The sequence below is a fragment of the Muscardinus avellanarius genome (genome assembly GCF_963383645.1).
Source record: "Muscardinus avellanarius genome assembly, chromosome: 18".
Classification (NCBI taxonomy): domain Eukaryota; kingdom Metazoa; phylum Chordata; class Mammalia; order Rodentia; family Gliridae; genus Muscardinus; species Muscardinus avellanarius.
The window spans coordinates 10,772,951-10,845,039 of NC_137804.1; positions in this window are offsets into that span (position 1 = coordinate 10,772,951).

Consider the following 72,089-nt stretch of genomic DNA (forward strand, 5'->3'; position numbering starts at 1 on the left):
CAATCCCGGCCTCAGAGGCCACAGCACCGGCTTTGTCTCACGGCAGGCTCGGATCCGGCCTTGATGGCACCGGCACTGGCCTCACCCCTCAGCAGGCTCTGATCCTGGCCTTGGAGGCCCCAACACTGGTTTTGCCTCATGGCAGGCTCCAATCCTGGCTTTGCTGGCCCCGGCACCAGCCTCAACCCTTGGCAGGCTTTGATCCCAACCTTGGAGGCTCTAGCACTGGCCTTGCCTCATGGCAGGCTCCAATCCCGGCCTTGCTGGCCCTGGCACTGGCCTCACCCCTTGGCAGGCTCCAATCCCAGCCTTGCTGGACCTGGCACTGGCCTCACCCATCAGCAGGCTCTGATCCTGGCCTCTGAGGCCACAGCACTTGCCTTGCCTTATGGCAGGCTCTGATCTGGGCCTTGTTGGCCCCGGCACTGGCCTCACCCTTTGGCAGGCTCCAATCCCGGCCATGCTAGCCCTGGCTCCAGACTCACCCCTCAGCAGGCTCTGATCCTGGCCTTAGAGTTTCCAGCTCTGGCCTTGCCTCATGGCAGGCTCTGATCCTGGCCTTGCTGGCCTCGGCAGCAGTCTTACCCCTTGGCAGGCTCTGATCCCCACCTTGGAGGCCCAATACAAGCCTTGCCTCACAGCAGGCTTCAGTCCCAGCCTCGTTGGCCCAGGCTCCTGGCTCACCACTCAGCAGGTTCTGATCCTGGCCTCGGAGGCTCCAGCACTGGCCTTGCCTCACAGCAGGTCCCAATCCTGGCCAGTTTGGTCCTGGTACCAGTCTCCTCCCTCAGCAGGCTGCAATCCTGACCTTGGAGGCCCTAGCACCAGCCTTGCCTCATGGCGGGCCCCAATCTCAGCCAGGATGGCTCCAGCGCCAGTCTTAACCCCTTGGCAGGCTCCAATCCCGGCCTCGGAGGCCCTAGTATAGACCTTGCCTCACAGCAGACCCCAATTCCGGCCTCACTGGCCCTGGCACCTGCCTCTCCCTTCTGCAGGCTCTGATCATAGTCCCAGAGGCCCCAGCACTGGCCTTTCCTCATGGCTTGCTCTGTTCCCAGCATCACTGGTTCTGGGATCAGCCTCACCCCTTGGCAGGCTCTGATCCTGGCCTCTGAGGCCCCAGCACTGGCCTTGCTTCATGGCAGGCTCCAATCCAGGCTTTCTGGCCTGGGCATCAGCCTCACCCCTCAGCAGGCTCAGATCTTGACCTTGGAGGCCTCAGCATTGGCCTTACCTCACAGCAGCCTCTGATCCAGGACTTGGGGCAGACCCCCTTCATAGGGTTTTTATTTCCAAAAATACCAAATGAATTGGATACTGTTTGCCTTCATCTCCTGAGTCCTGGCTACTGCCGCCGCCATCTTGGCCCCTCTCTGAGATATATATATATTTTTTTAATAAGAAAAGACAGTATGTGTGGTTTGAGGAGGTTGTGAGATCAAGCATTCAGCAGCAATGAGCAACAGTGATTTTTATCTCCCTTCCACAATCAGAGGTCACAGCCTCACTGTGCAGAGCAAGGTCTGCTTATCCAGGCATGCCTCAGCCCTGGTGCAGCAGGGCGGAGCATGAACCGTGACCACCATGTGAGCTAAAGTCCTGGTACCACAGCTCAGAGACCCGTCCAGCGCTGTATGGTTCCTTCCACCATCCCTGGTGCATTTTTCTTACCATGTGTGTTGATAAGAGTCTCCAAAGTGCGTGGCTAGAATAGTCCCTTCTCTGATCCCTTCTGGGAAGTTTTTCTGAAAATCTCTTTCATAAATTGGGTCCCTCCGCAGTAGAAGCCAGAAGCAGAGATATCATGAGACTCCAGGTACCTCAAGACTCCAAACATCGTGATACTACAGATGTCGCAAGAGAATCGGCATGCCTATAAAACAGTGGTGCCTCTGATCCCCCATGTGATTCAGCCGCCTATCAGGACTATGTGCAATTCTCCAGATGTGTGGCCTGTCTGTTCCTTCCCCCACAGCCAGGTGACTTTCGGGAGGGTGCCGGGTCCAAATAAAACAGCGGTCTCTGATAACCCGGTTGGTGTTTTTACCTCCCTCCTAAACCTCCTAACTTTATTTTCAACTATTCACCTGGTGCCAACCCTGGTGGAATTTTGGGGATCATCCACCTTTTTCTTCTCTCTTTTCCTCTTTTTTTGAGTCTCAGACTCTCCGATCTGCCAGAAGCTCGACCATGAGGTCCTGCGCTGGCACTCGGCTTGCACGTGTGGCCCATCCACCTCTGCCACCAACGCTGCCACTGCCGCCGCCATCGCCACTGCCACTGCTGCTGAGGTATGCAGGCTCTGCTGGTGGCCAGGCTGCCAGTTGCACCCACCCTGAGCCAGGCTTGTTGGGGGAGCACGCCCCGTGGCCGCTGGTGCCTGCTCAGCTGGCCGACCACCTGTGCCGGCCAGGACCTCTGCCCGCTGCTTGGAACTCCCACAACTACCATTCTGCTCAGGTCTGGTCGCAGCTTGAACCTCTGGTGCGGGGCCTGGCCTCAGCGTGCGCCACAGTCACCCGTGCCAGGCTTGACTTGCAGGCATAGCTCCATGCACTGTCACCGCTCCATTCCACCCACCCCCAAGCCAGGCTTGCTGGGCGGTGTGCCCCATGGCTCGGCCTCAGCGTCTGCCGTTGGCCTGGAAGCCATTTTTTTTCATGCCATGGGCCCGGCAAGCCATACTGCCTGTGTGCCACCGTTTGATTCAGCCCACACCAGCCTCCAGTGCTATCCACACCAGGCACAGGTGCTGCACGCCCCGACTCCACCATGCCCCCAGCAGCTTCTCAGCGCTGCTGCCACAGCCAGCACTGGCCGGCAACACTTCACTTTGGTAAGCTTCCTCTCCTTCCCTTGGTTAGTGGATTCTGAACTTGGGTCCTCCAATTCACTGGGACTCTAAAATCTAAGCACTTGGTGACTCACTCTCCCCCAGTCCACTGGGACCACCCTCTGGATGACTCTGTCAACCTCTGGTTTTTGAGAAGGGATTGAGACGCCTTTCCCTATCTCTTAACCTCCATTTCCGAAAGATTGATCAGGAAAATGGGGATGCCTGTTTCTTATTCTTTGTTTTCACCCACAAACCAATTATGCGAAGTCGAACCTCCAAACTAGCGGAGGACTCGTGCCCTGAGCGCCTGTCTGGCCTTGATACAAGTTGGGTAATGGTTTGCGGTGGCCCAAGAACAGTTAACTTTTGTAAGTGGTCTGGTAAATGGTCGGAAGTCTTTATGTCCAGGCTTTTCCCCCCTGCATTCAGTCCCTCCAAATGCTCTCCCTCATCAGCTGCCATTTTGTGATGGCACCTAGTCGCTGCCTGGTGACATCACAGTCGCCATCTTGGTCGCCATCTTGTGACATTACAGTCGTGACCATGTGACATTGCGCAGTCACCATCTTGGCCTGCTCCAGCCTGCAATTTTGCTGAGTCACAGGCACAGTCCACATTTTGTGGTAATACGTGGATGCCAGAGTCTGACTGGGCTGGCTTGTAGGCGCCGCTTTCTGCGGACACTGATTTACAGGTTCTCCCATCACCGCCCCGGTCACCATCCTATTCCAGGACAGCCTCCCACTGTAACCCACTCTGTTACCCCTGCCTTCCTCCCTTAAGGAACCAACTCAGGAGGCTTTTCAAAAAATTAAGAAAGGATGAAGATGGTCCTCAAACCCATATCCGAGATTGGTTAACATGGCATTTAAAGTTTTAATTCCAGAGAGGAACAGGTGGAGATGGACTGTACACACCGACTTCGCCAAAAGGCAGATCCCTGGTAGCTTCGTTTGGATGGCGGTGGTGGCTTAGCCCTATGGAGCGCCACCTAGGTGTGGAGGACAGCAATGATGACTACCTCCAGGAGCCTGCCTTAAGTGTGGCAAGGCCAAGCCCACCAATCAGACTGTGCTCAGCGTGTGGCCAGGAGGGCCACTGGAACAGTGCCCTTGGAAAAGCAGTGAGCCCCAGGTGCCTCAACACAGGGGTCCACCTTTCCAGACAAGGCCCTGCCACTGGCCCTACTCAGCCTGGCTGAAGACTGACAGCTCCTGGATCCCTCAATCTCCATTCTCCTTGCCAGCCCAGGGTAATTCTCCAGGTAGTGGATAAGCCAGTCTCCTTTATGGTTGCCTGCTGAGTGCTTCCATCCTTTCAGGTTCTTGTTTTTCCTTTTTCCATCACAGTACAGGGGATTAATGGCAATCTCTCATGACCAGGCATTAACAGGCCCTCTTTTACAGGACAAAATTGCTCTCCCTGAAGCTCAGGCAGAGTCTACAAAGGGCTCCGCTACAACAGCCTCATGACAAATTGTCTTGCACAGTTTTGGGGCCCACTAAGCTTCGTTTTTCTCAGTATAATTCTCTTTAATGTTTTTATTTTAGCAGGTCTGTTCATTTACATAGTATGATGCTCTCCCTCTCCAGATGCCAAACAGCCATAAGTATTAAACTCTAAAATCTGCTACTGATGCTCGTGACCCAATAGCATGTTTTCATTTGACCAGACTGACCCAAACCTACTCACTGCTCTCATGATTTGCCTTTTCTTTAATAGCTCCTTGTCTGTTAAAGTCTCCTTGAATGCACATCACCAAGCTGTCCAGGGTAACCATCGACTCCGCTGCAGCCATACACCCACCTGCCCACTTCTGGAGGACCCGACCTCTCCCAGCCAAGGGTTCCCCCTACAATGCCCCCTGACAGCAAGAAGTAGCTTAAGACTCGACCAAAAGGCCGGAATGATAAGTTGGGTCCCTCCCCTACGTGATCTTGCAGCGGAAGCCAGAAGCAGAGATATCGCTAGACTCCAGGTGCCTCAAGACTCCAAACATCGCGATGCTACAGATGTCGTGAGAGAATCGGCATGCCTATAAAACAGCAGGGCCTCTGATCCCCCATGTGACTCAGCCGGCCGATCAGGACTATGCGCAACTCTCCATATGCGTGGCCCGTCTGTCCCTTCCCCCATGGCCGGCTGATTCTCCGGATGGTTCTGGGTCTGAATAAAACAGCAGTGTCTGATAACCTGGTTGGTGTTTTTACCTCCCTCCTAAAATCCCTAACTCTATTTTCAACTATTCACTCTTTTCTTGCATGTCTGGCACTTCCTTATATTCTTGCTTCTAATTCCACCGGTATCAACTCCCTCTCCTGTATTCTAGATACGAAGTCGTGGTTGGAAGTGTCTCCTTAAGCTGTCCAATTCCGATATTATACCAAAACCTGGTGTCCAGGGCTTCCCCAAGAAATGCTTATTGTGTTTGGCAGCCGCAATTGCCACCATCTTCAAAAGTCCCCGGTTCTGGGTGTTTTCAATTCTTATAACTACAGACCTTTAGCCATATGCATAGGCAGGTGACCTAGCCTCACCCAGTCACTGTACCCATCTCACAGGTACTTTTTCTGGTTCAGAAATGGATATTCAATGAAACTAGAAGAACAAGAGCCCTTTCCTAAGTAGTTTCTCTTAGGCAAAAGCAGGGAAGAGTTCTGTTTCCCTGGTCTTAGAGTTGCAAGATGGGAAACTGAAACTGCCCACAGCAATGGGTCCAGATTGGTATGGGAAGATGGTGCAGACAAACAGATGAGGATGAGAAGGAAGGTGAAGTGAAAGAGATAAAGAATGAGGGAAGGAGTTCTAGCCAGCCCATAGCATACATATACATACACATACACATACACATATACATATACATATACATATACATATACATATACATATACATATACACATATACATCCATTAAAACTCTTTCTTGGACTAGTTCTTTCTACTCCTCATGACCTGCTTATGAGAATCAACACTCCCTGTTTTTGCTTAATCTGAATTGTACATCCTGGCTCATGTACACAAAGCATGTAAAATGAGTAACCATTCTAGATGCTCACCAGCTAATTAAATGTGGGGAAGTCACTTTGTTTCTTGGCATCCCAGTTTTCTCAGCTGCAAAATAGACTTAAGGGCTTTATGTCCTGTATTGTTGAAAAGAGTTGCAGAATGTACTGTACTTGAAATGTTTGGCAAGGCCCCTAGTAATTAAAAAATAAAAATAAAAGAAGAGAAAGAGTTGAAGAAATTATCTTTCTCTCTTTACAATCCTTGGCTTGTTTTCTTTTCTCTGTGTTCCACAAAGTTTTCTCTTCTCTTTTCCAGCTGGTGTTCTTGAGAAACATCTGTTGAGTGAGAGCTTGCAGAGTGACTTGAGATGTTTCTGTCTGGTGGTTGACTATGCAGATTTTCTTAATTCAGACCACAAGCATCAGCAGTCAGCTACACACATGAAACCACACCATGGCATTTCCTCCATTTCATCTTTCCTGTTTGTCTCTATTCTCTGATGATCCATGGAAATTTTACAGGAAATTCAACCAGGAAAGCAAATTGTGCATACAAAATATTTCTGACAATAGGAATTAGCCACTACAGAACAGAAAGGTTGAGAAGGCCCTAGAGAAAAAATATTATAAATATTATAAACTGTTGTAAATAACATTGCAAATATTTTATAATTGAAGAAGAAAGTAGGGTAAAATACTGAGCTGACACTTTATGTACTTTCTTGTTCAACTCATGATTACTTTCAGAAGTAAATATTACTACTGAATTTCTTGTAGAAATTGAGAGTCAGAGATGTTAAATCCTCTAAGAACATATGGCTACCAACTGGAAGAGAGGGCAGTGTTTCTTAATCCAGAGACCACACCTGTTCACTAGCCAATGGTATTTCCCAATACTGAGACAGCTGATGAGTAGAAATAACCCAGAATTAGTGATAAGCCCTAGGAAAAGAGATTTTGCTAACAATAGGACTTTCTGGGAAGAAAAGAGTTTTTAGGATTAAGTATGAAATCTGAAATTGCATTTAGGAGAAAATTCTTAGCTAAAGAGTTGAATTCTACTTTTATTGCCCTTTCCCTCTGTTTTAATGCTATGGTTTTATAAAATAAATTCCACATACATTTAAGGAACACCATTCCTCCCTTTTTGCTCTTAAAAGCTATAAAACTGTAATCTTCCAAAGGGGCCAAATGAAATGTTGCCACATGGAAAATAAATGCAATGTGCCCTAGAAATGGAGAAGGTCTGTTCTACTTTCACTCATTCTGAGGCACACAGACATGTTTCACATTTGGCTTCTTTTCTGTCTTACTTTCTTTTTTAAGAAAGCACTGGTGTCCCATTGTAATGCAGGCACCTGTGAAAAGAATTTATTCATGTTAGCAATCGGTGGAGGCCACGTGGAAGTAGGAATTCCTAAAGGCAAATAACTAGAATTCTAGAATTTTCTTTTTTTCTTTTTTCTATCTCTTTCTTCCTTTCTTTCTCTTTCTCTCTTTCTCTGTCTCTCCAACTCCTCCCTACACACTCTTAGACTTTTCTATCAACAAATTCTAACATGTTTATCTGTAAGAATTCTTCCATTACATCTCAATGTTTTTCTTGAAATTTACTTTTCAACTTCTTACTGTTTGGGCTACTTAAGCACTTTATTTACATATTTTTTGAAACAGATTTTATTTTTTAAATTTGTATAATGTTTTAAAAGTTTTGGTTGTGGAGTCAAATTTTCCTGGACTAGAATTCTTGCTTTCCCACTTCCAGCTGTGGATTATAGTTTAATTGCCTTGATCTTCTGTTTTCTCATTTAAAAAAAAGAAAAATAATAATATCTACATCTTAGAACTGTTAGGAATGTTAAGTGAGACTATGGGTAGAAAATATTTAGCAAAATGGTTGAAACACAGTATCTGGGCAATAATATTAGCAATCGTTCATGAATATCTCCCTCTTCAACATTATAATGTGAAATATCTGTAAAACAGATATATAAAAGAAAGAATGGTCTACATTATATTAATCTATTTGTGATACTGTAACAAAATATCTGACTCTTGGTAATTTACAAACAACTGAACTTTATTTCCCATAGTTCTGAAATTTGGAAAATCTAATCAAGGTGAAGACAGGTTTGGTGGCTGGTAAGGACTGCCCTGAAGCCAGACATGGTGGTACACACCTTTAATACCAGTACTTGAAAGGCTGAGACAGGAGGATTACAGGCTTTCATCAACCCAGTGAGACCTTGTTTGAAAATGAAAATAAAATAGAACCAAGAGTATAGCTCAGAGGCAGATGCCCCTGAGTTCATTCCCCAGTAAAATAAACACACACACACACACACACACACACACACACACACACACACACACACACAGTGTGCTGAGCCAGGCATGGTAATGAATGCTTATAATACCTGTACTTTAAAAGCTGAAACAGGAGAATCACAGGTTTGTGCCCAGCCAGCCTCATCAATTTAGTGAGGACTTCTACAACTTAGTAAGACCCTATTCCCAAATAAAAAATAAAATAGGGCTAGGACTGTAGCTCGGAGGTGGAGGGCTTTGGGGTTCAATCTCCAGTACCAACAAGAAAGAAAAGGTTCCCCGAAGACTATTAAAGAAGAGGAAGGGAACTAGGAGTATCTGGGAGTTGCGCGTGAGGACCACATGGATGTGAGATGCTTATTGTGGCCTATTTGTACATATTATATGCCTTGCATGAATAGGCCACAAGGAAACCAATTGTTCTGTATAATTAATGTACACTAATAAAATATTTCAATTCCCAAGTAAAATTTTATTTATCACAAAATTATCGCATGAATGAATAAAGAGAACACAGACTAAGTGAAGACAATCAGTATACCCACTGGAAGCATATAATATCTGAGACATGCTCCAAAAGAAGGAGGGCCCTTGTTTCATCATCTGGAGGAATACCATGTCCTCACAGGGCAGAAGGCCTGTAGCCAAAACCGGGTGTGTTCTGCCTGACGCCTCTTTCATAACCCAGTAATTACTACTCAAGTCAGTAGAGCCCTCACGATTCAGTCACCACCTAAAGGCACTGCCTTTTAATCCTAACACATTGTAGTTTAGGATTCAGTGACTTTAGAGGGGACTCAAACATGCAAGCCATAACATGTACCACTCGTTTTATAAAGAGTTTTCCAATATTTACTTTTCAAGCAATTTAAACCAGCCATATGGACCCATGATAGAAAACTGCAAATCTAGTACTTTGGATTCAATTTATGTTAAATAAGAATGCTGTCTTGGAAAGATGTGGTTGCCTTGGGGGGTGCACCATGCCTTTTGGAAATAGGGCATATCAAACACCCTCACAGCGCTGACTCCACTCATGCGCTGGATACTTGAAGAGGACATATCAGTACAATAAATTTAACTTGAGTCACTACTTCTTCAGTTGTTGAAGATGAAGCAAAATGTCCTGAAACCACTTTTCATTCAGTCCTAAGATGCAGAAAAATTGAGAGGGCTTGAAGCCTCTTTTGTAGGGTATAATGTGTGTAATTACCTTCAGTAACACTAAGAAATCATGGTCTGGTCAAGGCCATGGAACAAATATCTCCTGAGTACCTGCTACATTCCAGCACTGTATCTTCTCCTGTGGGCACAGTAGAGGACAAAGCAGTATCCTAGCTTTCAGGAAGCTTATATTTTTGACTAGGGGAGGAAGGAGGGACCTTTGAAAGAGGGAATTAGGCTGAGTTTTTTTTTTTTTTTTCCAATGATCCTGCCTGAGCAGCAAACCATCCAAAAATAGTGACTTAAAACAACCTGAATAATACTCGGGCATGGTGGCACACGCTTGTAATCCCCACACTTGGGGGGGGGGGGTGCAGGAGGATCGTGCAGGTTCAAAACCAGCCGCGCTGGCTTAAGAGACCCTGTTGCCAAATAAAAATATAAAAAAATAGGTGTCTGGGAGTGTAGCCCGGAGGTAGAAGGGTTTCTAGGAACCCCAGTGCCACAAAAAAAAAAAGAACAGAAAAAAATACCCTAAATATTACATAAAAAGATGACAAAGACTTTGTGACCTAAAATTTTTCAACTTTATCTTTATTCATAGAGTCTTATTGCTCCCTCTAAAATGAAATATTAGTACTTCAGAAAATTGTGTTTGTGTTTATATACTATATGCATATCTATGTATTAAAAAAATACAGCCAGGCATGGTGGTGCATGCTTGGGAGGTGGAGACAGGAGGATCACGCAGGTTCAAAGCCAGCCTTGCTGGCTTAAGAGACCCTGTTTCCAAAAATAAAAATATAAATTAGGTCTGGGACTGTAGGCCGGAGGTAGAAGGGCTTCCAGGAACCCCAGTATCACCACCAAAAAAAAAAAAGTACAAAAACAACGACTTTTAATAATCAAATTTTGCCGGGCATGGTAATGCATGCCTGTAATCCCAGTACTTGAGAGGCTGAGAATACAGGATTGCAGGTTAAAGGCCAGCCTCAGCAACTTAGCAAGATCTTGTTTCAAAATCAGAACAATAAAATAGGATTGGAGGTATAGCTTAGACATAGAATGCCCTTGAATTCAGCCTCCGGTACCAATAAAAGGTCAACTTTTAAGCACCTAAGGAGTCATATTGTTTCATTCATAATGCACCATCTAACTTACTTTTCAGGCTTCTGGAGAAGCTTCCAGAGATTGCAAATACTTGGGCTGCATCTTAGAATTAGCAGGGATTTCTCAAACAAAGAAGGAACACATTCCAACAAGAGGGAAAAACAGTGGTAGCAATGAGTAAAAGAACTTTCTATGCCTTGGAAACTGCCAATGTGGTTGTAATGTCAGGTAGCAGCCAGGACGGTGGTTCGAGAGAAAGCAGGGGAGGTATGCATGTTAGCAGTCAGAGCGCTGGTGACCACTTCCCCATAAAATAAACATTTCACTGTCTCTTCGCAAATCCTTCTTGCTCACTTACACTCTAGTCATGGAAACAACTTCTGAGGACAAGAGTCTCTGGCTTTAGCCTTTAAAATGCTCCCACAATTGAAGGGGAGGGTTCCTTGCAACACTGAGGCTAGCGACTGGAGTTTGCAAACTGCTGTTCTCCTTCTGAATGGGTCAGCTGGGAAATCAAGGGAAATGAATCATTGAAAACAGCTGTGTGGGTTGGACATGCCTTGGCAGTTTGCCGTTGTTTGCCAGTAAAAGGGGCAGCAGAAATCAACCTGGATTGAATGTTGTTCATGCATAGGACTCAACTGATGTGAATTTTCTAAAAAGCTCACTTAGATTCTCTTCAATTTTGCTATTAACAAGAAAGCCCTATATTTCCCAGTTTGGAGTATTTATGTTAACTTTTCTATCTTCCACCTTTGTAGCTCTAGCAAGGGAGAAAATGATGCCAGGAAGTAACACACTCTTCTCTTCTGCCAATATTTCGGTCTGTTTATATTTTCTAAACCAAAGACTGGGTCACCATGATGTGATGAACATAAGCCTCCCTAGGGAAAGATAAAAGACAATAAATCGAAAACCAAGAAGGTTCCAAAATAATTTGGACATTTTAGGCTAGTTGGGGACTTATTACCAACAATTATATTACAGAATATTGAATAATTCCATAAACTACACCTAATTACTTCAACTGCCACCCAGTCATGTTAACCTCAGCAAACAACAAAAATTTCTCCATGGAATATTTGTGAAATTGAATTCCAAAGCTGGTCTCTGGGTTTGGTTCCTAGAACCAAATGTGGATTAGATTTGCTCCATGCTCAAGTTGTCTATAATTTTATAACATCTGGAGAAACAGGAAGCACAGAGCTGCTAAGGGCAGGCCAGCATGCAGACATAATGTAATTGTACTCACATGGGATATTCATTCTTGTGAGTCTTATTAGGGGAACTCCAATTAATAAAAAAATGGCAGATGTCAGTGCTGAATCCTTTACTCCTCCAGTTAAGGGTTCACTTTCAGAACATGGTGCAGTCTTAGTGAAAATTATCCATATGAAACAGAAACATTTAGTACAAATAAAATTTAACAGGAAGAAAAGGGCTTAGTGATGACTCATAGGTGGAACAAAGCTCAACCTGATTCTTGACGGAGAAATTGCCTGTGTCAGAGGCCCTGTTCGAGGACATCCTCCAGCTTCCCACTGCTGGGTCCCATCCTGCTGCTACTGCTGCCACCAGAGCTGCTGACATTTCAGCCCTGCTGCGTTGTCACCATGGATACCCTCTGGTCCATGTCAAACTTCCCTCCAGTTCAGGGTAGGGTGGACACATTTGGGTCTTCACCAACCTGCTGGAGACATTGACTGAACTAATGACAATTTTATTTTATTGTGTGTGTGTGTGTATATATATATATATATATATATATATATATATATATATATATATATATTTTTTTTTTTTTTTGGTGGTACTGAGGTTCCTGGAAGCCCTTCTACCTCCAAGCTACACTCCCAGACCTATTTTTACATTTTTATTTGGAAACAGGATCTCCTAAGCCAGCGTGCACAGCTGGCTTTGAACCTGCGCAATCCTCCTGGCTCTGCCTCCCAAGTGCAGGGATTACAAGCGTGCGCCACCACACCCGGCCTTTATTGTATTTTTAATATATTTTTATTGGAGCATTGTAGTCAAACATCACAATGGAACACACAACTTGTGAGGATATCCAAGCACACATCATCCAATTAGCCTTTATCCTATCCCCATCCCATTCCCTCCCCCTCCCTCGATCCCATGCTTGATTTGGTGATTAACTTTGATATACTTGTTTATGTACATCATGCGATTTAAAGAGATTCCATCTTCCCCCATTCCATCCCCTCTGATTGGTCACCTTAATTGCTCTTCCATAGGGCCCTTTCTTCAACTCGATCTCCTCCTATTACCTATTCCTTCCTAGTTTTTGCATATTAGAGAAAGCATCTGATTTTTAAATTTCTTTGATATTTCTCTGTGTATGCTGCATTGCAAATTCCAATACCACTCTTGAAGGCCCCGGTGTCGGCCTGGCCACCCGGAAGACTCTGATCCCAGCCTCACTGGCTCCAACTCTGGCCTTGCCCCATGGCAGGTTCTGATCCCAGCCTCGCTGGCCCCAGCACCAGCCTCACACCTCGGCAGGCTCCAAACAGGCCTTGGAGACCCCAGCACTGGCCTTGACTCATGGAAGGCTTTGATCCCGGTCTGGCTGGCCCCAGCACCAGCCTCACCCCTCAGCAGCCTCTGATCCTGGCTCAGAGGCCCCAGAACCAGCCTTGACTCATGGCAGGCACCAATCCAGGCCTTGCTGGCCACAGCACTGGCCTAACCCTTCGACAGGCTCCAATCCCATCCTCGCTGGCCTCAGCACCGGCCTCACCCCTCAGCAGGCTCAGCTCCTAGCCTCGGACATTCAAGCACTGGCTTTGCTTGAAAAAAAAAAAAAAAAAAAATATATATATATATATATATATATATATATATATATATATAGTTTTGGAAACAGGGTCTCTTAAGCCAGCGAGGCTGGCTGCGAACCAGCGTGATCCTCCTGTCTCCGCCTCCCAAGCACTGGGATTACAAGCATGCGCCAACACACCTGGCATTTTTCCTTTTGTTTTTTAATATGAGAAAGCAGTACATGTCTTTTGCAAAAGCTGGGACCCCAAATACCTAGTGGTAATAAATTTTGTCTTCCCTCCAAAGGCAGAGGTCCATAGCTTTTCTTTAGAAAGCAGGCTCTGCTGTTCCACGTGCACCCTGGCCTCCGACTCTGCACCAAGGAGCATGGTGGCCATGAGGGGTGATGACTCCCAGAACATGCAATATGTAGGGCTATCCGGCTATGCGGGTCTCCCTCTGATACCTCCCAAACCCTTTTGCCACTTAGCATGTTGTCCAGACTTCTCAAGCATATGTGGCAGGTACAGTCAGTCTACTTTTGGGGGGATTTTCTCAAAAGTCAAAGTGGACTGGACTGGATCTGTCTGCTCTTCCAATTTCTACCTTTGGGGCAATTTTTTTGGGAGAAAATGTAGGTTGAATCAGGTCTCTGCCTCACCAAAATAATAGCCTCTACCTCTACCGCCTCTGTGCTACCCAGCCAGCACTAGCCCCCATGCCTCTGTGCTGCCTCGCCACCACTCCACTGGCACCACCCATCCCTCTGCCAGCACTGCCTTCCCCCTGGTTCTCTGCTGAGCTCCTTCCTTACATGATATAATGTCCAGAATTCTTAAGCATGTGCAGCAGGGGCAGCCCCCCTTCGCGTGTTTTTTTTCTTTCCCCAAAAAGTTCCAAGTGAACTGGATAGAGTCTGCATCTCCTGAGTCCTGGCTGCCAATGCCGCCATCTTGGCCCCTCTCCAGTAATTTTTTTTTCATAATAAGAGAAGACAGTATATGTGTTTTGAAGACGACGTGAGATCGAGCACCTAGCAGCAATCAATTTTATGTCCCTTCCAAGAGCAGTGGCCCACAGCCTCACTGCATAGAGCAGAATCTGCTGTTCCAAGCACACCCCCCCAGCACAGCACAAAGGAACGCGGCAGCCGGGTATGCTGAGTTCCCTGGGTCACATGGCTTGGCTTCCCGCCCAGCACTGCACGGCTCTCTCCAACACACCTGGCTCATTTTTCTTACAAGTTATGTTGTTAAAAGTCCCCAGCATTCATGGCTGAAATGGTCTTTTCACTAATCCCTTCTAGGGTGTTCTTCCAAAAATCGCTTTTCTTGCATGGCTGGTGTTTCCTTGTCCTCTCGCTTCTAATTCCACCATTATCCACTTTCTCTCCCGTATTCTAGATAGGAAGTCATGGCTGGAAGTGTCTCCTTAAGGTGTCCCAATCTGATATTAAACCGAAATCTGGTGGCCAGGGCTTCCTCGAGAAATGCTTGTCCTGTTCGGCAGCCGCGATTGCCACTGTGACCACGTCTGCTGCCATCTTCCTTCTCCCCAATGACAGTTTTAAAAGTCAAGCAGGAGATGGTGGAGACAGGAAGTGACTGGAAGTAGGCTGATCTATGTCCTTTATTTGTTCCTTAAAAAAAGATGGAGTTACCCCGTGACTACATTTGAAAGCTCAAGAATAAGTTCAATATCTATTGGATTCTAATAGATGTATGGATGTCGATCACATCATGGTGACCTGTTCTGTATTATATTGCATAGTTCCTATGAGATTTCTTCTTCTCTTGGCTTATTGTAATGAAGAATAGAGATGGACTTATGAAAAAAATAATTAACACTTAAGATTTTCCCCAAATAATGGAAAAAGCTCTAGCTTTTTAAAAAATTATGCCATGATTTTGCAATTTTCCAAAGTACTGTGGGGGTGGGGGCATTGGGATTGAAGCCAGGGCCATTATACCTGTGAGCTATATCCCCAGCTCTTTTTATTTTATTTTTGTTTTGTTTTTGAATCAGGGTCTAAATTTCTGAGAGTCTCAGTATCTCTGTAGCTGAAACTGGCTTTAAACCTGCAATTCTATCTCAGCCTCCCAAGTACTGGAATTATAAGCATGTATCACCGTGCCTGGCAAAAAGTACAGTATTTGACTATAAATAGATACTTCCTGTTTCTATACTGACAACCCATCCATCACATTTTCTTATCAGAGTAGCCACAAATATTTCCATCAGCTGAAAGGAAGTCACTCCAACACTAATATAATTGCTGACACAGTTGGGTATGTTTGCTCATAGTTGTTCCACAGTAGGAATGACTTCTAGAAATCTTTCTCCCAGGTAAGCCTTGAGACACAGCCCAACTGTCTTCTCCATCATGGAGAGATTAGAGAAGACCCTGCACCACCGGCATCCAGCTAACACACATCCAGATTCCTATCCCACAGCAAGAGACAACACATGCTTGTTGCTTAGAGTAGTGAAGGGTTACAGTAGTTTGCTTTACACTAATATATAATTAAGATAGTGTGGAAGAGAAAAATAATCTAATTAACTTCTTATATCCATCCTCTCTGATAGTGTGAAAGCAATAGGGTATTGCCTAATGAAATCTAATTTCCGAATAAAGTCAAAAATCAATTTCCTTGTCTCTTTTTATGTTGCAACATGTGTTTCTTAGGGTACTTATGAACTAGCATAATGGTCATGATGGTTACCATACTGGTTGACAAATAATTATATTAAAGAATTTGTATTTTTTAAAGATTCTACATATATAAAGCTAGATGAAGCATGTTTAAAATGAATAAGTATTTTTTTTTTAAAAATGAGACAGAACCTGCAGTGTGATGGCCCACCCTGAGCATGCGGGGCTCCCTTTGAAACCCCCCAAACCCTTTTACCACTTAACATGTTGTCCAGAAATCCTGATCACGTGTGGGAAGAGCAGTCTACTTTTGGGGAGATTTCCTCAGAAGTTCACGGTGGACTGGTCTGGATCTGACTGCCCCTCCAAACTTTGGTCACCACCACTGTTGTTGCTGTCACTGCCATCTCAGTTCTCTCCTGAACACCCTTCCCACACAGTTCGTTTTCCAGAATTCCTGAGCATGTGCAGCATTAGTGGTATACCTTTGAACATATTTCTTTAAAAATATGATGTGGATTGGATTGAGTCTCTGCCTCTACCAAATGCTAACCACTGCTGCCACTGTCACAGCCATCTCTGGTTCTCCTCCGAGCACCTTCTTCACACAGCATGTTGTCCCAAGTTTCTGAGCATGCATGGTGGTAGCATTCTACCTCTGGGGCTATTTCTTCAAAAGATCCAGGTGTGTTGTACCAGATCTCTGCCTTTCCTAAATACTGGCTGCTGCCATTGCCACTGCCTCCACCATCTCAATTCTTTCTCAAACTCTTTTCCCACACTGCATGTTTTCCAGTATTCCTGAGCATGTGGGATGGTAGCATTTCACCATTGGGGCAATTACTTCAGAAGTTCAGGGTGGGTTGGATCAGATCTCTGCCTCTCCCAGATACTAGCCTCCACCACCACTGCAGCTGCCACTGTCGCCACCACCTTCCTCCTAGTTCTTCGCTGAGCTCTCTCCTTAGAGATGATGCCTAGAATTCTTAAGCATGAAAGGAAGAAGCAGTCCCCCTTCACAGGGATTTTTCCAAAAGTTCCAGGTCAGTTGGATATCTTTTGTCTGCATCTCCAAAATCCTGGCTGCTACCGCAGCCATCTTAAACCCTCTCCAATATTTATTCTTTTTTCTTTTCTTTTCTTTTTTTATGTAAGAGAAGACAGTATGTGTGGTTTGAAGAGGTTGTGGGATCAGGCAATCCGCAGCAATGAATGTTTTCTCTCTCCCAAGAGCAGAGTCCCACAGCCTCACTGCACAGAGAAGGATCTGCTGTTCTAAGTGCACCATGGCCCTGGAGCAGCACAGCCGCACTGAGTTCCAGCTTGGTACCCGGCCTCCTGGGATGCAGGCTCAGCCTCCCTCCTGGCACCGGGCCTTCTGAGGCACAAGCTGGACCACCCACCCTGCACTGGGCCTTCCAGGGCACAGGATGAGCCACCTGCCCCCCACCCGGCACCGGCCTTCTGGGACACGGGCTGGGCCACCTGCCCCCGCCCCCCGCCCGGCACCAGGCCTTCCTGAGTGCGGGCTGGGCCACCCAGCCCCCGCCAAGCAACAGGCCTTCCAGGGCATGGGTTGGGCCACCCGCCACCTGCCTGGCACCGGGCCTTCCTAGTGGCGGGCTGGGCTACTTGCTGCCTGCCTGGCACCGGGCCTTCCAGGATGCTGGCTGGGCCACCCACCGCCCACCCCGAGCCTGGAACTGGGCCTTCCTAGGCATAGGCTGGGCCATCTGCTCCCCGCCCAACACTGAGGGGTGAGACCAATGTTGGGGCCAGCGAGGCCAGGATCGGAGCCTGCCGTGAGGCAAGGCTGGTGCTGGGGCCTCCAAGGCTGGGATTGGAGCCTGCCAAGGGGTGAGGCTTGTGTTGGGACCAACAAAGCCAGGATTGGAGCCTACCATGAGGCAAGGCCAAGGCTGGTGCCAGGGCCAGTGAGGCTGGGATTGGAGCCTGCTCTGAGGCAAGGCCGGTGCTGGGGCCTCTGAGGCCGGAATCAGAGCCTACTGAGGGGTGAGGCCAGTGTAAGGGCCTGCGAGGCCGGTATTCAGGCCTGCCGTAAGGCAAGGCTGGTGATGGGGTCTCTGAGGCTGGGATCGGAGCCTGCCAAGGGATGAGGCCAGTGCCGGGGTCAGCAAGGCCGGGATTGGAGCCTGCCATGAGGCAAGGCCTGTTCTGTGGCCTCTGAGGCCAGGATAAGAGCCTGTCGAGGGGTGAGGCCTGTGTTGGGACCAATGAGGCCAGGATCAGAGCCTGCTGTGAGGCAAGGCTGGTGCTGGGGCCTCCGAGGCCAGAATCAGAGTCTGCCGAGGGGTGAGGCCGGTGCCCAGACCTATGAGGCCAGAATTGGGGCCTACCATGAGGCACGGCTGGTGCTGTGGCCTCCGAGGCCGGGATCGGAGCCTGCCGAGGGGTGAGGCCAGTGTCGGGGCCAGCAAGACTGGGATCAGAGCCTGCCATGAGGCAGGACAGTTGCTGGGGCCTCGGAGGCAGAGATCAGAGCCTGCCGAAGGGTGAGGTTGATGCCAGGGCCAATGGCTGGGATTGGAGTCTGCCATGAGATATAGCCAGTTCCAGGGCCTCGGAGGCTGGGATCAGAGCCTGCTGAGGGGGGAGGCTGGTGCTGGGGTCAGCAAGGCCGGGATCGGTGCCTGCCATTTGGTGAGGCTGTAGCTGGAGCCGAGATAGGTGCCGGGGCCCCCAAGGCTGGAATTGGAGCCTGCCATGAGCAAAGGCCAGTACTGGAACCAGCGAGGTGGGGAGCATAGTCTACTGAGTGACCAGGCCTGTGCTGGGGCCTTCAAGAGTGGGATTGGAACTTGCACAGCGGCAAACGCAAAGAAATATCACAGAAAATTTAAAAAAATTGGATGCTTTCCCTAATATGCAAAACTGGGAAGAAATGGGTAATAGGAGGGAATCTAATGGAAGAAGGGGCCCTATGGAGGAGCAATTAAGGTGACCAATCAGAAGGGATAGGATGGGGGAAGATGGAATTTTTTTAAAGCACATGATGTATGTAAATAAATATATCAATGTTAAACACTAAATCAGGCATGGGATTGAGAAGGAGTGGGATGGGGATTGGATAAAGGTTGATTGGACGATGTGTTCTTGGATATCTTAAAAAGTCTTGCATTCCATTGTGATGTTTGACTACAATGCACTAATAAAAATATATTAAAAAATAAAATGAGACAGCTGGATGTGGTGGCGCACGCTTGTAATCCCCATGCTTGGGAGGCAGAGACAGGAGGATCGCACTCATTCGAAGCCAGCCTCAGTGGCTTAAGAGATTCACCTTTTAGTTTGTTGTGTCTTTGGGGTCTTGTTGAGAAAGTTTTTATCTGTGCCTATGTGTTGCAGTGTTTGACCTATGCCCTCTTCAAGGATCTTCAAGGTCTCTGGTCTGATTTCTAAGTCTTTGATCCATCTTGAATTGACTCTTGTGCAGGGTGAGAAAATGTGATTAATTTCCAGTTTTCTGCATATGGTTAACCAGTTTTGCCAACACCATTTGTTGAAGAGGCTGTCTTTTTTCCAGTGTATGTTTTTGGCCCCTTTGTCAAAAATCAATTGGCTGAAAGTGTGTAGACTTGTTTCTGGGTCTTCTATTCTGTTGCATTGGTCTATGTACTGTTTTTGTGCCAGTACCATACTGATTTTATTACAGTGGCTTTGAAAAAAAAAGTGATCCTGTTTCCAAATAAAAATATAAAATAGGTCTTGGAGTGTAGCCCGGAGGTAGAAGGGTTTCCAGGATCCCCTGTACCACCACCAAAAAAAAAAAAAAAAAAAAAAAAAAGAGAGAGACAGATATAGAAAGCAAAAACTATGGATACTTTTACTTAACAAACTATTTTATTGTACTAGAGATTGAACCCAGAGGCACTCCTCTCTTCAGGCTACAAACCCAGCCCAGTTTTACTTCTTATTTGGAAATAGGGTCTCACTTGGTTGCTGAGAGCCTTGCTAAATTGCTGAGGCTAGCTTTGAACCTGCGATCCTCCTATCTCATCCTTGCAAGTAAACAATTTAGTTATATTATTAATAAAAACATGAAAATGAAACTTAAATAAATTTCAGCATAAAAACAATATTTATAACTTATAATTGTATTTGCTTTATAACTTATATATTAAAATTTTGAAAACAAAATACCTCTTAAAAGCACATAGAAATTGCTTTTATTCTTTACTTTTTCACATGGTAGGTTTTCAAGAAAAATCCTATGTTTGTTTTAGGAATACAGTAACATTTTACTCTTGATCCTTTAGATAAGTAGAATAAAATTACCTTAAAATGATATACATAGAGATTTTCTAGACATCAAGAAAAATAGGATAAATTCATAATAACATATAAAATATTACAAATTATGAATCTGTATTTCATTATTCCCATAAACATGGCTGTTCCATCAACAAAGCACATAGACATATACATTCTGTATTTTTCAATATTTTCTATCTTACAAGATATCTTACAATATTTTCTATCTTACAAAAAAATTACAAAATTACATTATATGTAATTTTCATTTGTTATTGTGAACATGCATTTTAAGGTATGATGATATACTAATTTTCATTAACAATTTATTACTTTTATTTATAATTTTATAATATTTATATGTATGTGGGCTCTGTTGATGTTTTTGCCCCAAGCCCTGCAGGTAGACATTACCTAAACCTCATTTTATTTATTTATGTATTTATTTATTTATTTTTGATATATATACTATATATATATATATAGTATATATATATTTTTTAATCAGTGCATTGTAGTCATTCATCACAATGAAATACAAGATTTGTGAGGATATATAAACACACATTATACAATCAATTAGCCTTTATCCAATCCCCATCCCATTCCCTCCCCCTCCCTCGATTCCAGATTTCATGCTTGATTGGTGATTAACTTTGATACATTTGTTTATGTACATCATGAGTTTTAAAGAGATTCCATTCTCCCCCATCCCATCCCCTCTGATTGGTCACCTTAATTGCTCATGTATAGGGCCCTTTCTTCAACTAGATCTCCTCCTATTACTTAGTTTTTGCATATTAGGGAAAGCATCTGGTTTTTATTTTCTGTGATATTTCTCTGTATATGCCACATTGCAAGTTCCAATCCCATGCTTGAAGGCCCCGGCACTGGCCTGGCCACCCGGCAGACTCTGATCCTGGCCTCAGTGGCTCCAGCACCAGCCTTGCCTCATGGCAGGCTCTGATCCCGGCCTTTCTGGCCCAGGCACCGACCTCACCCCTCAGCAGGCTCTAATACTGGCCTTGGAGGCCCCAGCACCAGCCTTGCCTCACAGCAAGCTCCAATCCCAGTCTCGCTGGCCTCAGCACCAGGCTTACCCCTCGGCAGGCTCTAATCCTGGCCTTGGAGGCCCCAGCACCATCCTTCCCTCATGGTGGGCTCCCATCCCAGCCTCTGTGGCCCTGGCATTGGCCTCACCCCTTGGCAGGCTCCGATCCCAGACTCATGGGTCCCAGCACCAGCCTTGCCTCATGGCAAACTCAGATCCCAGCCTCGGTGGTCCTGGCACTGGCCTAACACCTTGGCAGGCTCTGATTCTGGCCTCGGAGGCCCAAGCACCGGCCTTGCCTCAGGGTAGGTTCAAATCCAGGCCTCACTGGCCCTGGCATAGGCCTCACCCCTTGGCGGGCTCTGATCCAGGTCTCAGATGGAGGTCCCAGGCCTGGCCTTGCCTCAGGGAAAGCTCTAATTTCGGCCTCCCTGGCCTCGGCACTGGCCTAGCCACCCGGCAGGCTCCTATGCTGGCCTCAGAATCCCCGGCACCAGCCTTGCTGTGTATCGGGCTCTGGTCTCTGTCTCTATGATCAGGTTGTCTACAGATGTTTCTATTTATTTATTTATTTATTTATTTATTTATTTATTTATTTATTTTTGGTGGTACTGGGGTTCCTGGAAACCCCTCTACTTCCAGGCTACACTCCCGGAGACCTGACTTTTTTTTTAATATCTATATTTATTTGGAAACAGGGTCTCTTAAACCAGCAAGTCTGGCCTTGAACCAGCGCAATCCTCCAATCTACACCTCCCAAGTTCTGGGATTACAAGCATGCGCCACCATGCCCCGCATTCTTCCTTTTCTTTTTTTTTTTAATATGAGAAAGCAGATCATGTCTATTGCAAAAGCTGGGCCCCCAAATACCTAGTGGCAATAAATTTTGTCTTCCCTCCAAAGACAGAGGTCCACTGCTTCACCTCAGAAAGCAGGCTCTGCTGTTCCATGTGCACCCTGCCTCTCACTCTCTGCTGAAGGGCGAGGTGGCCATAAGGGCTGATGACTCCCTGAACACGCAGTGTGTAGGCCCATTCTGGCTATGTGGGGCCCCCTCTAATACCCCCCCAAACCCTTTTGCCACTTAGTATGTTTTCCAGATTTCTCGAGCATGTGTGGCAGAAACAGCATGTGTGGCAGAAGCAGCCAGTCTACTTTTGGAGAGATTTCCTTGAAAGCGCAAGGTGGACTGGGCTGGATCTGTCTGCCCACCCAAATTCTACCTTTGGGACAATTTCTTCAGGAGATCAAGTTGAGTGGAATCAGATGTCTGCTTCTCCAAGATAATAGCCATCACCTCTGCCACCTGCACCAGCACCTGGGCCACCTCGCTGATGCACCACTGTGCCTCACTGCTGCTCTGCCTCTCTGAAGGCACTGCTGCTCTGCCACTCCACTGGTGCCGCTGCACCATCAGCGCCACCACGCAGCCACCTTCCGCCTGATTCTCATCTGAGCTCCCTCCCCACATGACATGATGTCCAGAATTCCTAAGCCTGTGCAGCAGGGGCAGTTCCCCTTCGTGGGAATTTTTCCTCCCAAAATTTCTAGATGAATTGGACAGAATCAGTCTGCATCTCCTGAATCTTGGCTGCCTCCGCTGCCATCTTGGCCCCTCTCCAATTTATTATTTATTTATTTATTTATTTATTTATTTATTTATTTATTTATTTATTTATTTTGAAGTGGTTGTGAGATCAAGCACTCATCAGCAATGAATTTTATCTCCCTTCCAAAAGCGGAGGCCCACAGCCCCACTGCGAAGAGCAGGATCTGCTGCTCCGGGCGTACCGCGGCCCCTGGCACAGCATAGGCGTGGGGTGGCTGGGTGCACTTAGTTCTCGTGATGTGGCTGGGCTCCCCGCCCAGCACTGCTCGGCTCCCTCCACCATGCCAGGGTCATTTTTCTTATGAGATATGATGTTAAGAGTCCCCAGCATGTGCGGCTGAAGTGGTCTTTTCTCCAATCCCTTCTGGGATGATCCTCCAAAAATCGCTTTTCTTGCGTGGCTGGCACCTCTTCGTCATCTTGCTTTCAATTCTGCCATTATCCACTCTCTCTCCTGGTTTCTAGATATGAAGTTGCAGCTGGAAGTGTATCCTTAAGTTGTTCCAATCTGATATTAAACCAAAGTCTGGTGTCCAGGGTTTCCCCGAGGAAAGCTTATCCTTGTCAGTGGCCGCAATCACCAGTGCAACAGCGGCCGCCGCCATCTTAACCTCAGTCTTTCCTAAACCTCATTTTAAATGGCTGTATTACCCACAGTCCCATTCATATATCTTCTTACTTTCCCCAGATTTACTTCTCTTTAAAGCCCTCATGGATATTTTATAGGCATACATTTAAATCATATTTATTGCATTTTTTTACTAGAATGTAAGCTTATTAAGAATAGTGGTTTTTTATTTCACTCATTACCGTGTCCTCCGTCCCTAAAACACAGTATGGCACATACTTTGTGATCCGTAAACTCATCTATTCATTCATCTTTCAATCAAAAAATGTTTACCAAACACCTTCTGTATTCTGGACATTGTTAAAATATTAATTCTAATTTCCACTAATTTTTATTAAAATGTAAGGTAGAAAGATAAAATGAGAAGTACTGGTTTATTTTTATTAGAGAAAGAATTTGAGGTGATCTCATCACATGTCTATGAGTTTTATAAAGAGGACTGGAAGAGCATCAGCCAACAACCACTCCTACCACCCACCAGGGGATTCCATTAAACCACAGCTAATAACCCCAGGAGCACAGCATTATTTCTTTGTCACCCACTCTAGGATACAAGGAGTGACTCACAAATTCTTTAATCCCTCTTGGCAGCAGAGCTGTCTCTGGGCCTATTAACTCAATTTTGGCCTCAGGAGCCATCCCAGAGTAAAGATGGGTGTGAACCAGGATTGAGGTAAATCACACCATCAGAACTCAGAGACTGATGTTTCCAAATCCTTCTTTCCTCCATTGGGAATTTACACAGAGCACAGCGTGCAGACATCAAAGTTGGTGTGCAATTCAGCAAGTTCTTCTTTGGCAGCTCACATCCTTTTGTCTAATGGAATAAAAACTGGACTTGGTTCTGAAGCTAAGCACCATGTTATTCTCATCACATTTTTTTTTTTTTTTGGTGGTACTGGGGTTCCTGGAAACCCTTCTACCTCTGGGCTACACTCCCAGACCCATATTTATACTTTTTAAAATTTGGAAACAGGGTCTCTTAAGCCAGCACAGCTGGCTTCAAACCTGCGTGATTCTCCTGTCTCCGCCTCTCAAGCATGGGGATTACAAGTGTGCACCACTATGCCCAGTGTCATCACATCTTTTTATAGCAATACAGGTAGTTTTATCTTGGAAAATAACCAACATAAACTAGACACCTCAATTTTATTTTCTGCTCTACCTTGGGAAAGTTACCAGAAATTATAGATACAAAATGACTAGATTGATAAATGGTGGAGAATGTTTGTTCATGAGCTTTCAGAATTCAAGTGGCAGCCAGGCGTGGTGGCGCACACTTGTAATCTCAGCACTTGGGAGGCTGAGACAGGAGGATTGCACAGGTTCAAAGCCAGCCTCAGCTACTTAATGAGACTCTCAGCAACTTAGTGAGACTCTGTTTCCAAATAAAGTATAAAATAGGTCTAGAAATGTAGCCTGGCGGTAGAAAAGCCCCTGGGTTACACCCTCACTACACAAAAAAGAATTCAAGTGTCATATTGATAAGTCAATCTATGATTTCTATGTGACATATACTTCTATCTATTTAGGATTCCTATTTGATATAGTTATTGTATGTGTTATATTTATGGGATATGTGTAGAGAAAGGAAAGAGGGGTTATATAGAGAATTATGCTTAAAATATAAGAATTGTGAATCAAATGGACTAGAGGAAAAAGCCAAACTAATGCTGGATTTAATTGTCCACATAGTTTAGTCAAATATGGGTTGACCCCTTGTGTAGAAACATAGAAGACCATCTGCTAGGAGGTCTGTGGAAATCTCCACTTGACAGTGCTGCTGGGCAACAGTGTTTGCCTAATAACAAATATCCATGAAGAAGAGATCTAAAAGATTCATGTGCAAGCATTTTCAATTGAGATTGCCTCTGATAGCAAGAAGTAAATGAACTACCTATTAAAAAGAATTGGTTCAATAAAATGTGAAAATGGGACATAACTATCCAGCCATTGAGAATGATGTGCCAGAATTAAATGTATTGGCATGGAAAGATGCTCATGATATATTAGATGAAGAATTAAAGTTTACAGGAATATAGCTGACATGACTTTATTCACATAGGAAAAGCATGATATATGGATATACACAAAAATATTTTTTATACACATACATATACACATCTATAGAGATACAGTAAAATTTTTACAGAAGTTACTTTTGGGTGTTGTGATTAGGGATAATTTTTACCATATGCACATGCCTAAGTTTTGTATTTTAATGATCATTTAAAAAGGTTTCTATTGTGAGCATTATTATTTGTGAACTATTGAAGTGATAAACAAGTAGCAGATGCAGTTGATTGCTGTGTTTTAAGCCATGAAGCTTGAGAGATCTCCAGGGTTTTTTTTTTTTTAATAAAAAATCCATACCCTTAACAGGGAACAGCTGATTAACCCTTTCTTGCCAACAGAGCATGATCAGGAGGGGTTGTCCTAGCACCCTGGTTATCGGAGCCCTCCAATTCTGGGAATCCCTAGTAACATTCAATAATAAAAGCCAAAGATAGTTTTATGGCAATGAATGAGAGTTGCCAAAATTGAAGTCTTTCTGTATAGGAGTTTATAAAATAGATATTTGTTTTAAAATGCCAGTACATATAGTAAATGTTTTCAATAAGAAGATTCTTTCCTGATGGTCTTGGCCACTAAAAGTAATCTGTCGTTTGTCTGTATAGTACCCATATATGTGTAGTACCAGACCATCATGGTATAGTCATGGTGTAAGGAAGTAAAGTAGAAATTGACTGATTATAGCAATGATTTCTTGCTACATTATTTGTATCTGACATTTTTTTTTTTTTTTTTTGGTGGTACTGGGGTTCCTGGAAGTCCGTCTATCTCCGGGCTACACTCCCAGACCTATTTTATTTTTGGAAACAGGGTCTCCTATGCCAGCGCGGCTGGCTTCGAACCTGTGCGATCCTCCTGTCTTTGCCTCCCAAGCGCGGAGATTACAAGCGTGCGCCACCACGCCCGGCCCTGTATCTGACATTTGAGTTAGTTTTTGAACATCACTGAGAAACTTTAGCATTTAAAACACCCTCATTTGAGGTAATTTACTTCAGTGTCTGTGAATTTACAACTTTGGCAATGATTTTTGTTTATTTCTAATGACAGATGTCCACTTTAATGCTGGAGTTAAAATGTTAACACATCCATGTTATATAGAATATTACCATTACCTTGTAACCAAAGTATGATCTCATATTATTGCTTTCCCTTGGATTAAAGAAACTTTGAATTTTTATTATTTTCCTTCAAAACTGTCAGACATTGAATAGAGAGTTTTTAAAAATAGTAATAAAATAATAGTGAAAATTTAAACCGAGAAGGTGTTAATTCCATAGTGCTATGATAATCAATGGTATATTAACACTGAGGAAATCCATACCTGTTTATTAGTAATATGCACTTATTACAAAACTTTGTTAAAAAGTTCAAGAGGTATAAAAAAGAGCCAACAGTAATTCTGACACTCAAATAAAAATATTATTAATGTTTTATATGTGTTTCCAACATCTCTTCTTCAGTGTTTATTCTTACATATATTGGCATAAATAAAATTATATGACACTAATATGACACACATTGTCTTATACACTATGATATTTATATTATGGTGTTTCATGAATGTCTTTTACAATATCATCTCTTATTCAGTATGCTAACATCTTCCATGACTACCACATGTACTATGTAGAGGATGAATAGAGGATCAAAGCATAGTAAAAAATGAAAAAGTACTTGCTCCATTTAATATGCAAATTTTGCCAACAGCATAGGAAACAGCCATCACTGAATTCATTATTTTAAGGTGCTAGCCTTTTGGAGAAGGAGCATATTGCAGTAGACATGCAATAATTACCCAACAGGCATATCACTTTATCTCTTTCCTGTGTTTATTCTGATGAATAGATCAGGGTTGTTTGGAACAGGTTTTGTCAGTAAGAAAGACTTAAGTTCCCAATACTGAAAGGACCAAGAATAGTTAACATGAAAAACAAAATAAAACTGAGACCATTCATCCCTTTAATACTTTGAAAATCTGGGCAAGTTTCTTAAACTCTCTGAACATTAGTTTCATCTACTGCACCAAGGGAATACTATTTTTTAACCATTTTGCTTGCCAAACCTTTGTAGGTTGACCAGTCGTTCAGTTTAAAATACACGGTTACAGACACATATGTTTTTCTCTTTGCCCAATTCTCTTTCTCTTGATAATACAACACCCTTTTTCCTTTTAGAGGACCACATCTTCCCCATTGCTCACTAGGCAGTTTGACTGGGACTGACCCCACCTTCAGCTTCAGAGGTAGGTTTGTCAATCAGCCCTTAACCATCAGAATATCAATCCCTTTGATTACTATAATTGGCTTAAAGATTTACATGTGACTCAATTCAGCCAATGAGAACCCTGCTTGGAAAAAATTATCTCTTCACTGAGTTTGCAAATCTGAAGATGAGTCTGAATCTATTGACTGCTATTCTTGCTTACGGACCTTCTGCAGAGGACCAAGTCAACAATATACACATGGGAAAGCAAAGTATGTATTTTAGAGTATGGATTTTCTGTAGAGTATGGAACTGTAGAGTACAGATTTTCTGATTTCACTTATTTCTGAAAGGTTTTTAGGAGAAAGAGGTCTAGGAGTTGTAAGAGCAATAGTGACACATGGGCTACACTCTGACAGTTCTACAAAGAGATAGCCCAGACCTCAGGGAGGCAAGACCCTGTTCATGAAATTTCCAGCTTCAGCAAACTGCCGACATTTTAAACCTGTTATAGAAGCAGAGATCTGTCACTGTGGTTTGGTGGTGATGATGTCATTGAAGTTGAGAACTGGCTATTAGAATTTCTTTTCCTATTTTCTAGCCATCACATGAACCTCCTGGATTGTGGTATATGTCTGATAGAGGAAAACATTTTAAAGTGACTGCACTTAAATTTCCTAACATACCAGTCATATAATATCTTAATGTTTGATTTAATCTTTAAAACTATAAGAAGACAAGAACATGGAATTTTTGCATACATGGAATTATGTATTAGTTTTTTATTGTTGCTGTGATCACAATACCTGACAAGTATATCTGAGACATAGAAAGGTTTATTTGCTTCATGGTTTCAGAGGTTCAGTCCATAGTTGGCTGCATCCAAGACAGAAACATCATGGTGGCAGGATGTGGTAGAGGAAAGCAACCAGGAAGGGGGGCAGGGACCAAGAACAGATACATTCCTTAAGGCAACACCCCTACTGACTCATCACTTCCACCCATGCTCCACATGTCTACAGCTACCACCCAGTAATTCCATTCAAATTATAAATCCACCAATGAATTTATCTTCTAATGAGGCTCCAGCCATGATTCAATGTGATCCAATCATCTCACCTGTAAACACCTCTGCATTAACAGCATACGAGCTTTCCTGGGGGACATTCTATAGACAAACCATAGCAAATTATTTTGCTCAGAATCACAGAAATGGCAGAGCATATTCCATTATCTTTTCTACACATTTTTTTGTAGACCCAGCACAATTTGACTACATGGTCCTTCCAAAAGTAAGTGTCATAGTAGATTGTGGATTTAAAAAAAAATAGAAATGAGAAGAACTTTGCTATTGCATTGAGCAAAGTGGCAAGAAGGTTAGAGTGAGTGTTGTAACAAAATTAGGATTTCTTCTTGGTGGGGTAAGAAAAGTCACCCTTGATCTATTTCTCAGAGCAACTGTAGGACTTGGCTCAGGCAAGGATGGTGGAAGAAGACACTGTATGACAAGAGTTGCCATGTTGAAGAGTCAGGACATCCCATGAACCAGAGTGTCCTTCTGAACCTGAAAAGAGGTCAAGGATTGGTGGGAAATAGGATAGACAGAGAAGGTCTGGAAAGTTGAGCTAATATTACAAATCTTTTCCAATAGTTAGCTGATATTTGTGGAAGGTTGCTAAAGGAGAGAAATACATAAATTGCCTTTGATATAAAAAAGCCAGATAAAATCCAGAGCGGTCTTGCACACCTGTAATCTCAGCAACTTGGGAAGCTGAGGCAGGAAGACCACAAGTTCCAGGCCAGACTTGGCAACTTAGTGATACCCTGTCTCAAAAATAAATGAATAAATAAATAAGTAAACTAACAAATAGAGCTGGGGATATAATTTAGTGGTAGACCACCTCTGTGTTGAATGCTCAGTACTACAAATAAAAAAAAAATTCTAACAGCAATGTTCAGGATATGTGATTTCAATGATTCTTAAAGGATGATCTCAGATCAGCAGCAATGTCAGCATCACCTGGGAACTGATTTGAAATGCAAATTCCTAGGCTGCACCTTTGAGCTACTAATTCAGAAGCACAGCAACCTGTGTTTTTAGTAAACCCCCCAGGTGATCAGGATTCTCGCTCAGGAACAGCAGTAGTAGAAAGGAGAGCAGGAGAGTACCTTTCCTATGAGTCAACTGATGAAACTTGAATTTATTACTTTCAGCTGTTTTTAGTCACGAGCAATTCATCCAGCAGCATGTCAACAGGTTGCCCACCCCATAAACATAGAAAGTAGAATTTATACCTTCATATAAGGAACATGTTAAAGTGCTACTCTCCCCCTTCTTTGTTGAATTCTACCCAAATTATACAAAATATACCCCAACTTCAACTATTTTTTCCCAGAGAAATAAAGTAAGGGAAAGTAGCACATGCTAAAATTAATCCAGGGCTCCTCGTATGCCCCCAACTCCTATTATGTCTAACTAGCAGATAGCTCCCATTATATTATCCCTGCTCAGGGGACATTAGATGCCTTTTGGGATAATATTTCTTCATTTTGAATGCCACACTCAAAGAGACACCAACTTTACTTTGAAATTCTGGGGAGCTGGTTTCAAAACTGTTTCTCAGACTTTATAATTCAATACCCATAAGATGTTGGCACAGAGTAAGTGTAGCACATAATGGAAATGCCAGGGCTCTGGTAGTGCAGGCCAGGTTAGCAGAAAATCCCTCTTTGAGACCTGCCAAGCCATCAATGTGCGCACTGGGGAGCAGTGCTGGGCCTTAAGACCCAGAAGCCTAGATGTACTTCTATGCCAGGGGTGGACTGTTCTATGCTGTAGAAGAGGGGCTATGATAGAGCCTATATTGCTTCAGTAAGAGTCAGTCAACACTACATCCTCAATGAAGAAACAGTGACTATGTACACTGCTTTAAAACATACTAGCTCATGCATATTTTGTTTCATAGACTTATTATGAATGTACACAAGTAACCCTGGTGTTTGCAACAAACTCTATAGATTAATAAGAACTCTCTTTGTTTTCTCAAATAAAATGCCCCTGTGATCTCTTGAACCCTTCCAGTAATGGGGAAACTGTGTTTGTCAGATTTCTATCACTGGGACAACATATCTAAGAAAAAAACTTAGAGGAGGAATGACTTACTTTGTCTCAGGTTTCAGAGGTTCAGTCCATGGTTGGCTAGGTTCATTGCTTTGGATCTGAGGTGAGAGAGTATTGTGGCAGAAGGGAGGGACAAAGGAAGGCTGATAAGTTCATGGAAGATGGAAAGGAGAGAGAGAGAGAGAGAGAGAGAGAGAGAGAGAGAGAGAGAGAGAGAGAGATGGAAAGAGAGAGAGTTAATGAGAGGATAAAGGAAGAGAGAGGAGAAAGAGAGGATTAGAGAAGAGAGAGGATGAGAGAAAGACAGAGAGAGGATGAGAAAAGAGAAAGGAAGAGAGAAGAAAGGATGAGAAGAGAGAAAGATAGAATGAGAGAAGAAAGAGTGAGGATGAGAAAAGAGAGAGAGGATAAGAAAGATAGAGGATGGGAGAAGAAAAAGAGAGGGAGAATGAGGAAAAAGAGAAAGAGAGGAAAAGAAAGAAAAGGGGTCTGGGACAAAAATATATATATAGTTTTTAATGCTTCCTAATAATGTTATCAAATTAGGAATCTATCAGTGGATTAATCCATTGTTGGAGTCAAACCCTCATGATTCAATAACTTCTCAAGACCAAGAGCCCAACATGAACTCTGTGGGACTGGGGACCAAATCTTCAACACATGAGCCTTTGAGAGATATTCCAGATCCAAACTGCCATAGCCACACATTACAGCTACTTAGAAAAGTGTAAAATACCACACTTCAAATGCATCAGATAAGCCTGCATTCCCAAGCATGTTGCCAGACAGCCAACGCAGGGCAGCAAAAAGCTTTGAGATTCTTAGCAGAGAACCCATCGCACTGCACACATGGAGTCAGAGATCCAAGAAAGAGATTGTAATGATGGATGCATTGTTTTGCAGAGCATGTGTTTGGATATTCTGAGTCCCCCTTCTCTCTGTACATTAGCATAAGATATTAGTGTTATGGTAAGTAACTCTGTACAGAATAAATTATATATCTGGAACAGATATCTGAGTATCTGAGTTTTGGCACCAATGATAGATAATTCTTTGTTGTGGTGTTCTATGTTTGCATTGAAGGATGGTTAGCAGCACATGATTGAGGGATCTCAAAGGAAACTAATTGTTAGGATGGACTGTCAAATATCACTTTGCTCTGTATTCTTTAGATCCCCTTTATCTCAAGCTTTCTGTTTCATGATATTCAGAAACACTGGTCAGAAGGACCTTATGATCTGTAGATGAGAATGGTGGATGTGTAGAGAGGAAAGAAACAGACCTTGGGGCCAGACTGTTTCTGGTAACAGGGAATGGCTTTCCTTAAAATAAATACTGAGATGTACACTATAGAATTTTTAAAAGCATACATTCTCTAAGGACAAAGTTGAAATATAGGTCTCATTTGAAGAGCAAAGAGAGGAACTAGAAACCCAAGAAAGTATTTTCTTGTTGATGAATTATTTCTCTGTGGATTCTGGGAGATATAAAACTAAGTAAAAGAGAGCTAATACTGTATCAAGTGCCAAATATAAACCAAAGTGACAGGAAGTAATAATCACCTCTCTATAATAAAACTGAATGTAAATGGTCTCAACCTTTAAATAAAAGATACAGACTAGCAAGTGAATTAAAAATCCAAATCCAAATATTTGCTGCATGATAATTTTATAGGGAAAGATATTCACATGTTGAATATAAAAATAGGAAAAGATATATTCCAAATGAATGGAAAGCAAAAGCAAATAGAAATAGTGACCCTTATATTCTGAAAAAAAAAAATTAAGCCAAAACTCATCAGAAGCGACAAAGAGGGTCACTTCCTATTGATAAATGGAACAACCCAACAAGAAGGGCTAATGATAGTAAACTTTTTGTCTAAAATTTGGTGCCTCCACTTACATAAAATAAATACTACTTGATATTAAGACTTCAACACAATAATAATGGGAGACTTTGACACCTTTCTTTCACCATTACATCAGTCACCCAGAGAAAATATCAATCTTAACAGATTTAAGGAATAGGACAAACCAAATTGTCTTACCAGACATCTACAAAACATTGCATCTTGCCGGGCATGGTGGCACACACTTGTAATCCCCGTGCTTGGGAGGCGGAGACAGGAGGATCGCTCTGGTTTGAAGCTAGCCTCGCTGGCTTAAGAGACCCTGTTTCAAAACAGAAATATAAAATAGGTCTGGGAGTGTAGCCCAGAGGTAGAAGGGTTTCCAGGAACCCCAGTACCATGCGCGCGTGCGCGCGCGCACACACACACACACACACACACACACACACACACACACACAAGAATTGCATCTAACAGTAGCTGAATTCACATTCTTCTTAGCTGCTCACAGAACCTTCTAAAACATAGACCATATTCTAAGCCACACAGCAAGTATTAGAAAATTTAAAAATGATATAATTCTTTGCATCTTTTCAGATCATTAAGGACTAAATGTAAAAATCAACAACAGGAAGATCCAGAGAAATTACATAAATATATGATGATTTAACAATATATATTTGAATGAGGACTAGATCATAGAAAAAAATAGAGATAAATTTTAAAAGTTTCTAGAATCCAATGAAAATAGATACACAACTTACCAAAACGGCTGGGACATTATGAAGATGTTTTGAACATGAAAATTTATAACACTGGGTACCCATATTAAAAAAAATCTAAACAGCAAGACTTTATTTTTTTTACTTTAGCTTCTAGTGCACTTTATTTTTTTTAATATATTTTTATTGGTGAAGTGTAGTCAAACATCACAATGGAATACAAGACTTGTGAGGATATCCAAGTACACATCATCCATTTAGCCTTATCCAATCCCCATCCCATTCCCTCTCCCTCCCTCAATCCCATGCTTGATTTGGTGATTAATTTTGATATATTTGTTTACATACATCATGTATATTTAAAGAGATTCCATCTTCCCCCATCCCATCCCCTCTGATTGGTCACCTTAATTGCTTCTCCATAGGGCCCTTTCTTCAACTAGATTTTCTCCTATTACCCATTTCTTCCTAGTTTTTACATATTAGGGAAAGCATTTTTATTTTCTGTGTTATTTCTCTGTGTATGTCACATTGCAAGTTCTGATACTACTCTTGAAGGCCCTGGCACCTGCCTGGCCACCTGGCAGACTCTGATTCTGGTCTCGCTGATCCCAGCACCAGCCTTGCCTCATGGCAGGCTCCAATCCCGGCCGCACTGGCCTCGGCACTGGCCTCACCCCTCGGCATGCTTCGATCCCCACCTCTTAAGCCTCAGCACCTGCCTTGCCTCATGACAGGCTCTGATCCCGGCCATGCTGGCCCCGGCACCAGCCTCACCCCTTGGCAGGCTCCAATCTTGGCCTCGGAGGCCCAAGCACCAACCTTGCCTCACGGCAGACTCCAATCCAGGCCTTGCTGGCCCCAGCGCCATCCTCACCCCTTTGCACGTTTCGTCCAATCCCAGCCTCAGGGGCCCCAGCACTGACCTTGCCTCACGGCAGGCTCTGATCTTGGCCTCAGCCTTGCCTACAGCAGGATCGGATCCTGGCCTCGCTTGCCCAACATGGCTCCACCCCTCAGCAGGCTCTGATTCTGGCCTCAGAGGTCCCAGCACCAGCCTTGCCTCATAGCAGGCTCCAATCCTGGCCTCACTGGCCCTGGTCCTGGCCTTGCCGTAAGGCAAGCTTCCATCCCAGTTTTGCTGGCCTCAGAACAGGCCTCACCACATGGCAGGCTTCAATTCTGGCCTCCCTGTCCCCGGCACTGGCCTAGCCACTCTGCAGGCTCCTATTCTGGCCTCAGAGGCCCCAGCACTGGCCTTGCTGTTCATCGGACTCTGATCTCTGTCACTATGAGCAGGTTGTCTACAGATGTTCCCTTTCTTCTTCACCACCTTCTCCTTCTCCTCCTTCTCCTTCTCCTCCTCCTCCTCCTCCTCCTCCTCCTCCTCCTCCTCCTCCTCCTCCTCCTCCTCCTCCTCCTCCTTCTTCTTCTTCTTCTTCTTCTTCTTCTTCTTCTTCTTCTTCTTCTTCTTCTTCTTCTTCTTGTGGTACTGTCATTCCTGGAAACCCTCCTACCTCTGGGCTACACTCCAGAGATCTATTCTTTTTTATATTTTTATTTGGAAACAGGGTACCTTAAGCCAGCAAGACTGGCCTTGAACCTGTGTAATCCTTCTGTCTCCACTTCCCAAGCATGTGGATTAAAAGCGTGCGCCATCACACCCGGCGTTCTTCAATTTTATTTTTTTAATATGAGAAAGCAGTACATGTCTTTTGTGAAAGCTGGGGCCTCAAATACCTAGTGGCAATGAATTTTGTCTTCCTTCCAAAGGCAGAGGTCCACAACTTCACTTCGAAGAGCAGGCTCCGCTGCTCCAAGTGTACCCTGACCTCCTGCTCTGCGCAGAGGAGCGCGGTGGCCATGAGGACTGATGTCTCCCAGGCCAGGGAGCATGGTGGCCCATCCTGGTTATGCAGAGCTCCTTCTGAAACTCCCCAAACCCTTTTACCACTTAGCATGTTGTCCAGAAATCCCAAGCAATGTGTGGCAGGAGCAGTCTACTTTTGGGGTGATTTCCTCAAAAGTTCAAGGTACACTGGACTGGATCTGTCTACCACTCCACATTCTGGTCACCACCACTGCCACTGCTGCCACTGCCATCTGGGTTCTCTCCTGAACACCTTTCCCACACAGTTTGTTTTCCAGAATGTCTTGGCATGTACGCGGGTGTAGCAGTCTACCTTTGAGGACATTTCTTTAAAATTATGAGGTGTATTGGATTGAATCTCTACCTCTACCAAATACTGACCACCACTGCCACTGCCACAACCATCTCAGTTCTCTCCCGAGCACCTTATTCACACAGCATGTTGCCCCAAATTCCCGAGCATGTACAGTTGTAGCATTCTATTTTTGGGGCGATTTCTTCAAAAGATCAAGGTGGATTGAATCAGATCTCTGCCTCTCATGAATACTGGCCACTGCCATTGCCGCTGCCTCCACCATCTCAATTCTTTCCCCAATACTTTTCCCACACTGTATGTTGTCCGGAATTCCTGAACATGCATGGCGGTAGCATTCCACCTTTGGGGCAATTTCTTCAGAAGATCAGGGTGGGTTGGATCAGATCTCTATCTCTCCCAAATACTAGCCTCTACTGCCACTGCCGCTGCCTTCACCGACACCACCATCACCGTCCTCCTGGTTCTCCACTTAGCTCCTTCCTTACATGATATGATGTCCAGAATTCTTAAACATGTGCAGCAGGAGAAGTCTCCCTTTGCGGGGATTGTTTTCCAGAAGTTCTAGGTGAATTAGATAGGATTTGTCTGCTTCTCCTGATTCCTGGCTGCCACCACTGCCATCTTAGCCCCTTTCCAAAATTTATTTTTTTAAATAAGAGAAGAAAGTATGTGTGTTTTGGAGAGTTTGTGAGATTGAACACTCAGCAGCAATGAATTTATCTCCCCTCCAAGAGTGGAGGCCCACAGCCTCATCATGTAGAGCAGGATCTGCTGTTCTGAGCGCACAACAAACCCCAGCGCAGCATAGAGGAGTGCCGCGGCCTGTGTGCTGAAATTGCTCAGACACGTGGCTGGGCTTGCCACCCAGCCTGCTGGGCTCCCTCCACCACATCTGGATCAGTTTTCTTACAAGATACATTGTTAAGAGTCCCCAACATGTGCAGCTGAAGTGGTCTTTTCTCTAATCCCTTCTGGGATGTTCTTCCAAAAATCACTTTTCTTGCGTGGCGTGCGCCTCCTTGTCATCTTGCTTCTAATTCCACCATTATCCACTCTCTCCCCTGTATTCTAGATAGGAAGTCATGACTGTAAATGTCTCCTTAAGTTGTCCCAATCAGATATTAAACCAAAATATGGTGTCCAGGGCTTCTCTGAGGAATGTATGTCCTTTTTGGTGGCCGCCATCTTCCTCTCTTCTCTCTGAACAGCAAGACGTTATATAAACAACATTTGTTGCAGCTTAAGGCCCTTAAAACACAAAAAAACCAAACTACCCCAAAGCTAGTAGAAGGCAAAAAGTAATTGAAATCAGAGCAGAAATACAAGAAATAGAAAATATAAAACAAGATAAATTTAATATAAATGTGAATTTTCTCCATCCCGAAGTCTTGCAGGTATCCCCATCTATTAGCTCTATTACTCTCACACACCTGTGTGCTGGTGTGCTAGGGGCCTATGGCATGTGTGTGCTGGTTGATTAAACTGTTCTCTCTCTGTTTTATAGTCTTCCTTCTCATTCTCTGTGATGCAGGTACTAGTCACAGTTCTACTTTTCTACCTGATTTCTTGTTAGCTTCTGATATTGGGAGACTCATAGAGTCAGGGAGTCTGCAAGGCTGGAGGAGGGAGGGGACTTCCCTCTTCTCCTCTGCTCTCTCTTCGTGTCACTGAGGCAAGGACCTACACTGCTGTTGGCAGTTTGTGTAGCAGAAGTTGGTTTTAGTTTCTAGTTTTATTTTTTCATTTTTGTCTTTGTTTGTGTTTTGTTTGTTTTGTTTCCCTTACCAACTGGCTAGTGATGCCATCTTGGAAGTCCGCATTTTGATTTTTCAGGGGCCCTTCCAAGTTCCTAAGGCACTGGTGCTGGCCAGCAACACAGCCTCTCCAGGGGTCTGAGTGAAGCTCTGCCAGCCCTGAGATTTTAATTACTCGGTCCTGTTTCTTGATTCCCCTCAGTCCTCGTGATGGTAGCTGCTTCCTACAGTGCCTATGTTTTCCTTACCTCAGGCTTGTTAGTTCTCTAATACATATTTAACTAGATTCTTATATTAAATTCTCTTTGTTAAAATTATCAGGATGGCTTCTGTTTAACTGACAGGACGTTGGAGGACAAGGGGAAGAGGGGTTTGTGTGTGTCATTTCTCCAATGGGACCAATGCAGTGACAGCAGTTGTTCCTTGAGGCAGTCATTGACTGTGTCAAGCATGACCAGCAGCAAAACCAAAGGACTTCAGAGGAGGATCTCCTGATGCCAAGAAACAACTGCCCAGTGGCCAGTCTGGAAGCACCCATGTGAAAAGTCACCTTCTATCCCAAATCTAAGGGTAACTATGGGTTAGTGTCTGATTTCTTCATAAAAAACATAGTCACATCAGATAAAGGAGATGAAGTCAGAGTACCTCACATATAATAAGGAAAACTTTTTTTAATGGTTTTGTTAATAGACTGCCCCCTGAAGAGCTTACACATTGATGTTCAGAGATGATGTACTTGAATCATGAGGGTTCTAATCTCATTAGTGAATAAATCCATTATTATGGATTTATTGGGTGGTATCCTAGGCAGGCAAGGTGTGACTGAGGAGGCACCACTGGAGGTGCAGCTTTGAGAACTATATATACATAATATATACATAATGTTCTCTCTCTCTCTCTCTCTCTCTCTCTCTCTCTCTCTATCTCTATCTCTATCTCTATCTTTATCTTTCCTTTTGGCCTTCATATTTGAGAGCAAAGTCATTGTGCTAATTCTCTCTCTCTGCTTCCTTCAATCATGCCCTCAGCTTCACAGACTTTACCTGTCCTAACATGGACTAAAACCTCTGACATCTCCAGAACTTGAGCAAATAAATTTTCCTTTTTTTGAGTTCTAGTTGTCAGGTAATCACAGTACTAATAGTGATAATGCTGACTGAAACACTATTGTCTTACAAACTTTTTGTTTTAGATTCTTTGTGTGTGTGTGTGTGTGTGTGTGTGTGTGTGTGTGTGTGTGTACTGGTGTGTGATACAATATGCCTTTTTCATTGAAGACAATGGAAAAAAAATAAAATGATGAGAGAGGATGTAACTGATGTTTAAGATTAATGTTAAATCATAAGAATTCTGTGTTTTTAATTCCAAGAAATTTGGCCTGGGAAAATGGCTGCACATGCCAGGCGTAGTGGTGCATACTTGTAATCTCAGTATTCGGGAGGCTAAGACCAGAGGATAGTGGTTCGTGGACAGCCTCTGCTATTTAGCAAGGCCCTTTGTAACTCAGTGAGACCCTGTTTCAAAAATGAAAAAGACTAAAATATAGGGCTCAGGGTGTAGCTCAGAGGTAGCATGCTTTTGGGTTCCAAACCCAGTACTGCGAAAATAAATAAATAAATAAACAAATAAACAAACAAAATGGCTGCACATTCAATCTTAAGGCTATTCTTTCACTGAAACCACTTTCAGGAGAAAAATCCCTGAGCTCCTCCACACCTGGGAAATGGAGAGCCTAGAAAGCCTGAAAACCCTTGAAGAGGCGATGTACCCTTGGACCCTGCCTGCTGTTTCTGACTCATGGGAACTACTATGATACCCCTGGCTATGCTGATCTCTTTCATTCTTGCTCTGCATTTAAATACTCATGCATTCATGCCTGTCCTGCTTCTAAAATGGATGGAAGCTCAGAATCTATTCCCTTAAATCAAGCTGAAATTACATCTATTTCTCAACTTATGAATATGTCATTTGAAAAACTAAGCCATGTGCTGTTTTTGGACTTTATTCCCTCCTTTATTGCCTTGATTTTGTGGTTAGTTTCTCTTTGTAAAATGTTCTTGTCTCTACTGAATGTATACACTCTCCACTTAGGTATCTGATACTAGAATTCTGGTGCCTCCCACAGCCCAGTACAAGTTGGGTAGGAGCAGTCATCTTAGAATCATGGTTCTTACCTGAAAGATTTGTTCAAACACTGGTCATGTTCTGGTAGGAAACAGATCAAAGTCTCAGACCTTATTAAAATGAAGGAGTTTAGATTACACTTCAAATTGAGAATGGGCATTCTTCTGGAGCTTACTATAAAAGAAAAAATATAGTGCCAAAGGATGAGTGGCATTTTATCTGCTTCTCTGGAATCAGGTTTCTGCTATTATATAAGTTTTTAGGACTGAGCTCCTCCCCCAGGCCACCGACCCTGACTCACTAGCATATGCTCCTGTGACTAGTATATGAATTTCTTGGGATGCTCCAGCCACTCCTTCACATTCATTTATGCATTCTTAACTGTGGGGTTGTGATACATTACATTCCTGAGATTTTAGCTCTTTCATGCTAAAGATAATAAAATAAATAGTTACCTTAAGTGCAATTAATGAAGGGCCCAGAGGACTCCATTCACAAAAGAATACAGGTGGGAAAGATATTATTTGGTTAAGAATTCACTTTGTCCTTTCAGACTCTACAAATCTCCAGTGACTTTTAAAATTCCAGTTCTGTGCTGGAACTTGGATGAGATGCATAGAGATTACCTGATCTAATATTGCAGGTAAGAGAAGTAAGAATCAAGCCATTTAGATGACTTATCTGATCTCATTTAACTAGGTATCAGCAAAGCTATTGGACTTGGCATTGATTTCCAATAGATAATTTGTCTTAGGAACAGCAAATATAATCCATTGTTAAGCAGCACACCATATGGCAAGAGGTTTGCAATTCCACAAGCATTTACTTGGCATTGAACATTTAATTTAAAAGTTTGCATCAGCTGAAAAGAACCTAATGGAATATCTGGATCAAACTCCAGATGGCTTACCCCTCTCCATCCACCATGCTAATGAAGAGGGATTTTTGTTATCCAGTAGGTTCAGATGCATGGCATCTTTACTTGCTCAGGTGGGTATAAACCCAATTATGAATACACCATATTTGTAGCAATGGTGTTTTCAAGAAGTGAAGATGAGATTATAGCAAGAATATATCATGTGGTAAAAAATGACATGATCTCAGGTTTCCTGCTGATATTTGACAATTGAGATTTCAAAGGCCATCATGTGTGGTTATGTTATGCAGTTGGAGAAAGAAGATACACCACTTTTGAGTCCCTAATAGAGCACTTCCAAAGCTTTAACTTCAACTGAAGATCTTGTTAAAATGTAGATTCAGATTTAGTCAGTCTGTAGTGAGGTCTGAGATGCTACATCTGTAACAAGTGTCCAAATGTTGCTGCTGCTGTCACATGGACCACACTCTATGTAGCAAGGATCTAGTGGATTGATATATGAAGGTGAGTAGTGGAGAGATTTTAGATGTTGGAGGCAGAGCTGAAGCCATCTATGTCTTGTTTTTCTTCACTAGACAAATAATGTGGAGGAGAATCCTCAAGGTACTGTGAGCATTAGTTTACTCATAAGTAAAACAAAATACAACATTAATACTTGTTCCTAGCAAATACAAAACCACATGGGCAAGTGGTTTTGAAAAGCCGAGCCATGCAAGTAATTGCTAGCTAGAAATAGCCTTCCACTACCTACTCTGTGTAAACTTTAAAGGAAAATTCTTTATGGTTACCAGTTAGGTAAAAGTTTCTCAGTGAAACTCAGAGATTAAGTTCTCTATCTATACTTAGTATGATCAAATTTCCAATAGTTTGGTGGAGAAAAACTGCCTTGAAGATTGTGGGTAAATCCAGGTGTGGCGGTGCACACCCATAATCCCTGTATTTGGAAGACAGAGACAGGAGAATAACAGGTTTGAGGTTAGCCTCAGCAACTTAGTGAGACCCTTCACAACATAGTGAGATCTCATTTTAAGAAAAAAAAGGTAGGGTGATCTGGCAGTGTATTTCAGAAATAGAATGCCCTTGGGTTCAATTTCCATTACCTCACCATGTAAAAGAAAAGAATGTGGCCAATGTACTGACAAAGACAAGAGCACATCTGACCATCATGTTTTGAATTTGGTTCTGATGAGACTTAATTCAACCAGAGCCATTCATAGGCTGTACCACAGAACCTGACAGTAATGACTGGGCCAGCTATTTGCTTTATTATATACTTAGGATTTTGGAGGGCTTTTCATACAATGGCAGGTCTTGAAAAGATGCCACTGGGTGCTGAACAAACACATCATGTGTGCAGGCAGACTTCTGTTTGGTTAATGGAAATCTCACAGCTGAGCAAACTGAAGAGAGTGATTTTTCAGGCCTCCTTTCCTTTCCACAGTAAGCCAACCAGGAAAGTGAACTCCTCTGAGATAACCCATAGGATGCCTCTTTTAGGTAAACAGAAGATTTGAAAAGAGTTCTCTGTTCTTACTTACCCTGTTTACATTACAGAAGGCTTTGCTGGAGCAGGCTAATGATTCCAATAAAGAGAAATGCAAGAGATAAATGTATCCATTCCTTCCATCCTCCTTTTCTGCCTTCTTCCCACCCCATCCCCAACCAAACAGAGGCAATAAGATCACTGCAGTTCACCCTCTGTCCTATTTTGATGAATTGGGAATGGTTTCATAATAGAAGCTTTCAACAATTGGTGTAATCAATAGAAATTGGGGCCATACTTAACTGAGCACCCAGAAAATAATGATTCACTCCTAAGGTAGTATCTTAATCATATAAGATAATAGTCAATGTTTATTTTGTAAAGCTGCCTTAAAGCAACTAAAAATAATAATAATCTCTCTTGAATTAGTAAATAAGCAATGACCTATAACAAAGAGCTTTATAAAAATGTGTTCTTATAACTCATCAACAAGGCTAGCAGCCATGGTATGAGAAGTTTGTTCAAACCCCAGTTCTATCTCTTTTGAGTTGAGTGATCTTTGGTTAGTTACTTAGCTTTTTATGATTTGGTCCTGTCATTTGTAAATGAGATAGCAGTAGCCCTCATGGAGTCAATGTGAGGCTTAAGCATGTAATGGTTAGCCCAGGACTTGATACACAAGAAATGCTCAAAAATACCAGTTATTTTTACTAGTATTATCTCAACGCGAACCTACTGGCATAGAAATCCTATCTATAGAATAGTAGCACACATTTTCTGGAGCTAATAGGCTATGGAAGCAATATAGAGACTGGCAGATGTTTGTATTAAGCTCATATTGATACTAATAATGATACTAGCTGTCTTTAATTGGGAAAAGATAGAGATAAATGTTTTACATGTGTTGATTACCATATTACTAATATGGTTTAACCTCACATACAAATGCGGAAATCCGTGTTTAGAAACATACTGGGTAGGCAGGAGAGTCTGCAGTTAAACTCCTGGGTATCTAACCTTTAGACTCCTAATCTGACATGCTAATTAGCACACAGACTAAAGCCTAAATGGCTCACATCTGCTTAGGCTTCTGCACATCTGAAGTACTTGAGCAGTATACTGCTGAAGTGTTTAGGGGCATTCCTGGAGAGGCACATTTTCCTTTTAAAAATGATATAATTTGGAAAGGTTACAACACTTACATTTGTACAAAATTATATCTTCTTTTCAAAATGGCAGTGAAGATGTTGTAGGAATATGCATGTGTCTTGGAGAAGGGTCAAGTGGGAAGAAAAGAGGATCCCCAAAACTAAGGACTGTATTGAGCTATTTTTTTTAAAGTAGAGAATGAGGACAATTTATAAAAATCTATATAATTAGGGACAGAAAACCTTGCTTTTAATTTATTGTAGATGCCATAACCTTCACCAGGAATGTTCTTAGGTCTTAATTCTTAATTACTTCAAAATGTTCCTAGTTACTTCCAAAAGTCCCATTAATTTTTAGATGTTTGCACTAGTATTGCCTCTGTGAACTGTTCCCTGACCAGCCAAAGTCATCACTGCCAATTTTCAGCATGTTCCTATTCCGCTTTATTGGACCTTCATTAACACTTTTTCACGCTACTCTTGATATCTTGCTTCCACCTATATTTCTTGAATGCAGAGAGCTCAGTTCATGTCAGAGTTATCTTTGTATCCAAAGTGTCTAGTGCCATACCTTCCATGTAACTAACACACTGTGAATGCTTATGTAATTAATTGGTGCCTAACTTAGAATTACTGAAATTGACTTCAGTTAGTTCAATTTACTGGGACATAGTTTGACTTTCAATTGGGCTTTTGTCTCCTTCTCTCTATCTTGAAAGGTCCCCCAAAGCATCCACATTGCTTAATCCAGTAACTCTTAAATAATTCCCAATTTAACCAACCAAATTTAAATTTTTTATTCATTGCCTTGTAATTAAATATTTCCCTGAATCACCTCTCTGGCTATATGTTCTTCAAAATGTTTTGTTTTTTGACACATTCTTAATACTTTTTGGATGATTCTTTGTTATCACTTTGACCTCTTTATGTGGACTGTTCCCAAACTCAGTCTTAAGACTTCTCCTACTTTTATTCATTTTCTCAGTGGTTTCAGGTGGTTTCATCCAATCTCCTGGCTAGAATGCCATCACAATGGAGCAGTGATAACTCCATTTCACATCCAGACTCAATCTTTCTTTTCAGACACAGTCAGATTTCTTCTCCTGGGCAAATAATTTGGATTATAAAATGGCTATTTTAACTTATATAAACTAATTCAAATTCTAACTTAATCAAAATAAAACCCAGCAGATCTATAACACCACTATGTTTATTCTTCCCATAAACTTCTTATATAGGTAAATGTCAATCTGTTCCACCAGTTGATTGTGCCTGATACTTCAGAGTAATCTTTGCCTCCTTGTTTTTTATTACACGACACTTTAAGCAAATCCCTTCTCTACCTTTGAAATATATTAAATAGCCATCACTTTCCTGTTAATTTCTTTGGTTTATTCAGGTTCATCATCTCTCACCTGAAAGATTATAACATTCTTGTGATTGATTTCTTGCTATAGCCTTGCACTGTACCTGTACTATGATATAGAGCATATACTCAAGAAAGTAACACAAGTTTTAAGCCAGGCATCTAACATTTGCTGTGACTATCGTATTTCCTCTGCCAAGAACACGTAACTGGTTTCGCAACTCAGAGTAAAGGCCAGAATTCTCACAGTGGTCTGCAACTCCCACCCGCTACACCTGACATTGTTTACCCAACTCTGGTCACCCCAATCTCAATGTTATTCCTCATGCAAAGTGCAAACATGACTTAGTGCTTGTACTTGCTGTCTCTTCCACCTGGGACGTTCTATTTCTAGACATTCTCATTTCCTTTAGGTGTTTCCTCAAATATCACCTTATCAGAAAGGCCCTGACAATTCTAAATTATACTCCTCCTTTACTCTCTAGCCTGTGTATTGATTCATTATTCTTCACAGTGCCTGATGCATATTCATTTTTATTCATTTGTTTGAGCTTTCTCTCTCTCCACTGGAATAAAAATAATTTCCTAAGTGAGAAAATTCATTCTGCTATTGCACTATTCTCTTTATAGTACATATAATAATGGCAAGGATAAGAATGAATGGATGTATAGATGGATGGTTGGATGGATGAGTAAAATTTAAGGCATAAGGCAGAAATTTGCTAGAGACTCATGTAACCAATTTCTTCCTGGGACTGTAGTTAGTTCACCAACAATATGATTCTAGATGGTAGCCATAACTTGTTCTCACCCATGGAAAGGATGTATTTTATTATTTCAGTTTATGGAGAGTAAATTTTGAAAATGACAAATGAAAAAACTACAGGAAGTCTATATCCTTGATACCATATGGAAGAACCTACTGAATTCCACTGGATGTCAATAAGAAAATTTCCTCTTGTTGAATTTACCCACTTAAGAATTAAGAATATAACCACTTGTTATAGTATTTAGTCTTTCCTAACCTTGAAGAATCCTACTAAAACTAGGAAATATTCATATTAAAACTAATCCCATATATAAATATCCACACTCAGAAAGATTATTTATGTAATTTCTGTAAGGAAAGGTTACCAGATAAAATACAAGATGCTCAGTTACATTTTGATTTCTGATTAACAAGGAATAATTTTAGTATAATATTATATGGAACATACATATAATAAAAAGTATTCATTGTTTGCTGAAATAAAAATATAACTGGAAAGCCTGTATTTTCATTGCTAAATCTGGCTACATTAATACAACAGAACTTTGTAAGAGAGCTAAGACTTAAGCTTCATTTTAATTACTAATCCAAATTCCTTTTGATAATCACTAGTGCAGATATATCAGGTAGCAAAACCCCTTACATTTACATTTTCTGTATTCTATATACAAAGATCCCTAACAACATTCAGAAACCTTAAAACTCTTTCTCTCTGCAGGGAACTATATTTTTAATACAGGATATGGCCTATGGCTATGTCTAATTCTGTGTTCCATATAACTCAGTTTTACTATTAGTATCCAACAACTTCTCATTATCAGCAGAAGTAATTACCACTAGGTAATCCCACTGGTAATATGATAGACTTGGTTTAAACGTTGTCTTTGACATTTAAAAGTGAAATAAAAAATTCATTTGTTTTTGAGACTCATTTCCTACCAGAAATCACAAACCTAAATAGAGCTTTGGTAATCTCCATGGCAACCAACAACCATCTTCATCATAAAGTAAAAATTGTAAAATTTATCCCCCAAAGGATCCAATACTTATATAGACCTTATTTTCAAATCAATACACAGTCAAAGCAAATATACACAAAATGGAAATACATATATTTCTACACACAAACACACAGACACATATACACACACACAGAGACACACATACTCACTCACTCACACATGCTCAAACTGAACGGCTTTCAAAGATATTTGCTATTCTTCTAAAACCATATAAGAAAGGCTGATAATTGCTTTCTGATCCAAAGATCCTCAAGTTTTCTTTTATATAAAACTGTGCCCAATGGTGACATTTTTAATTCATTAAAAGGGTATAAAATTATGGTGCATAATTTAAGTTACAGATGAGTAGAGGTTTGAAATGGCCAACTATTTGCTCAAAATAAATTGGTTACTGCAGAGCTTTGCACAGATACATTTAAAATATCAGTGTTGAGCTGTGGCATGGCTCCATAGTAGAGCACTTGCTTAGTATGCTCAAGGCCATGGGTTCCATATCTATGACTCAAAAGGAAGAAGAAGAAGAAGAAGAAGAAGAAGAAGAAGAAGAAGAAGAAGAAGGAGGAGGAGGAGGAGGAGGAGGAGGAGGAGGAGGAGGAGGAGGAGGAGGAGGAGAAGGAGAAAGGAGGAGGAGGAGGAGAGTAAATGTTTTGATATTTATTTATTTTGGTGATTTCTTTTTTTTAAATTTTTATTAGTACATTATAGTCATACATCTTAATGGAGTATGATGGTAGAGGCATACCTGCACACAAAACTCATTTAGCCCTTCCCCAATTCCAATCCCATTTTCTCTCCCCTCTCTTTTTTTATATTGGCTTAATGATTGGCTTTGATATGTTTGTGAATATACATGTTGTACTTTAGGGAATTTTCCTCTTTCCCCCTCTCATCCTCACTTATTTTTGAGATTTCAAAGAATAAAAATACTGAGCTTTAGGCCAGGGGTTAGAAAAGGACAGTCCATGACCAGATCTTTTCTACCACTTGTTTTTAAAAAATGAAGTGCTTTGGAACGCCATCATGCTCACCATGCATGCATTCTCTGTGGCTCCCTTAGCGCTACAGTGGCAGAGTGAAGAGTTATAAGAGGAACCGTAGGAACTGCAAAAGTATTTACTATTTATATTTACTAGTTGGTCCTTTACAAAAAAGTTTCTCAACCTCTCCTTTAGATCCTGCAAATCTGTTGCAGCTTATTCTCCATAGTGTCATTTCACTTTAAGATAAGAGCTTGAATTAAAAAAAAAAAAAAAAATATATATATATATATATATATATATATATATATATATATATTTGGAAAATCTGGGCATGATGATACATCCTTGTAATTCCACTATTTGGGAAGCTGAGACAGGAGGATCCAGGTTTGAGAGCAATCTTAGCAACTTAGCAAGACCCTCGGCAACTTGGTAAGACCCTGTTTCAAAATAGTCAGTACCCCAAATTTTCAGATTTGGAACATTTTAGATTTTATATTTTTGGATAAGAGATCCTTAACCCATATGAATGTGTACAGTCTCACACCTTTAATTTAAATTACAGTAGCCACTATGTGGGGAAAAAAACTTACTCAGAATGCATAGGTCTCATTAATGACCATGGCCAACTCCTTCCTAACTGCTGGTGGATATCACACCTGGATCTCCAACCTTGGCCTGCTCTTCAGTTCTGGATTCATTGATCCTCCTTGAAAAGTTAAACCTTCTGAGAAGTAGACACTGAGATAGAAGTGTAAGAAATTTACTAGGATAAATGCCATGAAATCTAAAAATAAAAGAGTAGGATTAGGCAGGGAGAACCAGCAATTCAGAGGTCTGTGGAAAGAGAGAGGAAGGAAGAATAATTGGCTAGAAAGAACTCTGTCATGGTGAACTCTGAGAAAGTTCCAGCTGCAGGGCAGAGAGGATCCCCTCTTTATATCCTGTCAACGTATCTATGTTTTGGGTAATGTGATTCCACAGTTTCTCCCATCTTTTTCACATATTTTATGTACCTTCTGAATTGTAAAAGCTTTATCAAAAGAAAAAGCCATGAAGACATTAATTCAATCTAAGTACCAATCTACTACATCCTGTTTAATAATAACTCCTAAGCTGGGTGTGGTGGCACATGCTTGTAATCCCAGCATTTGGGAGGCGGAGACTGGAGGATCATGATTCGCAGACAGCCTCAGCTATTTAGTGAGGCCCTCCGCAATTTAGTGAGACTCTGTTTCAAAATAAAGAATAAGATAAAAGGAAGATGGCAGTGGCCTCGGTGGCAGTGGCCATGGTCGCAGTGGCGACTGCAATTGCCGAACAGAACAAGCATTTCTCGGGGAAGCCCTGGACACCAGATTTTGGTGTAATATCAAAATTGGGCACTTAAGGAGGCACTTCCAATCACGACTTCCTATCTAGAATACAGGAGAGGAAGTGGATAATGGCAGAACTAGAAGGAAGGGGACAAGGAAGTGCCCGACACACAAGAAAAGAAATTTTAGAAAACCTTCCCAGAAGGGATCAGAGAAAGGACCACTCCAGCCGTGCACGCTGGGGACTCTTATCAACACACCTCATAAGAAAAATGAACCGGGTGTGGTAGAGGGAGCTATGCAGTGCTGGGTGGGGAGCCAAGATGTGGTCCTGGGACTTCAGCATACCTGGCTGCCACGCTCTGCTGTGCTGCGCAGGGGCCGCGGTGAGGCAGGATCAGCAGACACTGCTCTAAGTGGTGAGGCTGTGGCCTCCAATCTTGGAAGGGAGATAAGATTCATTGCTGCTGAGTGCTTGACCCCACAACCTCTTTAAATTACACCTACTGTCTTCTCTTATTAAAAAAAAAATATTGGAGAGGGTCCAAGATAGCAGCGGCGGTAGCCAGGACTCGGGAGATGCAGACAAACTCTATCCAATTCACGTGGAAACTTTGGAAATAAAAACCCTGCGAAGGGGGACTGCCCTGCCACTCATGCTTAAGAATTCTGGACATTATATCATGGAAGGAAGGAACGCAAGGAAGAATCAGGGGGAAGGAGGCTCTGATGGAGCTGCGCAGGCAGAGTAGCAGAACTGCACAGACACAGCACCAGAGTACCAGGCCATGCTAGCACAGTGGCAGAGAGGTGCAGGCAGGGTGGCAGAGCGGCACAGGCAGAGTGGCAGGCGGCACCAGCAGAGCAGAGCAGCAGTGGTGGGGATGCACAGAAGCACAGGCACTAGTGCCTACGGCAGAGTTGGAGGCTATTATTTTGGAGAGGCAGAGACCAGATTCAACCCACCTTGATCTTCTGAAGAAATTGCCCCAAAGGTAGAAACTGGCTGGGCAGACAGAGCCAGTTCAGTCCACCTTGAGCTCTTGAGGAAATACCCCCATAGTAGACTGAATGCACCTGCTACACATGATCTAGAAGCCTTGACAATATGCTAAGTGGCAAAAGGATATGGGGGGTATCAGAGGGAGCCCCGCATAGCTGGGGTGGGACTACATGTTGCATGTTCTGGGAATCATCAGCCCTAATGGCCACCATGCTCCTCTGTACAGAGTGGGAGGCCAGGGTCCCACTGGCAGAGGCTACTTTCTGAAGAGAAGCTATGGACCTCTGCCTTGGAAGGGAAGACAAAATTTATTGACACTAGTATTTGGGGGTCCCAGCTTTTGAAAAAGACATACACTGCTTTTTAATAGCAAAAAAAAAAAAAAAAAGGAAGAATGCTGGGCGTGGTGGCGCACACTTGTAATCCCCACTCTTGGGAAGCAGTGACAAGAGGATCATTCTGGTTCACGGCCAGCCTTGCTGGCTTAAGAGTCCCTATTTCCAAATATATATATATGGAGAGAGAGAGAGAGAGAGAGAGAGAGAGAGAGAGAGAGAAAGAGAGAGATAGGTCTCTGGAAGGGTAGCCTGGAGATAGAGGGGGTTTCTAGGAACCTCAGTACCACCAAAAAAAAAAAAAAAAAAAAAGAAGAAGAAATAAAAAAAAGAAAGAAAGAAAAAAGGGAACATCTGTAGATGACCTGCTCATAGTGACAGAGACCAGAACCCAATGCACAACAAGGCCGGTGCTGGGGACTCTGAGGCCAGGATAGGAGTCTGCCAGGCGACAAGGTCAATGCCAGGGCCAGGGAGGTCTGGATTGGAGCCTGCCGTGAGGCAAGACCGGGGCTGGAGCCTCCATCTGAGGCTGGGATTGGAGCCTGCCAAGGGGTGAGGCCAATGCCAGGGCCAGTGACACTGGGATCAGAGCCTGCCATGGGGCAAACCCAGTGCTTGGGCCTCTGAGGCCAGGTTCAGAACCTGCTGAGGGGTTAGGCCAGTGCCAGGGCCAGCAAGTCTGGGATTGGAGCCTGCCATGAGGCAAGGCCAGTGCTGGGGCCTTTGAGGCTGGGATCAGAGTCTGCCAAGAGGTTAGGCCAGTGCTGGGGACAGCAAGGCCAGGATCGGGGCCTGCCATGAGGCAAGGCCAGTTCTGGGGACTCTGAGGCTGTTATCAGAGCCTTCTGAGGGGCGAGGCTGGTACTGGGGCCAGCGAGGCCAGGATCAGAGCAGGCCATGAGGCAAGGCTGGTGTGGGGGGCCTCTGAGGCCAGGATCAGAGCGTGCTGAGGGGTGAAGCCAGTGCCAGGGCCTCTAAGGCTGGTATTGGAGCCTGTCAAGGGTGAGACCAGTTCCAGGGCCAGCCTGGCAGTGATTGGGGCCTGCCATGAGGCAAGGCCATTACTGGAGCCTCCAAGGCTGGGATCGGAGCCTGCCGAGTGGTGAGGCCAGAGCCTGGGCCAGCGAGGCCAGGATTGAAACCTGCTGTGAGGCAAGGCTGGAGCTGGGAAATTCTAAGGCCGGGATCGGAGCCTGCTGAGGAGTGAGGCTGGTGCCAGGGCCAGCGAGGCTGGAATTGGGGCCTACTGTGAGGCAAGGCTGGTGCTGGGGCATCTGAGGCCAGGATTGCAGCCTACAGAGGAGTGAATCTGGAGCCAGGGCCAACATGGCCAGGATTGGAGCCTGCTATAAGGTAAGGCTGGTGCTGGGGCCTCCGAGGTCAGGATTGGAGCCTGCCAAGGGGTGAGACTGGTGCCAGGGCCAGCCTGGCTGCGATTGGGGCCTGCCATGAGGCAAGGCCGGTACTGGAGCCTCCAAGGCTGGGATCGGAGCCTGCCAAGTGGTGAGGCTGGAGTCTGGGCCAGCAAGGCCCGATGGAAGAGCAATTAAGGTGACCCATCAGAGGGGATGGGATGGGGGAAGATGAAATCTCTTTAAAAAGCATCGTATACATAAACAAATGAATCAAAGTTAATCACCAAATCAAGCATGGGATTGAGGGAGGGGGAGGGAATGAGACGCAGAGGGGATAAGGGCTAACTGGATGATGTGTGCTGGTATACCCTCACAATTCTTGTATTCCATTGTGATGTTTGACTACAATGCATCAATATATATAAAATAAAAAATAAAAAATAGGGCAGGAGGTGAGGCTCAGAGGTTGAATGCCCCTGGGTTCCATCCTCAGACCTGCAAAAAATAATAAATAATGACTTCTATAGGTATACATTTTTCCAGCTCTTTCCTCCACAATTTCTTTAATCTATATATGTCCACAGTTGCCTGCCTACCTCTTCATACTTCCAACTAAAGATATAATTTGTAAGGAATACTCTCTCTATTACATGGAAAGTGAATATTTCCACTTAATTCTGTCAAACTGGATAGACAGAAAAAACTCTCTGGTTATAGAGTAAGAACAGATCAATGTATTCACAACAAACTTATAAAAGGAAAGTGCAGAATTTAAATCATTACTTTCAAGTCAGAGCTATTTTTTATTCATTTTTGATGAACCTTTGAGAATTCAGAGGATATATTAACATTTTTCTTTCATGTTTCCATTTTATTTATTTTTTAAATTTTGTATTCGTGCAATGTAGTCATACATCTTAATGGGGTACAAGATGGGAGAGGCATGCATGCACACATCACACATTTAGCCCTTCCCCAATTCCCTCCCCAAATCACTCCCCCTTTCCTCCTCGTGTTTGGCTTAATGATTGACTTTGATATGTTTGTGAATGTACGTCTTGTACATTAGAGAATTTCCCTTTTCCCCCTTCCCATCCCCATTACATTACTTAGGTCACCTTATTTTATTTATTTATTTATTTATTTTGGTGGTACTGGGGTTCCTGGAAGCCCGTCTATCTCCGGACTACACTCCCAGACCTATTTTATTTTTGAAAACAGGGTCTCCTAAGCCAGCACGGCTGTCTTCGAACCTGCGCGATCCTCCTGTCTCTGCCTCCCAAGCGCAGGGATTACAAGCGTGCGCCACCACGCCCGGCCTAGGTCACCTTATTTGCTCATCTATAGTTTTTTCTTCTTCATCTAGAGTTCCTCCTATGACCCATTTCCTCCATAGATTCCACATTTTAGGGAGAGAGCATCCAATTTTTTATTTTTTGTGACTGACCAATCTCACTTAGTATAATGTTCTCCAGATTCATCCATTTCCCTGTAAATAATGTACTTGTGGTTTTCTTTATGGCTGAGTAAAATTTCATCATGTACATATCCCATAGTTTTGTAATTTATTCATCTGTTGATAGATGTCTTGGCTAGTTACATAGTTTGTCAGTGGTGAATTGTACAGCTATGAACAAAGATACTCATGCATTAGTTTGGTATTTTGGTTTACATTCTTTTGTGTAGATACCCAGAAGTGATATTGCTGGATTATATGGTAGGTTCATTCCCATTCTTCTGAGAATCCTTCATACTGTTTTCCAAAGTGGTTGCACTAATTATAACTGGTATCCTAGTGGAGATTACTGAGGAAAATATTTCAGTTTAAAAGTGGAGTCTAAGCCAGGTGCAGTGGTACACACTTGTAATCCCAGTACTTGGGAGGCTGAGAAAAGAGGATTACACAGGTTTGAAACTAGCCTCAGCTACTTAGTGATGCTATCAGAAACTTAGTGGACCCTGTTTCCAAATAAACCATAAAATAGGTTTGGGAGTATAGCCCGGGGATAGAACACCCTTGGGTTCTACCCCTAGTGCCCCCCACACAAAAAAAATGGAGTCTACTCTCATGACTGTTCTGTAAGTTGATAAAAGTGTCATGCTGTAAATCACCAAAGGGGATAGAAAAGAGAAAGAGAAAGAGAGAGAAGAAAAGAGAAAGGTGAAAAAAATGAAAAGTACTAATGTTCTATTGATTTGCTTGGATGAAAATGCTAATTTTTACACTCTTTCAAGCAGTTGGAGTGTTGCAATCATGATTTATTGTAAAACTCAGGCTGGCCTGGCAAAGTGCCAAATGACTGCAAAATTATGTAGTTATCTTATCAATTTATCTCTACCTTTTGCAATCCCTTTACATCAGTTGCCATGCTACACTGATTCTCATTTGGAATTGAACCAAAGGCAATCATATGCCTGGTGGATTGGTCCAGGTTTTTGCCTTTCCTTACACTAAGAGCTCCATAGTCTCAATAGAAAGCACTGAGTTGGCCCAGCTGGGGGACAGAGCAGGGCCCACCAGTCTTCACATAGGACAAAGGGCAGAGGAAGCTGCTCCGGTGACCCTGGACTAGTGAACCAGAGCCCTGTGAAGCCAGAGTAGATGATTTGTTTTTCTGCTGTCAAAGCAAATGAGCTTTTTGTTGTTGCTTTAAATTATCTGTGTAGTTCAGGTTCAAAAAGCCTTTCACTGTCTCTACATAAGCCACAATATCCCATGATTATATAGGCCTTGCAGCTGGAGTTTAATCAATTGGATCCTTTCTGTTCTCTAATGGCCCTTTGGCAAAAATGCTGCTGCTCAAGTGAGCATCAGGTAAGGGTGTTGCTGGATACGAAAGTGAGATTTCCTTGAGGTTGAAATGGAATTGACTGTTGGTTTTGTTCAGAAGTTGTATAGTACTGGCTGACTATATATTAGGGGCAAATGAGGTTAGATACATTTAATTCTTCATAGGTTCATTCCAAAACATTCTCCTAGGTGTGTTGGTGTGGAGGCTGAAATGAAGCAAATGTGCTTATCTGTGTCTCTGAGGGTTCCTTATTTTCCCCGGGGAGGTTACACTCCCCAACACAGAACTGATATTACAGACACTATCCTTGGTGAAACAAATGCATGCTCTGGGAAATAAGTTTTAAATGAGTTGGATGAGACCACGTTTTTTTTCTTTTTTTCACAGACTTTTCATTCTGCAACAGTGTCTTCCAAATGCAATTGTGCAGAAAAGCACCAGATATAAAATAGAGGAAACTTCTGTCTTTGAAATATCCTTTAACCGTGCCTCTTGTGATTTGAATTATTGAGAGACACCCTCTTAGAGGCTGCAGTACCACTTTGTTTGGCTGTATTAGTTATCCACCATTGTCACCAGTGTCATCCCTACACTTCAGAAATCAAGTGTCTTTATTCATCCAGTGATCCTTGGGTAGGGGAAGAGCAAATGTGAGGCCCACAGATTCCCCGGCCCTCCCCTCTCGGGATTGATTGCTATTGCTTATTAATTATAGAACTTTTCTTTTTTCAGTTTGAATCTCGATTTGGTTTAAAGCCCCTCATCCCTGTGCTGACGGCAGCCACCACCAACCTCGTGTGTTGGCCAAAGTGAGCATGTTGAGTTGTTTTCCCTGTTCTATCTCTGAAAGTCATGTTCATGCCAGCTGCTTGGAGATGTTGATGCTTGGAGAACAGAACTTATTCTTACAGAATGATAAGGTAAGATATATGACTTGGTCAACATACTTATTGCTATAATCCCAAAAGACTGACCACATAACTTAGAGGAAGGAAAATGTATTTGCTCACAGCTCTTTGGAGATTCTGGGTTCAGTCCACATGAGGCTTGAGTCTTTGCATCTCAGGGCATAGCAGTGAGAGGCAGAGAGAGAGGGAGAGCAAGGACTCTGCTCTCACACCAAAGAGTTGGAAACAAGCAGGTAAGCAAGTAAGGGGGTTCAGAGTACCTAGCACTGCACCCCAGGGACTCAGCTTTGGTAGCCAAAGCCCATCTTCCTAGCTTACTGCCCAGGAAATACATGAGATAAGATTTTCACACTCATGAGTATGCAACCCTCATGATGTAGCTACATCAACTTTGAGCATTAATACATGAGCTGTTCAGGGAACATTATCTAACCATAGCAGGAGAGCCACAGACTTACAAAAAACCCAATGTTGTGTGAGAAGTCAGCAAAAATCCTTTATGTCTTGACACTTTCCTCAGCCGTATGATCTTTCATATCTTTTCAATTCTTCCTCCAGTTGTGGGAATCTGGATTGAAGACTGCATATGAATGCTGGTTTCCAACAGTGCTTCCAGTAGCTGCCGGGAAGCTGGCTTGCAGAGACCCAATTTGTACACAACTCATTTTTTTAATTGTTAAATCCCAAATCCCTATTATAATAACAAAGCAATGGATTTCTGCCTGCTTTTGGACAGCAAGTAATATTTGTAGACTGATATTGCTCCTAAGTTTATAAAAGCTTTCTAAGAACTCAGAGACAAGCAATATGTACCCTTTTGTGTGTGTGGTACTGGAGATTGAACCCAACGGTGTTCTACCTCTGAGCAACATCCCAACCCTATTTATTTTTCTTCTACTTTTTTAAACACGGCCTCACTAAATTGCTGAGGCTGGCCTCAAATTCATTATTCATGTGTATCTGCCTCCCAAGTACTTACATTATAGATGTATGCATGTATGAACCATACTCAGCTCCAGTATATACTTTTAAGTGCTGACCACTTGGTAAGATTTTATGAAAAGAATAATAAATTCACCTATCAGCACCTTCTGTTAAAAAAAAACTTGTAATCAAATATGAAATATGAATAATTAAGAAACTAGTGTTTATCATGAGCTTTTCTACTTCCTTTGGCATGATTTCATGCTATTCTCTGATCTTGTTGGATATTTTCACCATGTTACACATCTGGCCTAATTCTTCTCATTCTTTGAAGCTTAATTCTCTATTACATTCTGGTTTGAATCATTCGACTCTAGGTCCACTAGCAGAATGTAATGTCATTTCATCCATGTCTTCTTAGTACTTTGTTCCTTGTACTTAGTACTTTGATTAATCATTACAGAGAATACATTTACTTATGGATAACACCTTGTTTCTTTTCTCTTTAATCAGATCTTTAAGGGCTGGAATTTTATCTTTTTATTTTTAGCAGAAGAGTAGGTACATATTACATTATTGTCTGGATTTCCCAGATAACAAACTTGATGGCAAAGCCTTATGTGCATATTTAGTAGGGAGTCAAATTTCTGTGAGCAAGAAGAAAGGGTCGAGTGAGCTTTGGAGAGGAAAAGTAGAATTTGCTAAGACTTCTGCCAGCTATCAAATGTGAATGATTGCTTGATCTCACAAGGCGCTCTTTTTGAAGGTCATCTGTACAATAATTTTTAGGATAATCAACCCTTGAGGGAGAGGATGGAAGAATTTATTTATCAGCATCTGTCTTCTATTGGTAAGTTTTGTCCCCATATGACATGAAGAGACTCATATTTCTGGATTGTGCCTGTGTGGAACCAAATAGATGCCTATAGTGTTCGAGGCCATGACATTTGCACAGAAGACCCAGAACAGAGGAGAAATGCACTAAACCCAGGCATCAGGGGGAGGACTAGCAGGCGGCACTTGTTGGAGGGTGTCTGAGCCACACACTGATCCACACAGCAGTGACTGAACTGAGGCACAAGGGAAGCATAGGGAATCCGTGGACCTTAGAAGATGAGCCCGATTCATAGCATGTATGGAATCACTGCTACAAAAAACTTGAATACAGCCAGGCATGTTGGTACACCCATGCAATCCCAGGTCTTATAAGATTGCTGAGTATCCTGCTAAGTTGCTGAGGCTGTCCTGGAACCTGAGATCCTCCTGTCTCAGCCTCCCAAGTACTGGGTTATAGACGTGGTGTACCATGCCCAGCCACAGTCTTCTTTACATGCATAATTTTTATCTACCTGTTGTCTTATGCAGAAAATGGCTTCTCCAGTTCCCTTTGTCAAAGACAGATGATGCCCTTTAAATGATTGCTCTTATTCCAGTGGCTCACTTGCTAAATCAAGTAATCTGCCCTGTGTTTCCATTATCTGTCGTAGAGTTAGCCGAGCAACGGAAGTGGAGGGAGTTGTGCATGTTGCCTGGCCTGGTATAAAAGATTAGTGTTTTCCTGATTAGCATCTGACCTGAAAAGAAATTTCCCTGAGCAAGCATAGCATTTCCCATGTCACATGATTAACTGTATTCTTTCTTTAGCACAAATGTCAAATTTTTTTCTGGAAATTTCTTTTTTATATACTTTTGCTAGTGCATCAGAGTGAGGTTTAAAGTGATACAAACACACCTGCACACAGACTTGGTGTCTTTCCTTCCACAGAACGTGGGAGGCTAAGACTAGAGGGTCGTAGGTTCAAAGCCAACCTTGGTAGTAAGATTGGTAGTAACATCTTCTTATAGGAGCATCACATTATTTGAACTGTTTTCTTTATTAATCCTCCTGTTTTCTCTTTCAAGCTTCCTCCCCCAATTCCTTTTCACTGTTCTGCTATATTTCTGCCTGTGCTTTAGGATATGCAAGTGTGTGTGTGTGTGTGTGTGTGTGTGTGTGTGTGTGTGTGTCTTACTGTGAATTGACCTCAAGGGGATTCTACCTCCAAGCTACACCCCTAGGCCTATTTTATTTTTTGTTTTGAAACAGGATCTCACTAAATTGCTGAGGTTGGCTTTGAACCTACGATCCTCTTGTCTCAGTCTTCTAAGTACTGGAATTGCTAGGGTGTACCAGCATGTCCCGCTATATTCAAGTTTTTTGTAGCAATGATTCCATACATGCTGTGAATAGGCTCCTCTTCTAAGGTACTCGGATTCCCTCTGCTTCCCTTGTGCCTCGGTTCAGTCACTGCTCTCTGTGTGGATGAGTGTGTGGGCTCAGACACCCTTCAGCAAGTCCCAGTCCTCCCCCTGATGCTTGGATTTAGTCTTTTTTTCCCTCTGTTCTGGGTCTTTTCTTTGGATGGCCTTAAACACTACAGGTATCTATATAGTTCCACACAGGTACAATTCAGATATGAGTCCCTTCATGTCATATAGGGGCAAAACTTGTCAATAGAAGACAGAAACTGGTAAAGAAATTCTTCCATCCTTTCCCTCAAAGATCGATTATTCTATCCTGGAGGTGTAGTTTGGAGGTAGAATGCCCCTGAGTTCAGTCCTCAGTAACACAACACACCACACACACACACACACACACACACACACACACACACACACTTAATTATTTAAATAAAATAAAAGAAGATTGTGAGCCAATACAAATGCAATCACCAAGGCTGTTTCATACATCAAGTAATGATTCCTAAACCAAATACCAAATGAATTCTAGACCAGATAGATTAGACAAAATGCAGACTATTAAAAAAAGGAGTACATACAAAAGAAAAAGCCTCATTGAAATGGAACAGAGACTCTGGCTTTATTTTCACTATACTTGGTAGGAAGCCAGTAGACTATAAAATTAGACTCAGCACTACTGGGCCTCCATATTTTTGCCTACTATTAGGCTTGGGTTAATACATAATAGAACATACTATTTTTAACCATGTGAAACTGCCCTTTGTTAGTCACAAATGGCCAAACACTACAAATGACATGATTCAAAACTACATCCTAATTCTCAATTTTCTAATTCCAGATGGGTGGAGTAAGGACCTCTGGAAATTAGCTTCTTTATAAAAGAAATGCGAATACTGGCAAGATTGTCAAAATTAAATCATTAAGAGATCTAACAATTAGGTAAAAACTTGTAGTATCCTGAAGGTGTTTACTCTCGAAAATTATCAAGTTTCTGTAAGAACTTAGTCTTCTTTGGTATTTTAACTTCCCTAGCCTCATTTCTCTCTTCCCAGCTATACTGTAGCCTGGAAAACAAATATCCTCAAAGCCATAGTAACTGTGGAAATCAAGCCCATAGCAACCACCGGAAGGAAAGGAATGACTTTGAAGTGCACCAAAAAATTTCATCACCTGGAAAATTGTAATTATTTTAGTTGTCTAGCCACTCACTGAATTGAAAAATCTCAGTTCTCAGAGTTTGTTTGTATTTGACCTGATTCAGAACTTGGTCTATGCAAGCAGCATAGAGAATTTGTAAAACAGAAAACATAATCAATGGCAATTCACACAAAGTCCGGAGGAGGCATCAGCAGAGATAACAGGAAGTTAAGAAAAAGTAATAATCATCATCATAAATTTAATAGTAATAAATAAATAATAAGGAGGAAGAGGAAGAGTGGTATATGCCCGTAATCCCAGTAAGTACTTGGTAGGTTGACATAGGAGGATTGCAGTTCAAGGACAGCCTCAGCAATGTGGCAGAACTCTCAGAAACCTAGTGAGATCTTGCTTTAAAATAAATAATAAAAAGGGCTGCAGTATAGATCAGAGGTAGAATGCCCCTAGGTTCAATCCCCAGTGCCACTGAAGAAAGTGAAGGGGAGGAGGAAGAGGAAGAGGAAGGGGAGAAGGAGGAAGAGAAAGAAAAAAAAAAACCCAGGCAATGAATAAGTAATCTCTAATGACTTTATAAACCTCTGACTCTTTCCTGGGAATCTAAAGGTTTATGATCACGAGCAAAGCTGTACAAACGCAGGACACAAATGGAGTTCGCCTTGGTTGAACCTGAGGCTCTGCAAATGTAGAAAGCAAAGACTAAGGGAAACTTGTCGGCTGCCTTCCAGGGTACCGAAGCATGCCCGATGCACACGCAGGCCACCCGACAGACACTGAGAGACTTACTGGTTCAAAGCCTTTAACTAAACCCACGTCCAATCATAAATCAAATGATTAAGAAGCTGGCTGAGCCTGTGCTGCAGTGGCCATACACTAGAGAAAAAACAGACTGCACAGAATTAGTCCAGGGAAAGAACATGAAATGAATAGCAACAGATACACAATTAAGAAGCAACAATAACAAACTCTTAGGAACAGACAATGGTAATAAGTTTGAAAACTCTTCTTCTATATGTTTCTATATCCAGAGCAGATAATCCATATAACTTGTCTCTCCAAACAGGTAAACTTTTGAGAGTGGGATGGGATGGTCATTCATAATCATGGCTGAAAAAGAACCTGAGGTTATACCCACCAGTTTCTATCACTGCCCACTTTTGCCTTACAACTCTGACTTAGAATTCCCTGGGTGACTGTGTAAAATTGTACAGACTGTGCACCGTACACTCCCAAAGTGGATATACACATTTAGAGTACCATGAAGTCATGTGCTTATTGAAATTTCATGATAGATAACAGTAGAGTGTTTTTTTAAAAACAATAAAATCAGTATTGACAATGTTTTCAAGACAGTTAAGTACTTGGAGAAAGCAGTACTTATTTCTAATATCCACAAGGTGGTGTCTGAGCCAAAAAGAGATTCTGTCAGTTCCCAGCAGGTTTTGACATTTAGAAATACTCTTTGTTTTGTATCCAGTTAGATACTTAAGCAGTATTTCTGGTTTCAGGGTAGGCTTATAGTCTCGTCTATGGGTGCCCAGTGTCTGTCTTCATCCAGAGTCTACTGTAATGCTTTAACAATCATTGATGTTACTCTGAATTTTTTAAAGAAAGGGAAAATATGCTAAGTTTTTCAAATGTAATAACCACAGAACTCACATCTTCTGAGAAGTATATTGAGATAGTGTCTAGAATCAGGTATTCTGAGAAAGACTAGTTTGGGAAAGAATCTCTTCTGGAATTTATGGATGATAACTAATGCCATGGACCAGGGTAAAAAAAGCACATCTACACTGCCTCCTGTCAAGATGTAGGCTTAAAAGTCCAATGCAGTGGGTTACACTGGGCATTTAAACAGAAGGGCTTGATAAAGAATCATTCATCCATTCATTCATTCATTTAGTGGTACTAGGGAGTGAGCCCAAGGGCAATCTGCCTCTGACCTACATCCCCAGCCCCTTTATTTTTCATACTGAGACAGGATCTTGCTAGGTTACCAAACGTCTCACAAAGTTGCTGAGGCTGTCCACAAACCTGAGACCATCCTGTCTCACCCTCCTCAGTATTAGGATTACAGGAATACACCACTATGCCCAGTGAAAACACACTTTTAAATCAAATTCCTTGCAATAGAAAACCTTGTTTTTCAGAAAAGAATTCCATGAGCTCTGGCCGAATGCTTCAGCTTAACCAGGAGAACTATAAAGATCACCCCAAAGAAACCCGCTTTTCTGATATTTATCATGAAATAAAAACAATAGCCTCGGACTTCTTAAATTTCATCTGAAGACATGAAGACAAGCTGGCAGCCACTTTCTCTGCTTTTGATCCATTTTCACTATCTACCACAATTACAATGGACTCTCATCTACAAGTGACTGAAGGACTGATACTGTGGAGTGGGTTCATGCGTTCACAGACAATATAAAGCTATTTCTAATGGCGCTTGATGACAGTTCTTTCAGAGATATTCAAAAGCTGCCATTAATACTTGTTTGTTTTAAATTGTGAAATAAATGGATACATTTCCCAGAACTTCTTAAATATTAACAATGAGAGTGCTTTGGTGGTTTTAAATTATCTTGTAGTTGACAGTGCCAAAGCGCTCCCTGAACATAACATCAGATGATTCCTGACTCCATCTGTTTATAGTAAAATTATTGCATTGTACAATTAAAAAAAAACTTGAAGGAGTGTTCAATTCAATCCATTTATTCTAATAAATTTCTACCCATAAGAGGAATATTACAAGCCAATTAGGTGTAGTTATTATTAAAACGAGTAGTGGCTATTAGAGAAAGTCATTCTTCAATACTTTTCTATCTGATACCTTGACTTATTCATCAAATGTTTATTGTATGCTCACCTACACACCAAGACTGTTTCTGTTTGTTTATTTGTGCCTTTTTCATTTAAAATTAATTAACTGAGAAGGTGAATGCTTGCCCCATCATGGAATTGCTTCATTCTTTTCATTATTGGGCTGTTTGTACATAATGATTTTAATGTACAAATAAGCTATTTAGGTCTGTATTGTTTTGTTCGAGAAGCACCATTAATTGAATTAGAGTACAAAATCAAAGCTAAAATGAGATTTTCAATGTTCTGAGTAAATAAAGGTGAAATATATAAAATGAAAAAGCCCTTTCTGTAACTCTTCCTGGTAGCATGTAGCCATGTGAAAGAACAGATTTTGGGGAAGAAAAGGAAGGTCTTGCAAATTCTCCACCTGATTCAGCTGCCCGCTTTCAGTGGCTGAGAACAGCAAGCCATCCAGGTAGGACTGGGCTTGGAATAGTGAGGGGCGTCAAGCCCCTTACCCCTCCCTGGGCCGTGTGCATCAGGAGAGACCAGATGGAGCCATGGTGCTCTCTCCTACCTCTCAGCCAGGACAAGGGAAAGCACATCTCATGATACACAACAGGTGCACTCGACCTGGAGCCCTTGAACAGAATTCAGCAGTGTTAACTCAACTGAGAAAAAATCACATCTAATTTGTCCTATCCTCAAACTGATCTTTAGTACTTTCCTTCAGTATGAACATAGGTACCAAGTCTCAGTAGTATCAATATCTAAACTTTGTCACAGATATTTTGATGTCACATTATAACACACACACACACACACACACACACACACACACACACACAACCATTTGGAAATCATCGCTACTTGATGCTAGATCATGTCGTTCAATGCCTGACTATAGAAGCACATGTACACCTATTAGAGCCCACATTTCTTTTTGTCAATAACTGTATCTACGCATTTTGTTTTCTTTCTCATTTGTATTTTTTTTTCATTATTTAGAAACATTTTGTAAAAAGTTTCAGAGACTTTAGCAAGCTATTAAAGAGGTCAGTGTATGCTAATAATAATAGCAATAATAACAATAATGATATTTGTCTTAGAGTATGACACCCAAAAACATATGCTAAGAGGACCATAGAACTAGAAAAACAGACCCCTTGCTCCTCATCCCAAATGGCTGCAATATAAAACTATCCATGTGACTCACAAATGCAGTACACAGGTGTCACCTGGGAAATTTTATTAAAAGGTGGGCTTTGAGCTGGCAACTCTGGGGTGATGCCCATGAATTGACCTTTCTAAGCTCCTAGGTGATCTTGTACTCTGCTGGTCCGTGGATCATACTGAGTAGTAAGGTTGGAAGTCTTACCAATTTATGGTCTCTTAGCTCTCAACTACCTTATACAAAATTACAGATGGTACTTGTAAAAGCCCATACAATTTGATGTCACAAATCTTGGAGATGGTGTGTTCTGGCTGACTGGCCAGCTTAAAAGCATTATGTGAACATCAGAAGGGCAAACGCACATCTCCAGGAAGCTTGAAAGTGAAACCATGCCCACTGGCACAGGTAATCAGCACGAGGACTGTTGGCATCCTCTTCCCGGGGCTCTGGTGGGTTTTCGTAATGCAAAATTTCAACAGGAACAAAAGGCTGGGGGAATTAAGTGGAGAGATCTTAGAATCCAACTGAATGACTGCATTCCTTAGCCCCTTCGGAAGGCTGGAGAATCACAATAGAGCCTGTACAAGTCTGCACATTGTTTTCATTGTTTCTAAGTGTGGTCTCTATTAGACACATGGTCTTTATGTTTCCACATTTCCTATCATTGGAAACATCTGTGTAGCCCAAAGATGGTTATCAAGGCAGTCATCCATTGTCACAAGTTAGTGGTCCCTGGAGGCTTTTTCCAAACCATTCCTTAGGGCTTTGGTTTCCCAAAGCAAATTGATAAACATCTGGTCTACCCAACCCAACCTTCTAACTGTAGTCACAGCCACACCTCATTTTAGCCTCAGCTGATCAGTGTTTTAAAGAAACTGGCCCCGGGCTCTCCTTCTGACCAGTCTTTGGACATCTTAGATCTCTGGCTGTTCATAGAATTCTTTATCAACTCACCTAGTCTCATAAGTGAAAGAAAGTTGTTTCACCCACAGGATATGATACAGGTTCATAATTGAAAATAAGAGAGATGAAAGAAGAAACTTACGGACTGCCTGGACAGGAGTGACTGTCTGCAGGAGTTGAAGCGAGTCATCCATGACGTTTTCTGTTCTGACCTTGACTCAGATTTCTATCATCTTACCCTGACCCCTCTCCACTCCGGTCCAGAGTCCTCCATGTCCTATTCTCTGATTCTGCCACTACCTTGCCCTGCTCGCAGATAAGGGTCCTCTTGAGAATTAGGGGACATCACTCTACCCTTTCTCATCATGGCTTTAACTCTCTGGGTCTAATCAGCCCAAACTATCGATAGATTGGGTTAAATCATTTATTCTTAAAAATGATTTATTTCTGTGCTCAGACTGCTCCTTTGTACAGAATGTTCTCTGTCTCCCCATTTGCCTAAAAAAAAAATCAGAATCTCTAAATTAAAGAGTTTGGGGTCAAAAGCCCTTGCTCACATTGCAAAGGAAGGAAATTATTTTTCCTTCATGCCTATGTCTGGTTCATAATATCACTGTGACTGTATCAGAGGAACATACAGTTTGTTCCCTGTCTGTAGGATACTCTAATATTTTTAGCCACTAGAAAATCTGGATCTGGTTCTATTTCTTTCATTCCCAGATTCTAGCACAGTAACTGACACACGGAAGGCGCCTCATCAATGTCACTAAGTGGTTGATTATTTAGCTGATTTATTTTCTATTTTTTCTTAACTAACTAAAAAATATAGCATATAGAGTAAAATATTTTAAAAACGTTGGCTCCATAGCTACGTGAAATGGAGATCTGGGTCATTATTTGCATAATGAAATGATATAGGAATGTTTGTCTGTAAAAAAAAAAAACATCTGAACAGTGATTTTTTCATTCTCTGCCTGACGTTGCTAAATAGAAAAAAAAATTTTTCCTTTGACCTTCAAGCATTATTTATTCTCTCTGAAAATGGCTCAGCTCCATGTCTAGATTGGCATGTAGGGTTTTAGAGAAGGGAATATGATTAGATTATTATTACCTGATTATTTGGATGGTTTTGATTTGATTATTCTTTTTCTCTCTAGTCACAGATAAGAGTTTTCCAGATGAGAGATGAGTAGGCTTGAGGCAAAAAACAAAAAAAACAAAAAACCTCTTTTGCTTTCTGATTCTCTTACATAAATAAAAGAAGCATCTGTCCTTGTTTAGTCTCTGTGAGCATTTCTTATTTCCATTATCTCATTGAATTAATTAGTGATTATAAATTGACAAAATGCAAAATTTTCACCTGATTAGGACATCTACCTTTTTCATTTTGACTGATCTGTAGATTAGGTGTTCTTACCAGGTAGCTCAGTGGAGAGAAGACAGTCCAGTGAGCCCAGCATCATCAGTTTGAGCAAATGTGAAATAATAAAGAGTAGGCTATATGATAGAATACCTTTTATTGAAAAAGTAAATTTATACCAAATGGTAAAACTTAGACTTCAGTGAGATTGGTTTATGTATTTATTTCCTCTTCCTTCTCCTTCATCTCCCACTTCCTCCTCCTCCTTCTTTGTCATCATACTGAGGACTGAACCCAGGAATGTTCTATCTCTGAGCTATGCCCCCACCCTTTTTTGTTGTTTTGAAAGAGTCTCACTAAGTTGCTGAGGGTCTTGATATATTGCTGAGGCTGGCCTCAAACTTGCAATTCTCCTATCTCAGCCTCCTAGGCACTGAGATTACAGGCATGTGCCACCATGCCAGCTTGGTTCCTGTCTTGCTCTCAGTAAAGTAGCTGGTAAGACTGAAGTTAGCTTCAACTCCAACCTCAGCTTCCCTGACTTAAGATATAAGGACAATGCACAATATGGTAGCCTCTCTGCAGTTAAGTGTTCCCAATTCTAAACTTTACAACACCTGTTTTTTTTTTCTTATTCATAGAAATTAACTAACTCCAGAATGAAGTAAATTGACTTAAAATATTTTATAAGATTCATGAATTGCTGAAAATACAAATATATATTAGCTGCTAGACCTAGGATCCAAGAATCTGACAGAAAAACCATTTGATAGTGACAGATAAGAGTATTTTTATAGTTTCCATAAAAATGTATTTATTACCACATTTATTATATATCCTTATGAATATTCAATACCATACTTCATTATCTATTCCCATAAACATTATCTACTGTGTGAGTACTCTTAGATGAATATAATTTTATAATCTGAATGGTTGATCTTGTTAGTAAGAGTCTAGTTCCACTATTGAAATCAAAATAACCGATTCTGGATTTATGGTATCCTGTATTTGTTACATATTTGCCATTTAGCATTATGTAAAGTAGTTTTGCTGGAGAGACAGCTCATAAAATTTCCATATTTGAGGCCTCTTTCTATTCCTAGAGGATTTTTTTTTTTAGTTTGTTTCTTCTTTCTTTATTCTTATTAAGCCAAAATTTTACAAAAGAAAATAGAGTAGGGGGAATCACTTCTTTTGTATCTTGAGCTCAGCAGGAAAGTTCAGAAATTTTATAAGAAAGTGTTACAATATGACGCCACTATCCTATGGATGTATGATTCCTTGACCCACACCTCACTTGGCTCCACAAATATGACTTTTTGGCCGTCCTCATGTTACTATCTTTTGATTTCCACTCCATTTCATTAATTTTACACACCAATTCCATAGAGCCTGTCACTTACCTATCACAATACAATTCCATTTTGTTTTTTTTTTGGGGGGGGCGGGGGGAGTTCTCCTTTTTTATTTTTGTAGTGGGGTTGAGGCCAGAGACATTCTACTTCCAAACTACATCCATAGCCTTATTCCATATTTTATTTTGAAATAGGATCTCATTAAGTTAATGAGGGTCTCCTTAAGTTGTGGAGACTGGCCTTGGTTCTGTGATCCTGGTATCTTAGCCTCCCAAGTACTGGAATTACAGGCATATACCACTGTGCCCACTCACAGTCAAAATCTATGTGGTAGTGATCAAAACACACCCACTTGCAAGATATAAATATTCCATAAATGTGTTATACAGTCAACTGTTCTAAAGCGAGTTTCTTCTTGTGGTGATTTTGCAAATGCCTTAGAGATTTTTCACCATTAGGTCTGAATCCTATATGAGCCCACTGCGAGTTCCATAACTCATTTTATTTTTACAAAATGGTCCTTACCTGTATATCCTCACCACATTTCCTCCTGAGGTTTGAAATATTGTCTGGTGGAAAGATAGGAACAACCTAATCATCTCTGTGTGAGGGTAATGCTAGCATTTATTAGCTCTGAGAAACTCTCCATGAGAAACATCAGAATCAAGTTTTATCCATCAGTTATATTCAGAAGAGAAATAGTAGAGAATTCCCAAGAGGGTGGAAGATATAATAATTGCAAAGCATAAGAAAGTAGGACCTCTAAGGAAAATAACAGAAACTGTGGTCCTTTTATCTGAACAGGACGCACTAGAGAACACGAAGACCTGTCAAAGAAGTAGCTAAAAAGACTTCCTGGGAAATTAGAATGACAAGAGAAAAAGTTGTTAAGATCTCTAGAATTTTAACTTATCAGAGGTCTGATAGATAATGCTTCATTTCTTAAAGACATTAACTCAGGGAGGGATGGTGAATCAGCAGGTCTGTTTTCACAATGGTTTGAGTGAGAGGAATTTCATTGTATGCTACAGTATGAGGGACTTAAGCCACCTCTTGGGATCATTTTAGGACACTGATATTTTTAATTGCTAGATTAAGCCTGTCTTTAAAGTTTGATACCATTTGCAGAGAAACTGCTTGATAAAATAAACAAAAAACCTGGCTTAACTTTTGGGAAAAAGTAAGATTCTCTTCAGCTGGAACTGAAAAAACATGTAGCCTACCCAATGGTAGGAGGAAAATATATGACAAGTTTGCTTCCTGTTTGACAATCTAGGTAGCTAGGAAAAGCAGGTGGCAGGAAGAAAGGGCCACAAATTAAACTCAACTTTGGACATGGTTGGTTTTGTATAATTCTGGAAATATCTTTCTTAGTAAGATGGGATGACAAATTATATTTGTTTCTGGGAAATTAAGAAAGAGAAAAGTAGTTAAATTTGGCCCATCAGTAAAACCTCAGTCAGTAGATTTGAAGAGAAGATTTCATACAAGGACAGTAGTTGCATCTCCTAAAAGTTCTTAGGCCCATAACCCATAGGAAATAAGTCTAGAAATGCATATATGTTTTGCAGGAAGGTGTGGGAAGCCAGGGTGTGGCACATCAGCCCAAGATGGCGCCCAGGCTGACTGCCAAGGATGGTGGTCTTGGCTGGCGCATGCGCTGTTGGTCTTGGCTGGCGCATGCACTGTTGTCAGTATCACGCGCCTCATGCATGGATTGTGACATAATGCCTCGTGGTTAGGCCAGTACGCCTATGAGGTACCTTCTAGGGAGCATGGGATGGACACGGGCGGAATGGGATTGGTGGATATTTTGGGAACAGGCTTGGTATGGTATATAAGGAAACTGCTGCGGGGAATAAAGAGGAATTTGCTTCATCAGCAAGTCGGCGTTCGTGTGTTTCTTCCCTAGGCTCTGCTGGCCAGAGCCTTAGGGTTGCGACAGGAAGGTGTCAAGAACGCAGGCTTAATCTAATGATTAAAAATCTCAGTGTCCTGAAATAATCCCAAGAGTTGGCTTAAATCCTCATACTGTAGGATATATAAATGTATATATATTTTGCAGAAAGATGTTAAGACACAGGTCTAAAGTATATTTTAATTGAAATTCCTATAAAATGCCGGGCCCTTGTTATTTGCCTGTCTAAAGGGACATTGAAAAGGGGGAAACATATAGTTCTCATTTCTGCACAAAATAATAATGATTTTAGTATGTTGAGGAATCCAGCATGCACCTTGGAGCAGGGTATAGGACCTGATTTTAAAAGGCCATGTGCATCACCTTCTTTGAGATGGAGGGAGGTAAGCAGGAAGGTAAGAGACCAGTGGGTGCCAGGAGATCCCAGCCCACCAGCCCACAAGATAATAATTCAAATTAAGCCCCAATTCTGACCAACCATAAAATAGCAGATGGGAAACCTCAATAAGGCTTAAAAGGCCACCTCCTATGAACTTTAGTGGTTACTCTCTTTTAGGAACCTCTCCCCTGTGTGTGTGTGGGGAAGCTGTTTTTGTTTCTATTGTAATGGTGTGATGCAGCCGTGGGTTCTTGTTCTTAGCTATTTTAGAAAAGAATATCCAGAACTTTTCTGTTGTAAGATTAAACAATTTTATTATTACAAAGGCAGAAAGAAGGGACAGAAATTATAAAGCACTACATCATAGAGTGACATAGTAGAGTGACTTGAAAATAAGACACTGAAGTTTTGAATATAGAACAGTTTTTATAATCATTCATTATCCTCCATTTTGCCCAACCAATAGTCTTCCTGACCCAACATAGACATCGATCAACTCTCTCTTCAGAGGAAGCCTTTTGAGGTAAGGATTCGCTATCTTATCACCAAAAGTCTTCTTCCTGTAGGTATAGGCTTCCCTGTCTCCAGTGCGTGCTGAAGCCTTTTGTTACAACCAAAATGTGTTATTTGATTTTCAGAGTCAGGGGTCTTATGGTATCTGCCCTCTTTGAAGGCTGGTGCCATACTCCCACATTTTGGGGGAGTTTTAGCCTACCTGCTAGAAGTTATTTAGTATGTAACCTTGTCTTTAAAATACAAAGGCCCAGGAGCCCTGAAGGGTTTCTTCCCTGCCTGAGTACCTGCACCACACCCAAGTTCTGACTTTCTATATTTTGGAAATCAATACCAAAGCTATTTTCAAATACATTTTGAAGCCATTTCCCAATACCAGCATATCTATCTTTCATTGACTGAAAATAAACTTTCATATTTTTATACCCTTCATTAGTCATTGGATTTCATTCATCAAAATCTACTAGGTAGGAACCCTATAAGAGGAGACACTGCTACATCATCATTTTGACATGTTGAAGACTCCGATGCCTCTATGACACCATGTCTGATGGAGACAAGCTCCTAGGGAGGTGGCCTCAGGGAGTAGGCCTGGAATATTTCTAGTAATTCAAGCATTGTATTAATCACATTGTCACTGAAGGAATTCTCACTGCTATAATCCAAAAACAACTGACCACACAACTTAGAGGAAGGAAAATTTATTTGCTCATAGTTTTAGAGATTCCAGTGTTCAGTCCATGTCAGGCTGGGTTTGCAGAGTTCAGGACATGGTGGCAGGTGGTGGAGAAAGGGAGAGAGCAAGGGCAATCACAGGGATTCAAAGACAAAGCACAGTCCCTAAGGTCAAACCCCCAGGGACCCACCTTTTTTAGACACTCTCCACCAGCTTTGGTGACCACTCACTCAATCTATCATAGTGGACTTATCTACTGATGAGATTACAACTCTCATGACTTTATTAACTCTCGACATTAATAAATGGGTCTTCAGGGGACATTCTATGCCAACCATAACAAATGTTAGCCCTGTGAAATCTTAGGAGGTAGATGATCCTGACAAGTTGTAGTAGAGTCAGAAACAAAACACAGTCAATATTCATGACAAAAGGCAATAATCAGATTTGAGAAATGCTTTATAAGGGAGATGCTCCACTATTTATCCATACCTTTGTCTGTACCTACCAAGCACTATGTTTGAATGTTTTGTATTATAAATGTATTTTCTCTTTTAACACTCACCATAACCCTATAACTAGCATTGCATCTGTTAACATCAATTTGGCTGTAATTACAGAAGACCTAGCCAAAATTGGAGTGACATTGAGGACCACATCATCTCATATAATAAGAAGATGTCCCAAACAGGGAGAGGCCTGACTTGCCATACTGATTATTATTAAGAATATTATTAAGAATCTGGGGTCTACCTCTCTTCACTGGGCCATCTTTTGTACATTTGCTTTATTTTCATCCTTGACTATCACAGTTGCAAGGGGCTACCATCCCAGCATCACCACATAGGTACATTTACTGGCAAAACAAGGAGAGTTTCCTCCCTGCATTGCAGAGGTCACTGAGCAGTGACCTCTGGATTTCATGAACGCACATGCTCTAGTGCCTGATACACAGGAAGCTGGGAAAGTGAGAAGCACACTCTTAGTGTGTGTTGTGGGAGCAAGGCTCGGCCAACTTAGATGGGAGGTAGGGGTGGCGATGAAGTAAGCAATCAACATTTATATGTGGGAGGAGCAGAGAGGATTAAACCTGTGTCCCTAGTCATGGAGATTACACATAGTCGAGCTGGGTCTAAAGACCAGGTGGTGATGTACTACCTATAGAGACTCAGCCTGCCATCTAACCATCTCTTAGAATATCTTGGGGATATAAAGTGATCAAGGTATGACCTGGATCCCAAATATGCCTACTTGATGCTTTTGCCTCTGCGGCTTGTCACCTTCTGTCCTTGTGGCTTAGTGCCATCAGACTTGTAGGGGAAACAAAGGGTAGAGTTTGCTACCAGCCCTGGCTTCTCTTCCCAGTTTTCCATTTGACACTGGAATATCTCGTTTTCTCTAAGCGACTGGAAAAGTCCACCACTGCCCTTCTAAAACACACTCTAAAGGTTCTGATCAAACGTCAAGGAAGCCTATTTGGTTTTGATGCTTCTTTAAGTCTTTGGAAGGTTACAAGGACATTTTTGCTAAAGAAACAAAGAGCTTCTAAAGCTGTCAGAAGAATTTTCTTTGTGGCTGCCATTTCAGGTTCCTTAAATCCCTCATTGTTAAACTTGAAGCTTCCCTTTGGTTTTCAAATGCTCCTCTTGAGGACTGATGATTTGCCAAGACATAGCTAAGAACTGAAAGAGAAGAGCTAGAAAGCCCGGCATTAGTAATACAATGCGTTTCACAGAGTACTGAAGTACATTCCACTATCTGCCCTGCAGCTAATTAGCAGAGTGCTCACACCTCTACTTTCCCAGAGTTATTTTCATTACAGTGCTGAGTAGACTAAACACAATCCAACAACTATGAAGAC